This window comes from Bubalus kerabau, chromosome 1 (assembly GCF_029407905.1).
Source record: "Bubalus kerabau isolate K-KA32 ecotype Philippines breed swamp buffalo chromosome 1, PCC_UOA_SB_1v2, whole genome shotgun sequence".
NCBI lineage: Eukaryota > Metazoa > Chordata > Mammalia > Artiodactyla > Bovidae > Bubalus > Bubalus kerabau.
The window spans coordinates 246718583-246790671 of record NC_073624.1 but is presented as its reverse complement, the minus strand read 5'-3'; the positions used below and the strand labels follow the sequence as shown (position 1 = coordinate 246790671).

Sequence of the window (72089 nt, the reverse complement as noted above, 5' to 3'; positions counted from 1 at the left end):
TATCAAGTTTAAAGGGAAAAAGGAGAGAAGTGTTGTGGAAGCTTTATTTACAAAGTTTATTTTACAGTTTTATTTACAAAGTTAGTTTATTTGGAATACAAATATAATTTTCTTACTATCATTTGGATCCTATGTTTTACAGGTGAGTGGGTAGCCAAATATGTGACCCCAAAATATTCCACTTTGATATGTGGATTACTTTAGCTGAATGTAATCAGCCTAATGGACTCAGAAAGACTTTTTTTTTTTTTTTTCCCTAACTTCTCCCTTAACTTCCTAAAGTAATTTAAATAAAGTGTCTGTACCAGAAAGAGACAATACTTTACATCAGAAATTTATCTGCATGGCATGGCAAACGTGTGTTTTCTAAACATTTGTTCTTCCCATCTGCCTATAAATTATCTTCCTCCCCTAGAAGTCCCAGATCCCTACCTCCTCCTTCTTATCTCAGGAGGGCAAATAAGCCTTAAATACCTATCTGAGAGCTGAATACCTTTGGATACCTATATGCGTACAAAATTAATTTTTTCTCCTATTAATCTGTCTTATGTCAGTTTAATTAGTAGACCTGTTTAAAAAAAAACAAAAACAAAAACAAAAAACTAGAAGGGAGTAAGCAAAAACTTTTTCTCCTCTCCAAGACAAGGGTCAGTTTCTGAGGTTGTAAATTAGATCAAATACCATGGGATCAAATACTATGGTATAAATGATTCACCTGTTCCATGGTTAATTTCATACATGTTTCTACAGAAAACAAAACAAATGGCCCAATTAGCAGATAATTGTTTCCTTGATCATCTTACTGTCTCAACTAGACTAATACTTTAGTTTCTAATGTTTTACATAATGGTTTGAAAAAAAATCAACCAAGTTTCCAATTTACTGAGTTGTTTTATATGGATTCAATCATATAAATTGAATATGATTCAATTATAGTTTGCATTATTGTAAGCAATTAAAAAATGAGCAAGAGAAACTGTAAAGTTTGCCTAGTGCTGGCAAAATGCATAAATCACTTATTTTAGAGGGTGCATGCATCTCTTTTTTCCTTCAATAATGTTGCAAAAACTAATTTTTAAATTTTAAAGAAAGAAGGGAAGTAGAATTATGGGCTGCTTATATATGCTAGCTCTGGAGATAAATTATGTGAAGATGAACTCTGATTTACCCATTTCAAAGCTGCATGACTTTAGGCAACTTCTCTAACCTCTCTAGGCCAGTTTTCCATTCTGTCTGTGAAACAGAGATAACAACACTGACTTCATAGGGTTGGCCTGAGAGTTAAAGGAGATAAGGTACCCAAGCACATTAATACAGTGAAAATAATAAGCGCTGAGTAAATATTAGCCATGATGATTTTACTTGCATCTATTAAGCCCTTACATCCCACATTTTAAAGTAAGAATAACAGACAAGTTTGATACATTTTAAACAGATTTTGTTTTGACAAATGCTTAAATCTGGCAAGGAAATCTCACTCAAAGGCATACTGATTCTCTGTGTATTTTTGTTCACCTCTAAACCAATGTAGTTAGTATAGAGGAGTGAAGAAGAAAACAAACCCTCTAATTTGTTTCTCATTCAAATCAAGACTGTGAAAATTAGGTCAGTTTTGGAAAAATAATGGATTTGTAAAACAGACAATTGATTAGCAAGTCAATAGAGACATCAACCCCTTTAGTGTGTGATCCTTCTACTTGCATCTTTACTTAGAGGTGATCAAAGAAAAGTAGAATTTAGGATCAGAAAATCCTTATTATTCTTAATTATAATATGGAAACATACCTGCTGCCTGACCTCATGTTATAAAAAGGCAAACTACTCTTTAAGTTAAATTTATGCTGATTGGGCCCTTTGATTGTGATTGTATTCTGTTGTTTTCTTCCTTCTAAATAGAACTGAACACTCAACCTCTAATGAAGGGATAATATGGCCTTGAATGCATTCAATGACTGCATAAAAAGCCAGTCAAATGAATAACTTCTTTTATACATTTTTAAGTTTTAAAGGAATTGCTGGATGAGGGTGTTTGAAACAGAGCATAAAACTGTGATGGGCTGATTCCACAGTATCTTAAAATTTTAAGCTTTTATTCCTCTTATTTCTTTGTCAGGAACATATGTTATTTATAAATGATAATGAACTTCATCTTTATTTTAACACTTGAGATGAAAGATAAGAGGACCTTCTTTTTTCATGTACACATGACTTACATCATGTCAAGATGATGTAAAAGGTATTTATCCCAAATCAGTAGGTAGAGACATTTCCTTCTTTATTTATTCCAGTGTTCACTCCACCAGTTGTTTGTTCCATAGAAACCATAAGAATGACTGAGCGTGGGATATAGGGGAGTGGAGCAGAAAAGAGGGATTTGTAAAATAGAAAATTATGAATCTCAACTTTCTTGAGATTTCCTTACTTTTTAGACAAACTAAATCAACCATTATTAGTCATTTAAAAATAGTTTTAGGTTTACTATTGTTACTTTTTTGACATCCACATCTTTCATTTTGGTGGTTAGCTCATCAGACTCTGACTTTAAGTACATTAAATAACTAAGCTTTATTTTAGCCTATTATAACAGTTTATAAGGTATTAAAACTTCTAACAAAAACATGAAACTCTGAATACAATTGTATTATTTTCTTTATTGAAATAAAGTTGATTTACAGTGTTGCATTAGTTTCTGGTGTATAGCAAAGTGATTCAATTATGTATACACACACACACACGTAATTGACATACACACACATATATAGACATGCACATATATATATAGTGTGTATACATATATATATGTAGTTGACACATATATACAAACATGCACTGCACCGATTTATATGTATTATGTATGTATACATATATGTTCTTTTTCATATTTAACTTATATGCAGAGTACATCATGTGAAATATAAAGGATAGATGAAGCACAAGCTATAATCAAGTGTGCTGGGAGAAATATTAACAACCTGAGATATGCAGATGACACCATCCTTATGGCAGAAAGTAAAGAGGAACTAAAGAGCCTCTTGATGAGGGTGAAAGAGAAAACTTTAAAAGTTGGCTTAAAACTCAACATTCAAAAAACTAAGAGGAATGGAATCTAGTCCCATTACTTCATGGCAAATAGTTGGGAAAACAATGGGAACAGTGACAGACTTTATTTTCTTGGGCTCCAAAATCACTGCAGACAGTGACTGCAGTGATGAAATTAAAAGTTGCTTACTCCTTGGAAGAAAAACTATGACAAACCTAGACATCATATTAAAAAGCAGAGACATTACTTTGCTGATAAAGGTAGATATAGTCAAAGCTATTGTTTTCCCAGTAATCAGTGACCAAGATGAAAGTTGGACCTGAAAGAAGGTTGAGTGCTGAATAACTGATGCTTTTGAAATGTGCTGTTGGAGAAGACTCCAACAAGACTCTTGAGAATCCCTTGAACTGCAAGAGATTACACCAGTTAATCCTAAAGGAAATCAGTCCTGAATATTCATTGAAATGACTGATGCTAAAGCAGAAGCTCCAATACTTTGGCCACCTTATGTGAAGAGCCAACTCATTGGTAAAACCCTACTGCTGGGAAAGACTGAAGGCAGGAGGAGAAGGGGAAAACAGAGGATGAGATGGTTGGATGGCATCACTGACTCAATGGACATGAGTTTGAGCAATCTTTGGGAGATGGTGAAGGACAGGGAAGCCTGGTGTGCAGCAGTACATGGGTTTGCAAAGAATCAGACATGACTTGGCAACTGAACAACAAGAGAAAATATACATCTATTTTTTAGTGATAATATCTCACAGCTACTGGGAGCCAGGGGTCGGTAGGTAGGTTGGACTAATTTAGAAAGGGAACAAGAGTAATTTTGTAGATGATAGAAATATTCTTTATCTTGATTATGATGCTGATTATACAAAGTGAATATCTTTCGTAAAGTGTATCAACCTAGAGTTTAAAAGTTTACATGCCATTTTGTGTAAATTCTTTACTCTCTGAGCCTCCAGGGTAGGCTGGTGGTTCAGATGGTAAAAGAATCTGCCTGCAAATCAGGAGAACTGGGTTCAGTCCCTGGGTTGGGAAGATCCCCTGGAGAAGGGAACAGCTACCCACTACCGCATTCTTACCTGGAGAATTCCATGGACAGAGGAGCCTGGCAGACTACAGTCCGTGGGGTTGCAAAGAGTTGGACATGACTGAGCAACTTTCACTTTCACATTTTCACTTGTATGTAAATTATTACAATAGAATTGATTTAAAATAAAAATGATTAAAAAGCAATGTGCATCACATTCTACCATTTGTATATAGATAGATGATGAAAATAGGTATAAAGAATATAAAATAGATAATTGGAAGACTGGATAGGTATTGCAATATATTCATTGATACATAGAATACTTTCAACTTTCACAAGAAACTGGTAACAGTGGTTGCCTCTGGTGAAGACAGCTAACTGACTTGTTGTGCAGCAAGGTTTACTTTACACTATAAATCCTATGAAGTTCTTAAATCAGTACAATGTGTATATACCACCAGATTAGTAAAAGAATAATTTAAAATAATAAATTAAAAGTAAAATAAAGATGAGTTTCCCAGGTGGCTCAGTGGTAAAGTATCTGCTTACCAATGCAGGAGATGGGGGTGTGATTACTGAGTCATGAAGAACCCCTGAAGAAGGAAATGGCAACCTACTCCATTATTCTTGCCTGGGAAATCCCATGGATAGAGGAACCTGGTGGGCTACAGTCCATGGGATTTCAAAGAGTCAGATGCAACTTAGTGACTGAGCATCTGCAAGAAAATAAAGATATTTCCAAAAAGGAGTGCATTTTTCCAGCATGCAAACAGTAAAAGTGATGCTAAAAGGTGTTACTCAATCAGAATAAAAATGCTTCCATTTATGAAATGTATTTCCTATATAAGATAACAAAAATGAAGAGACAGGGAAATGTCAATAAGTGGGTGAATCCAATTGAAATATGAACAATAACAATATATTTTTAAAAATATGTGCAGAAAAATAAAGCATGATAGCAAAAATTGGAAATGAGGCAGAGTTAACATGTTCTAATATCTTAGCATTACATGGAAAATGCTAATAGTACTTGTATATTTTAATATATATTTTTTAATAAATCAAGACCTAGAGTTACCAGAAAAGAATTCTGAAAGAAACAGAGAGAGAGAGCGAAAAGAAAGTAGGAAGGAGAGGGGGTGGGGGAGGAAAGAAAGAAAGGGAGCAAGAGAGCAGGGAAGAAAAAGTGAATATAGAAATAGCCTGTGACTCAGTAATTGCACTCGAGGAGAATACATAATAGATATGTACATGTATATGCCCAAATGGCACATATAAGTTTGTTCTTGGCTGCACCATTTGTAATAGTAAAACTTGAAAAACAACTAAAAGTCCATCAACAGTAAGATGGGTAAATAAATTGTATCTTCATACTGACTCTTGTAAAGTATGAGAATGAAAGGAAAGATACTTAATGTAACATAGGTGATTTTTACAAAAAATACTATTTAATATAATAGTCAAAGAGCAAAATTTATAAATAGAACTAATCTATAGACAGTAACATCAGATATCAGGGTAATGGTTCCCTTTGGTTTAAACAGGCTAGGTGATGTAATAGTAATGGTCTAGCTTTTAATCTGGTTGGTAATTGCATGATACATATGTTCACATTGTAAAACTTCACTGAACTTATGCTGAGTAAACTCTTCTGTATGTGTTATATGTCAGTAAAAATCACTGATAAAAATAAATTAAGTACATCCATTGATATATATTTACATTAAGCTTTTAAAGATATTATCTTTATCATTAGTCTCTTTAATGAAAAACCTCATCAGTGATTTAATAGTGTTTTGATGTATATTTAAAGTGGTTACTAATGAACAAATGATGAAATCAACTCTCATGGTTTTATTACCATCAATATATCTATATTAAGCTATTTAAATATTTCAGGCTCTGTAAAAATATCAAATGTATCTATGCATATGCTTCAGCAGATATTTTAAACATTATAGGGTACTTAATTATAAAATCAATTTTCCTTAAAATTGAAATATTTACCGAAATGTATTTTAAACAGTATTTTCAAATTAAATAAATCACATTGCTTCATGATCCCTAAAGAGAAGTGATAAAAAAAATAATTAGTTCAATACTTGTGTACTAAGAAAACTTTCAAAGTTGCAGAGACACACATTATAAATAATCCAAATATCTACTTGTGGGAATATTCCCAGCTTTTTAATTATAATTTCTATTATAATAGATATCACAAAGAAAATACAATATATTATATTCTTTTTTTGTGTTTGTCACTCAGTCGTACCAAGTCTTTGCAATCCCATAGATGCCCATCAGGCTCCTCTGTCAATGTTATTAACCACCCCCAAGTAACTATTTTGCAAAAGTAATATTCAGTGGTAGTTCACTGATCCCTATCAAATTACCAATGGCATTTTTCACAGAACTAGAACAAAAAATTTAACAGTTCATATGGAAATACAAAAGACCCCGAATAGCCAAAGCAGTCTTGAAAAAGAAGAATGGAGCTGGAGGAATCAAACTTCCTGACTTCAGATTACACTACAAAGCTACAGTCATCAGGAAAGAATGGTACTGGCACAAAAACAGAAATAGAGACCAATGGAACAAGATAGAAAGCCCAGAAATAAGTCCATGCACCTATGGGTACTTTATTTTTGACAAAGGAGGCAAGAATATACAATGGGGCAAAGACAGCCTCTTCAATAAATGGTGCTGGGAAAACTGGACAGCTGCCTGTAAAAGAATGAAATTAGAACACTTCCTAACACCATACACAAAGATAAACTCAAACTGGATTAAAGACCTAAATGTAAGACCAGAAACTATAAAACTCTTAGAGGAAAACATAGGCAGAACACTCGATAACATCAATCAAAGCAAGATCCTCTATGACCCACCTCCTAGAGTAACAGAAATAAAACCAAAAGTAAACAAGTGGGATCTGATTAAACTTAAAAGCTCTTGCACAGAAAAAGAAACTATAAGCAAGATGAAAAGACAACCCTTGGAATGGGAGAAAATAATAGCAAATGAAACAACTGACAAATGATTAATTTCCAAAATATACAAGCATCTCATACAATTCAATACCAGGAAAACAAACAACCCAATCAAAAAGTGGGGAAAAGACCTAAACAGACATTTCTCCAAAGAAGACATACAGATGGCTAACAAACACATGAAAAGATGCTCAACATCGTTCGTTATTAGAGAAATGCAAATCAAAACCACAGTGAGATATCACCTCACACCAGTCAGAATGGCCACCATCAAAAAGTCTGCAAACAGTAAATGCTGGAGAGGGTATGGAGAAAAGGGAACACTGTTGCACTGTTTGTGAGAATATAAATTGATACAACCACTATGGAAGATGGTATGAAGATTCCTTAAAAAAACTAGGAATAAAACCACCAGATGATACACCAGTCCCACTCCTAGGCATACACCCTGAGGAAACCAAGGTTGAAAAAGACACATGTATCCCATTGCTCATTGCAGCACTATTTACAATAGCTAGAACATGGAAGCAACCTAGATGTCCATGGACAACAGATGAATGGATAAAGAAGCTGTGGTACATATACACAATGGAATATTACTCAGCCATTAAATGGAACACATTTGTATCAGTTCTGATGAGGTAGATGAACCTAGAACCTATTATACAGAGTGAAGTGAGTCAGAAAGAGAAAGATAAATATTGTATTCTAACGCACATATATGGAATACAGAAAAATGGCTCTGAAGAATTTATTTACAGGGCAGCAATGGAGAAACATAGAGAATAGACTTATGGACGTGGGGAGACGGGAGGAGAGGGTGAGATGTATGAAAGAGTAACATGGAAACTTTCATTACCATATATAAATTAGATAGCCAATGGGAATTTGCTGATGGCTCAGGAAACTCAAGCAGGGGCTCTGTATCAACCTAGAGGGGTGGGGTGGGAAGGGAGATGGGAGGGAGGTTCAGAAGGGAGCGACTATATGTATACCTATGGCTGATTCATGTTGAGGTTTGACAGAAAACAATAAAATTCTGTAAAGCAATTATCCTGCAATAACAATAAATAAAAAAAAAAAAACTTTTGATGTGTCAAGTTATAAAATAACTGGCATGCAGCTCAGAAAGAGCTCAAAGAATTGAGGGAAATTTGCAATTCCTTTCATTGCCGTGCATCTCTAAGACCAATACTGGTTACTATTTACTTGTATAAAGAAGAAAAATAGGAATAGAATTAATTTTTTTTAGAAAAGAATAGTTCACTTATCTTTTTCCTTTTCTCATTTTACCTCTTTCCTTTCTTCCTCCTTTTTTTTTTCTTTCTTTTATCCATTTTTATCCATTTTTTTTCTTTTACCTTTTTAAAAAAAAATAGTCTCCAGATGAGGGGAAATATCACATTTAGCACCAACAATGACTTTCTGTAAATTACCAAAGTTACCCTTGACTCTGAGTAGACACAATCCAGTTTATCTTAGAAAGCAGAAAACAGACTGGATTTCAGATATATTTGCCCCTTCATCTGGGTGACCCGGTACAGGACATAAAGCTACCACATAACCTACCAACTATTCATGACCCTGATGAAGGAAAGAGAAAACAAAAAATTAAAAGGGATCCAAAGTAGGGCTCTGTGACAATCTAGATGGGGGTGGGAGGGTGGTTCAAGAGGGAGGAGATGTATGTGTACCTATGGCTGATTCATGATGATGTATGGCAGAAACCAATTATTCTTCAATTTAAAATAAATGAATTTTAAAAATAAGAAAAAGCAAAATCAAAAAAAAAAAAAAAAAACAGAGAGAGAGACACCCTTTCCTCTCAACGTGTGAGTGTTGTGAGAGTCACTCAGTCGTGTCTGACTCTTTGAGACCTCATGGACTGTAGCCTCCATACATGGAATTCTCCAAGCAAAAAACACTGGAGTGGGTTGCCACACCCTCCTCCAGGGGATCTTCCTGACTCAGGGATCAAATCTAAATCTTCCACATTGCAGATAGATTCTTTACTGTCTGAGTCAACAGGGAAGCCCAATTCAGGTAAAATGTATAGAATAGTGTCTGTACCCATGCAGCACTCAACAGATCAGCCCCTGTGATTTTATGTATCCTGCAGAATTGCTATCATGTTTCTAGATAATGTCTATTAACTGTCTAGCATACTGCCTACCCATGGGGTATCTGCTTAATTAATGAATCATTTTCATTATTGCCTTCTATTTTCATTTTAGAGCTCCTTTCTGCTAATATTGTTACATAAAATAGACACAACTAAAAAGACCCAATTTATGCTGGAAATAACATGTGACTAGCAAGTAATTAAGTCACTCTAATTCTTGGAATGTGAGAATGGAAAACACTAACTAAATAAGGGCATTAATTAGAAGAATAAAATTTATTTTAAAAAAAAGGCAAAAGAAAAATAGGAGACCTAAAGAATGTGTGAAAAACTTTTTGGAAACCTAGGGGAAGGGGACCATATGATACAGATCACAAAAGACTTGACAGTTTCACACAGCTACCAAATGGTTATGTCAAGTGATAAATATAACACTTAAAGAGGAAAGGTGGTCAAGGTGAGATGAATAATGAAACATATATTGTGAGTAAGTGAGTTCAAATTAGATATGAAAAATGACAAGTAAGATCATCTAATTAGTAATTTTGCAGATATTTCAAAATTAGAGAGAACCAGTGTGCCCATTCAGTGGTCCTTAAATAAAAGATACATTAAGATAAAAAGGTTATAGTGTGAAACAAAATAATTTAGACTTCCCTGGTGGCTCAGATGGTAAAGAATCTGCCCGCAATGTGGGAGACCTAGGTTTGATCCCTGGGTTGGGAAGATCCCCTGGAGAAGGGAATGGCAAGCCACTTTAGTATTCTTGCCTGGGAAATCCCATGGACAGAGGAACTTGGCAGACTATGATCCATGGGATCGCAAAGAGTTGGACACGACTGAACAACTAACACACACACACACACAGTCTACACTGTAAAGACTTTAGTGAAATTTAAGTTCAAAATGCTTTTGAACTGGGCAGGTAGGGGGTACTGATCTAATCATGCTAAAAACACAGAAGACCAAGTAGATGAATAGGCAAACTTGAAGTAGATAAATCACTACCTGTGCCTGGCACCCATTCAAACCTTTTGAGGAAATTCAAGGGCACAATTTTACTTTTTTAGTAAAATAGACAGCCTGCCCTATGAAAAAACTAACAAGCTGGGAAAATGTACAGTGCCAATACAATCCTAAATGGTTCTGGAATGACTCTTCAACGCCAAAGATCTCTTCCACACAGGACATAGTTGGTGGTATATATTTTGAAATGTAGAAGAAATAGTAGCATACTTTTATAAAGGAAAATTATGCTATGCATATTTAATAATAATAATTTTAGGTTATTAATTTATTTATGTCATTATAATATTATTAACACAGCTTTACAGGTGGATGCTACTGTTATCTTCATTTTGTTGAAGAGAAAATTCTAAATACCAAATGAAATATATATTTATTATACAAATTTTTAGGGACTGTATTGACAGCAAGGGCATGAACTCCTGTCTTCTAGTACATAAAAGAAGTTAAATATAAAAGCATAACACACAAAAGAAAAATGCTATAAACTCTAAGAGAGGTAATATGATATTGATATTTCTAGAAAGAGGATATTACTTATTGTTGATATTAGTGGACTGTTATTCATTATAGAAAAAGTGTTTGACCTGGTTCTTACAGTATGCATAGGGTATGTTCATATTAGGAAGGTCTGAGAGGCATCTTGGCAAATAATAATGATTGAGAACATAAGGGAAATACTGAAAATAAGAGCTTCATCATTTTTAATTATTATCCATACACAGATGATATGATTATACCTGTGTAAAATGAATGAACTCAAATCTTTCACAATTAACAAAATAATGTTACAAGATTTACAGTCAGTAGCTTTATTAACATCATCAATATCCAGTTAGAAAATGTGTAAGGAAAAGATTTTATTCACAAGAGCAACAAAATTTAATGTCACAGAAATAAGCTAAATAAGTGATCTATAAAATAGGAAACTATAAAACTTAAAATAGGATTTGGATCAATAGAGAGCCTTGGATGATGAAGTCGCTCAGTCATGTCTGACTCTTTGAAAACCCATGGACTGTAGCCTACCAGGCTCCTCCATCCATGGGATTTTCCAGGCAAGAGTACTGGAGTGGGTTGCCATTTCCTTCTTTAGGGGATCTTCAGGGGATCAAACCCAGGTCTCCTGCATTTACCATCTGAGCCACCAGGGAAGCCCCAATAGAGATCCTCACCAAGGTAAAAATGGAGATAATCAAGATGGGAATATTGCAATTTTCCCTCAATTATTTAAATGATAGAAATATGTGTCAGTCAAAAATTTCATTTTTGGTAGAATATGGGGAATGGCAACCCACTCCAGTATTCTTGCCTAGAGAATTCCATGGACAGAAGACCCTGGCAGGCTGCAGTCCAGGAGGTCGAAAAGAGTCGGACACAACTGAATGACTAACACTTCATAGGGAAATACAAATTATAAAATGTATACTAAATTTTACATGGAAGAATGAGTATATAAGGAATGCCAAGAACATTTTCAAAATCAATAATAATGAAAAATTGTCTTCCCTACTATGATGAAATCAGAAACAGCAATAGTAATCAAAGGAAAGTTTCTTCAACTAGTGGGAAGATGGAAGGAAGATGGGTTCTTTTTTTAAATTTATTTTTAATTGGAGGATAACTGCTTTACAATGTTGTGCTGCTTCCTGCCGTACAACAATGTGAACCAGCTATAAGTATAGATATAACCCACTCCCTTTGAAACCTCCTTCCCACTCCCTACCCCCCATCCCATACCTCTAGGTTGTCACAAGGCACCAGGTTGAGCTCCCTGTGTTATATAGCAACTTCCCACTAGTTGTTTTATGCATGGTAATATATATATGTTTCAATGCTACTCTCTCAATTCATCACACCCTCTCCTTACCCCACTGTGTCCACAAATCTGTCCATTCTGCCTGCACCTCTATTCCTGCCCTGCAAATGGGTTCATCAGTATGATTTTTCTAGATTCCATTTATACGTGTCAATATATGATATTTTTCTCCTTCTGAATTACTTCACTCTGTATAACAGGCTCTAGGTTCATCCACTTCATTAGAACTGACTTAAATGTGTTCTTTTTTATGGCTGAGTTATACTCCATTGTATATATGTGCCACTACTTCTTTATCGATTCATCTGTCAATGAACATCTAGGTGGCTTCCATGTCCTGCTTATTATAAATAGTACTAGAGTGAACAATGGGCTACATGTGTATTTTTGAATTCTGCTTTTCTCAGGGTATATGCCCAGCAGTGGGATTGCTGGGTCATATGGTAGTTTTATTCCTAAGTGAAGAAGGGATGCTGGTTCTATAGAAACAATAATATCCAGAACAGATTTATTCACTGACCTCTGAGGCTAGAAGATGCTTTTAATAAGCATATTTAACAATGATTTTTAAAATGTTACCTTAAACAAAGAGTCCATTTAAGTTACCACCAAACTGGGAAGAGCTTAAAATGTTTATCTAAAATGTTTACTCTTTAAAGAAAAAATAGCATAAAGATAAGCTAGGATATTGGGGATACTTTCTTGAAATGCTGATCCCAATGGAAAGGAGATTAAGAGGACTTCTTGTCTCCTAATACTGCATCAAGAATGTTTCTTCCTTTAGGATCACACTGCAGTGGGAATGTCCTATAATACTTGCAGGCTTAGCTCAGTCAGGAGAAAACATCTCAATGTGTCCCCCGTACTTGGCAAGAAAGTGATGCGGCATTATATTTAAATTGTGAAACTCATTTTGGCTGAGAAAGCCGAGTCTTGAAGTATGCTTGCCAAGAGAGTAAAATGATACAAATATGCATGCTGAATTATACATAAATATGCATATATACATAATCATCCACACACACCATTTTTCGATAATAAATAGTCCAACTAGATAGAAAGGCAAAGGGTAGTCTAGGAAGGCTCAGGATGCACTGTACTTCAAGAGAACATTACACCCCCACACATGGTAGCATGTTTTCCAGAATCCATTTAATCTGGGTTCAAAGGGATTTGAGGCTCTTGAACTATTAGGACTTGAAGGATGAGAATGGGCTGCCTGTGACACAAGCCACAAATCTTGAGCATATGGAAGGGGCTGACCTGCTGTGCTCCATAAATGAGAAATTTGTCTCTCTTGGCTTTTTAGGAGGTGCTATGTGCTGGGAAGCTGGGAAAGAAGAACTCTACCAGCCCAGCCTGAAGTGAGTCACACGTTATTCATAACACCTTGCAATTTAAGTTGGAGGCTGAATCTAATGTGTCGGGAAAGAGGTCAATTGTAACAAAGGGGAAAAGAGCCCCACAGCTGTACCTTTCACTGTCAAAGCTTCTCCACCAGATTTATATTTCAATAGGAGGAAGAAAAGGATTTGAGGAAATAGTCTAGTTTCCCTCTAAACAAAACAAAATGAAAATATTAGAGTGTATTCTACCTTGTAAAACTGATAATTGACACTAGGAATAGTTAGCTTTTAAAACCTTAGGGGTGATGTCAGGGTGGGATTTGGTTCACATAAAGGGTTACTTGAGTTCACTTTCTTTTTTAACTATAATAAAATACTGTTGCTCTGATGCGCTTAGTCATGTTTGACTCTTTGCCAGCCCATGGACTGTAGCCCGCCAGGCTCCTCTGTCCATGGGATTTTCCAGGCAAAAATACTGGAGTGGGTTGCATTTCCTTCTCCAGGAGATCTTTCTGACCCAGGGATCAAGCCCACGTCTCCTGCATCTCCTGCATTGACAGGTGTGTTCTTTACCTCTTGAGTCACCAGGGATGCTCCCAGATAACGAAAGGTCAAATGCCAAAGGATCCCTAACTCATTTCCATTTACTCCTTCACTTGTGACTTTTAGTTACCGATGGTTTGCATCTTTCACCTCTCCTCTCTGAGGCTGCGAAATACACAAAATGCCAGTGAACTGAAGAAGCTGAGCAATGTTTACATTAATAGTGCTGGGAATTAACCTCATCAGGTGACACTTGTTGCCTTATTAGGTAACAGTGGAAATAATTTGGATCTCTTAATTGCTCTCAGGAGCAAGAGGAAACACCTGCATCCCCTTAGCCCTCCCTCATCTCCAAGGCAGGCTTATGGATTCTTCACAAACTAACTGGTATTACACCTCCTCAGATCAATAATTGCAGTCCTTAAATTCTTCTTTCCAGGAGAGCATTTTTCCCTCCTTGTAAAAATCATCTTTCACTTGCCCCCCTCAAATATATATCTTAATGAAATAACAGGCCCAAACCAATGAGTTTCTCTTTGGATGACACACTGGCCTGGCTCGCTGGATAGAAGATGTGGTAAAACCTGAAGGCGGTGTTGATGATAGTGATTAAAACACCAGCTTTGACAGGCAATAACTATAAAATCTTGCTGCTAGTAATAATCTCTACAATACAACCGCAATACCAGCACACCATATGTCACAGCATAGCAATCTATCTCTACGAGTGTCACTTACTTAAGCAGGTTCCAGAAGAACCTATCATTATTTTTAAGTGGGGGGGAAAGAAGGACACAGTTCTATTGCTATACTGCATTAGTCACTCCAGTTCAATCCTTCAGCTGACTTTTTTACTTTCATGAAAGGCAATCTATATATACTTCAAACTATTAGATCAGATACCATGAGATCCATAGTTCACACTTTGGTTATTGTTCTTTGGATCATTTATTCCTTATCCTGCAGGCTTCAGGGATGTGAGCTTGCTTTTTAAATATCAATTTTAATTTGAACAACAGAAACATTTTTGAAATGTGTTAGTAATTATTCAATCATACATATGTGTGTGCTATATATACATGTATATACATAATTTATTATTATTGTTTGTAAGAGAAACTCAGTACCTACAGTTGTAGTAGCAGATGGAATTTAAGGTTAGTACAGAAACCACCAACAGAAGGTCAAACAAAAATTGATGAAGAGAATATGAAGAACTTAACAATAATAAAGATAAGCTGTCTTTAAATTATTTTGGACCTTGACAAAGAGAGACTCTTGTATTACAGCAAAGGGATAGTAACTAAAGTAACTATTATCAGGCTCCAAGTTTTCAAAGCAAGAAATATTGGTAATATATAACTTAACTGTGTTGCTGGAGTTGAAAGATGAAAAGTGCCTTCCCTTGCAAATATTTTTTGGAAATACCATCTATTTGGTATTTAGGAGCTATTATTGGTCTTATAAATGTAAGATTTTAGATTCAGAAAGGCTTGCTTTAGTTTGTGTGCTATATCTCACATTAAAAAAATTATTGGAGTTAAGTGGACACATTGCATTATGTTTCTGCAACTCAGTTTCCTGCTCTGTCAAATGAGGATAATAATAATACCTACTTCAAAGCATTCTTGCGATTAAATAGTTAATATATGTAAAGTGTTTAGAACAGACCCTGGATCATAGTAAATGCACTGCAAGTGGTTGCTACTACTACTTTATTATTGTTATCTATAGGAGTTAATTATGGAGTCAGAGCCAATTTAATTCAAGTCCTAGACTACTAATTACTAGCTGGGTGATGGTGAGATCCATTGACATATTGTTTAACCATTTTAAGTTCCTATAAAATAGGGACAATAACAGTGTCTTCCGCATGCTAGGAAGAGCAGATGAGATCATTTACCGTAAGCCCTTACACCTGTGTCTGGCCCAGAGTAAGTTTCGCTGTTTTTAATAATCGTGAATGTATAGGTATGATCACATTCTTTGTCATGTTGAGATAAGAAACTTAATCTATTCAGGTCTCTAGAATTCGCTTGTGTTTCCCAACTTTTTAAATTAAGGAATTTCACCCAAATCATCTATCTATTCCCTGAATATATCCAGACAGTCACTGATTGCTTATATCTGATATGGGGTTTTCTCAAGATTTGATGTAAAGATCTGACACAAATAAATGATTTTAGAGGAACAGGTGAAAATATTTCTTCTCAAATGTAAGGTAAAATGGAGCTGGCTTGTAAGGATGAGACAAGTGGTAACATACTCTGCTTTATGCGCTTCTCTAGCAAGGTGGTATTTCAAACTCCACGGCAGATGGGTAAAAAAATATGAGGACAGCTTGTTAGAAAAAGACCCAGACTGCTAAGTCCATCACATCTCTCTTTTTCTTTCCTTATTAATTCTCGGATCCTTATTCCATTGTATAACTTAACTATCTCTATAGGCAAAAAAAGAAAAAAAAAACTATCTAGTACTCACTACCACTCTTTAGAGGCTTGTACAGTTCTTGAGGCATAAGCCAAGAGGTTTTCCCTAAATGAGAAACTGGCAGGAAACTTTCACCTGCTCGGCAGGCGGGCAGCACTTTTCAGTGAATCGCAATGAACTCAGTACAACTGCTCTTTTGTTTCAGTGTTTGATGTTGCAGGTACAGAAGATATTTCACTCCTATGAGTACTATAGGTCGGACTACCACATTCAAACAGAAAATATCACCAAAGATTGAAAAGAAAAGGCTGAAAGAGAAAATATGGCTAAACACAGAAGGGAAACAATGTGTTTTATTTGGTTTTCACACAGATAGAATATTAGCTACCTAAATCAGACCTACAGAGATGCACACTACATCTGTTATGTACTCCTCAATCTTTCTTATTGAGACTAAGCCAGTGGTGTTCCCATGGAGATATCTCACATTGTTCACTTAGGGTTTCTTTTCTAACTAATGATTAATGCCATCCCCTAATTACAGAGAGTGGCAGACTCAATAACATGAAGGATAGTCAGAAACTTTGTATTCCTGTGGTTTTCTTTTCAGTCTGTTACTAATCAGTCTGGGACTAATATGCAGCTTTGCCTTACATTATCCTTAACTATAAAAAACTACAAATTCTAAAACAAAGAAGGGAACTTCTGGACGTGAAAACCTCAGGCCAAGTCTGGGTGGCCCATGTGCCAGAGCTAGTCCATAGTGGTATTTCTGCTTGCAAATATTTGTAAAAGGTTTAGATTATAATGCCAATTTTTAAAGAGCATTAAGGAGTTACGGATGTGCATTTTGAGTTTCTCTTGAAAAACTTGAAAATCTGGCATCATTACACTGGAACACCTGCATGGCCAAAGTTGGCTAAATATCTACTGTTGCTTTCATATGGAGCATTTGCTGTTCAGTTTACCAGAGATTCTATAGTGCCCATTTGTCTAATCCATTCTGACTCTCATCATTTACTATACTTAAATGGTATATGTCAGCCTTCGATTTGATGACCCTACCTCTGATTATCAAAAGCCAAAATCCTTTACCATCAAATAAGCTGAAAACAAAATAAACAGAAATGACCCTTCAGGTCACTCTGTTACTGCTGCAGGGGTCACACTGACCAATATGATCATCTCTGTTCTCAAGAAGAATCTACAAGTGGTGAGCAAATGTACTTCAAAGATAGTGTAAGTGGTGCTATAAACCTACTAGCGCAGTTCACAAAGACTGAGGATGTTTTGATAGTTTGGACATAGGAGAGGGGAACAGGAAAAAAGTCTATAAACTATTCAAAGCATGTTTTTAGATAAAGTCTGTCAAGAGAAATATAATGCAAGACACAAATCTAATTTAACCTCAAGAAACAAGAAAAAAGTCAAATAAATAACCTAACTCTACACCTAAAGCAACTAGAAAAGGAAGAAATGAAGAACCCCAGGGTTAGTAGAAGGAAAGAAATCTTAAAACTTGGAGCAGAAATAAATGCAAAAGAAACAAAAGAGACCATAGCAAAAATCAACAAAACCAAAAGCTGGTTTTTTGAAAGGATAAATAAAATTGACAAACCATTAGCCAGACTCATCAAGAAACAAAGGCAGAAGAATCAAATCAATAAAATTAGAAATGAAAATGGAGAGATCACAACAGACAACACAGAAATACAAAGGATCATAAGAGACTACTATCAACAATTATATGCCAAGAAAATGGACAACGTGGAAGAAATGGACAAATTCTTAGAAAAGTACAACTTTCCAAAACTCAATCAGGAAGAAATAGAAAATCTTAACAGACCCATCACAAGCATGGAAATTGAAACTGTAATCAAAAATCTTCCAGCAAACAAAAGCCCAGGTCCAGACGGTTTCACAGCTGAATTCTACCAAAAATTTAGAGAAGAGCTAACACCTATCCTGCTCAAACTCTTCCAGAAAATTGCAGAGGATGGTAAACTTCCAAACTCATTCTATGAGGCCACCATCACCCTAATACCAAAACCTGACAAATATCCCACAAAAAAAGAAAACTACAGGCCAATATCACTGATGAACATAGATGCAAAAATCCTTAACAAAATTCTAGCAATCAGAATCCAACAACACATTAAAAAGATCATACACCATGACCAAGTGGGCTTTATCCCAGGGATGCAAGGATTCTTCAATATCTGCAAATCAATCAATGTAATACACCACATTAACAAATTGAAAAATAAAAACCATATGATTATCTCAATAGATGCAGAGAAAGCCTTTGACAAAATTCAACATCCATTTATGATAAAAACTCTCCAGAAAGCAGGAATAGAAGGAACATACCTCAACATAATAAAAGGTATATATGACAAACCCACAGCAAACATTATCCTCAATGGTGAAAAACTGAAAGCATTTCCTCTAAAGTCAGGAACAAGACAAGGGTGCCCACTTTCACCATTACTATTCAACATAGTTTTGGAAGTTTTGGCCACAGCAATCAGAGCAGAAAAAGAAATAAAAGGAATCCAAATTGGAAAAGAAAAAGTAAAGCTCTCACTGTTTGCAGATGACATGATCCTCTACATAGAAAACCCTAAAGACTCCACCAGAAAATTACTAGAACTAATCAATGACTATAGTAAAGTTGCAGGATATAAAATCAACACACAGAAATCCCTTGCATTCCTATACACTAATAATGAGAAAACAGAAAGAGAAATTAAGGAAACAATTCCATTCACCATTGCAACGGAAAGAATAAAATACTTAGGAATATATCTACCTAAAGAAACTAAAGACCTATATATAGAAAACTATAAAACACTGGTGAAAGAAATCAAAGAGGACACTAATAGATGGAGAAATATACCATGTTCATGGATTGGAAGAATCAATATAGTGAAAATGAGTATACTACCCAAAGCAATCTATAGATTCAATGCAATCCCTATCAAGCTACCAACAGCATTCTTCACAGAGCTAGAACAAATAATTTCACAATTTGTATGGAAATACAAAAAACCTCGAATAGCCAAAGCGATCTTGAGAAAGAAGAATGGAACTGGAGGAATCAACCTACCTGACTTCAGGCTCTACTACAAAGCCACAGTTATCAAGACAGTATGGTACTGGCACAAAGACAGAAATATAGATCAATGGAACAAAATAGAAAGCCCAGAGATAAATCCACGCACATATGGACACCTTATCTTTGACAAAGGAGGCAAGAATATACAATGGATTAAAGACAATCTCTTTAACAAGTGGTGCTGGGAAAACTGGTCAACCACTTGTAAAAGAATGAAACTAGAACACTTTCTAACACCATGCACAAAAATAAACTCAAAATGGATTAAAGATCTAAACTTAAGACCAGAAACTATAAAACTCCTAGAGGAGAACATAGGCAAAACACTCTCTGACATACATCACAGCAGGATCCTCTACGACCCACCTCCCAGAATATTGGAAATAAAAGCAAAAATAAACAAATGGGACCTAATTAACCTTAAAAGCTTCTGCACATCAAAGGAAACTATTAGCAAGGTGAAAAGACAGCCTTCAGAATGGGAGAAGATAATAGCAAATGAAGCAACTGACAAACAACTAATCTCGAGAATATACAAGCAACTCCTACAGCTCAACTCCAGAAAAATGAATGACCCAATCAAAAAATGGGCCAAAGAACTAAATAGACATTTCTCCAAAGAAGACTTACAGATGGCTAACAAACACATGAAAAGATGCTCAACATCACTCATTATCAGAGAAATGCAAATCAAAACCACTATGAGGTACCATTTCACACCAGTCAGAATGGCTGCAATCCAAAAGTCTACAAGTAATAAATGCTGGAGAGGGTGTGGAGAAAAGGGAACCCTCTTACACTGTTGGTGGGAATGCAAACTAGTACAGCCACTATGGAGAACAGTGTGGAGACTCCTTAAAAAACTGGAAATAGACATGCCTTATGATCCAGCAATCCCACTGCTGGGCATACACACTGAGGAAACCAGAAGGGAAAGAGACACGTGTACCCCAATGTTCATCGCAGCACTGTTTATAATAGCCAGGACATGGAAGCAACCTAGATGTCCATCAGCAGATGAATGGATAAGAAAGCAGTGGTACATATACACAATGGAGTATTACTCAGCCATTAAAAAGAATACATTTGAACCAGTTCTAATGAGGTGGATGAAACTGGAGCCTATTATACAGAGTGAAGTAAGCCAGAAAGAAAAACACCAATACAGTATACTAACGCATATATATGGAATTTAGAAAGATGGTAACAATAACCCTGTATATGAGACAGCAAAAGAGACACTGATGTACAGAATAGTCTTATGGACTCTGTGAGAGAGGGAGAGGGTGGGAAGATTTGGGAGAATGGCATTGAAACATGTAAAATATCATGTATGAAACGAGTTGCCATTCCAGGTTCGATGCACGATACTGGATGCTTGAGGCTGGTGCACTGGGACGACCCAGAGGGATGGAATGGGGAGGGAGGAGGGAGGAGGGTTTGGGATGGGGAACATATGTATACCTGTGGCGGATTCATTTTGACATTTGGCAAAACTGATACAATTATGTAAAGTTTAAAAATAAAATTAAAAAAATTTAAAAAAAAAAGAAACTTTACTACTAAAAAGTAAAGAAACTTTACTACTAAATTGGAAAAAAAAATAAATAAAATAAAATAAAATAAAAATTCTAGTTCAGTTTATTTCAGTCGCTAACTCATGTCCGACTCTGTGACCCCATGAACAGCAGCACGACAGGCCTCCCTCTCCATCACCAACTCCCAGAGTCCACCCAAACCCAAGTACATCGAGTCGGTGATGCCATCCAACCATCTCATCCTCTGTAGTCCCCTTCTCCTCCTGCCCTCAATCTTTCCCAGCATCACAGTCTTTTCAAATGAGTCAGCTCTTCGCATCAGGTGACCAAAGTATTGGAGTTTCAGCTTCAACATCAGTCCTTCCAATGAACACCCAGGACTGATCTCCTTTAGGATGGACTGGTTGGATCTCCTTGCAGTCCAAGGGACTCTCAAGAGTCTTCTCCAACACCACAATTCAAAAGCATCAATTCTTCGGTGCTCAGCTTTCTTTATAGTCCAACTCTCACATCCATACATGACCACTGGAAAAACCATAGCTTTGACTAGATGGACATTTTTTGGCAAAGTACTGTTTCTGCTTTTTAATATGCTGTCTAGGCTGGTCATTACTTTCCTTCCAAGGAGTAAGCATATTTTAATTTCATGGCTGCAATCACCATCTGCAGCAATCTTGGAGCCCGGAAAAATAAAGTCAGCCACTGTTTCCACTGTTTCCCCATCTATTTGCCATGAAGTGATGGGACCGGATGCTATGATCTTTGTTTTCTGAATGTTGAGCTTTAAGCCAATTTTTTAACTCTCCTCTTTCACTTTCATCAAGAGGCTCTTTAGTTCTTCTTCACTTTCTGCCATAAGGTGGTGTCATCTGCATATCTGAGGTTATTGATATTTCACCTGGTAATCTTGATTCCAGCTTGTGCTTTCTTCAGCCCAGCGTTTCTCATGATGTACTCTGCATATAAGTTAAATAAGCAGAGTAACAATATACAGCCTTGACGTACTCTTTTTCCTATTTGGAACCAGTCTGTTGTTCCATGTCCAGTTTTAACTGTTGCTTCCTGACCTGCATACAGGTTTCTTAAGAGGCAGGTCAGGTGGTCTGTTATTTCCATCTCTTTCAGAATTTTCCAGAGTTTATTGTGATCCACACAGTCAAAGGCTTTGGCATAATCAATAAAGCAGAAATAGATGTTTTTCTGGAACTCTCTTGCTTTTTCCATGATCCAGCGGATGTTGGCAATTTGATCTCTGGTTCCTTTGCCTTTTCTAAAACCAGCTTGAACATCTTGAAGTTCATGTTTCACGTATTGCTGAAGCCTGGCTTGGAGAATTTTAAGCACTACTTTACCATCGTGTGAGATGAGTGCAATTGTGTGGTAGTTGGCACACATTGCCAACTTTGGCATTGCCTTTCTTTGGGATTGGAATGAAAACTGACCTTTTCCAGTCCTGTGGCCACTGCTGAGTTTTCCAAATTTGCTGGCATATTGAGTGCAGCACTTTCACAGTGTCATAAGCAAAAAGATGTACTTGAAATTGATTTTAATCATAAATGTTTTCCAGTTAAATAAGACCAAAATATTGTCATTTAAATGGGCAATCAATATAAAAATGTTAATGAGATATTGCACTTAAATTTTTCATACTGAATCTTTGAAAGGCAATGTTCATTTATGTCCATATATGGAACCTCCCAGTTGAGACAAGTCACATTTACTGTATTTAGTAATTATGTGTACCTAGTAAAGAAGAATACTGCAGAAAGTTGCAGAAAGTTCTGACAGCATAGCACATTCCAAGTGGAGGAAACAATAGAAATATAGGCACACCAGATACATGAAAGGCAAATTATTTTCTGGAAATACTATGTCCATTTCAATTTGATTATTAGTCAGATGTGAAAAAGTAACAGGTATAGATCAGATGCTTGGTAAATTAGTCAAGTTTTTTAGCTCAAAAGCACTACCAGAAAGTATTCAAACGATCTTAAGCAACGTAAGTTATTGATGCTGAATAATGAACGTGTAACAGCCAAAATTTTTAAACTCCTAAGAAAAATTTCCAATTCAATTGTGATAAATTCATTTTTATGTATGAAATTATTGGCTTACATAACTGAATAGGCCAGTGACAGTTCCAGCTTCTGGAATAGGTGGATTTAGATCATAATTCCAGAACTCAGTCTTGTTGTCTTTTGCTTTGCTTTATTTCATCCATTTATTAAGTATGTGTCTCCTTGATGACAAGATGGTGGGCAGAAGTCCTTAGACTTTCTATGATCGTAGGTGTCTCAAACTTTACCTAAAGCAGTTCTGTCTAATCAACGATTTAAGCTCACAGGCTCTAATTAGGCAGGTTTAGATTATCTGGTAGTGGTGATTTAGTCGCTAAGTCATGTCCGACTCTTGTGACCCCATGGACAGTAGCGTGCCAAGCTACTCTGTCCGTGGGATTCTCCAGGCAAGAATATTGAAGTGGGTTGCCATTTCCTTCTTCAGGGGATCTTCCCGACCCAGGGATTGAACCCAGGTCTCCTGCGTTGCAGGCAGATTCTTTACCAACTGAGCTATGAGGGAAGTCCCAACTACTCATCCATAAATTAATTACTATTTAGCCAAGGGAATATCTTCTCACTGAAGAAGCCTAAGGTGTGGTCAAGCTATCTGATCACAGGTAGGTCAACTGATAGTCATTGTATAAAGAAAAAATGAAATGTTCTTACCTGGAAGGTAAGATGCATATATGGAAGACGTGTAGACAAACTAATGTTTACTAGCTTAAATTGCGAAGAGTTTTGGACCCTGCATTGTAACTTTTAGATCAAAAACTCTTTGCTAATACCTGGTTTTGCTCCCATGATAAGTTGAAGCCTCTAGAAAGCCTGCATGTTGAACAGTCCTCTGGTAGTTAACAATTAAAGGCAATGATTTATGCAAGCATAACCTGCATATTATGCAGACATGAGTAGACAAATTCTTCAAAGAAACACAAAACTGCTAAAAATCTGCAATAAAAGTGGTTGAAAAGTGGAGAAACTGTCTTTCAATAGATTGACTAACTTTGAATAATTTATCTTAATGTTTGAAATGGTTAGTTAAGATATCTTACTAATACAGCTAAATTATGATTGCTTCCCTTACAATTGTACATTTCCAGGTAATTTGTAATTCTTTTTAATTTTTTTCACCAAATTTATTCTTGAGTATTTCATTTAAATTTTGGCTCAATATATTACCTATGATTAAATGAAACATATATATATATATATATATAATTATTTTTTTACTAACTTTTTAAGATGTAAAGAATAAAAGTGCAATGGTAAAGGTGTAAATAGATAAAACACCATGTAAAGGTATTCTGTGCAATATCTACACTTAGGTCTTACAAGTTTGAGTTTATACAACCATGATTTATTAATTCCAAATGATTTTTTCCCAAAGGTTCTTATGTATTCACTTGATTTCAAAGTTATTTTACTTTTAAAAGGTTCATTCTATTTTATAACACCTTTTTAAATTTAGTCATATACAACGATATACATGCATGCTCAGTCAATTCAGTCATGTGTGGCTCTTTTTGACCTCATGGACTGTAACCTACCAGGTCCTCTGTCCATGTGATTCTCCAGGCAAGAACACTGGAGTGGATTGCTATGTCCTCCTCCAGGGTTTCTGCCCAACCCAGGAATCAAACCCATGTCTCCTGCATTGCAGGTGGATTCTTTACTGCTGAGCCACCAGAGAAACCCCAACAATGACATATTTAGCTTCAAATAAAATATTCAATACTTTGAGATAAATATAAGCATTAGTGGGGAAACACTTCCAATTTATATAGCTTGACTTTGGTTAACTCATAGTAGTGTTTTAATAAGTACCCAAAAGATTTTTTATTATATCATAATGTAAAATCTAATTTTAATTAATTTAAAAGTGCTGCACTGTACTTGCATCATTACATATGATATAAAGTTAGATTTTTAAAATAATGCTCATAAATTTATACCATATTCCAAGTGATCATTTTTCTAGATAATTGTCATAAAATCATTTGTTTTTTGATAATTTGCAAATGCCAACTATTATTCTAATACTAAATATAAGTATTATATAAAAGCATACAGTTGTATAGAAGGAGACCAGGTCTACAAAATTTCAATTACTTAGGAAATTTAGAGCTTTAAAATCAGCTTCTGCTAAGTCCTAATTTAATTCTCATTTAATAGAAACTGAAGAACCCAACAAACTGCTTTACATATTTTTATAGGCAACTGGAATTAAAGTTACAAAATAATTTTAAAATTATATTTTTATTCCATTATACCCAAATAGTGTCTTGAGTCTCTCATCTTAGAGAAGAAGATTATTGAGGCAATTTTGCAGAAGAATCAATGAACACAATATTTTAGCCTAAACTATCAAGAAAATTAAGGACTCTTCATGTGCTTATTGAATGAATTACTGTAAAGCTTTACTATTAAGAAAGTGCTGTAGAATACCAGTCATTTCACCAAAAATGCAGCTGTAATATTAAGAATCCATTATATGCATTTTAGTCACTTAATAGACAACTGTTGAATAAATGAATGTGTATCCAGTAATGGTTATATTTTGTTTTGCTTTTATTTGTTATCATTGTTTCTGTTATTATTATTCTGTTTTAATGCAGAGTATTGTGCTAAGATAGAACAGCTCTGAATTAAAACAAGTCAAAGTAAGAGGTTTACTCTTGTTCAGTCAAAGGTACTGAATGCTAACATTTCCTGCACATCATAAAAGTTAATATTTTGAATTGTGTGGTTCAGAATACCAGTTTGAAATTCTGGAAGTTATAAATGTTAGATATCAATGTTTATAGTGCATAATTTTAACTTAGATCTTGTAAAAATTCAAATTCCCATACTCCATACTTGCAGATTCTGATTTCATAGGACTGCGTCTATTAATATAATGGGGCTTTCCTAGCGGCTCAGTGGTAAAGAATCCACCTGCCAATGCAGGAGATGCGGATTTGATCCCTAAGTCGGGAAGATCCTCTGGAGAAGGAAATGGCAACACACTCCAGTATTCTTGCCTGGACAAAAGAGTCTGGTGGGGTATAGTCCATAGGGTTGCAAAAGAGATGGGCATGACTTAGTGACTAAACAACGATGACAATTCTATCAGGACTAAGAATCTGTAATTTAAACAAGTAACCCACATAACGTTTTAGCTGGCAATTCTCAGGCTGTATAACAAACACGTTATCTATCCACTTAAATATGTAATAATCTTTCAGTCACACTGGTTTTGTATCCTACCTCCACTCCCCACCCCTAGCCATGTTCAATGAATTACATTTAATGTTATGTTAGCGCTAATCAAAGGTAGTGACATAAAAAAATTGACTACAAAATATTACATATATTTAAAAATGATTAAAGATGCCATAAAATATTGTATTAAACACATTTAACATATTTAAAATATTGATTGCTTCTGAATGTCAAAAAGAAAACTGTGTTCAGCTGCAATAAATATAATAATTAACATTAGTATATTTCATCCTTCTGTTCATCATGATAAGAGTGTGTGTGTGTCTCTCCCTGCCAATAACAGATGCATATCCAAATTATCAGGGGAATAGTTTGAAAATGCACAGGTCTATCCATTCTACTGGAATGGAATCTTATTGAAGGTATCCTCTAATACTAATTTTGAAAGTTGTCTAGGTATTTCAGACTTTGGCCCCTCAATTAAATTGAGAACCATAACTATAAGCAGTGGGAAGCTCAACTAAATTAAGAACCATAGCTACAGGCAAGAGAAGAAATCATCTCTACAGTGCAGATTAATAAAATTTTTACCCTAGTCTTAACCAGTTCCTGCCATCAGATCTGCATGCATTTATAAAGAAAACTAATAAAACAATTTCCAAATTCTCCTCTAAAAGAAAAACTCCTGCTTCTTCTACTCATAATATTCTGACATCAACTGTGAGGAATTTTCCTGCATGTTGAGAAATTCTGACATAGCTACCTGGAGTTACCTCGGAACACACAGAAAAAGGACTTAGTCCCACAAAGTTTGTCCCTTACTTCAGATACCAATCGCAAGTCCAGGCCTCCCATACTTCAGTCAGCTGTAAAGTGGGAATTTGTATGACCCTCTCTTTTGGTTCAATAATTTGCTTTAAGAGCTCACATAACTCAGGGAAACACTGACATTTACCACTTTATCATAAAGGATCTAATAAAGAATACTGATGAACAGTCAGATGAAGACGTAAATAAGGCAAGACAGGAAATGTGTGCACAGAGCATCCTGACTTCTTTGGATGTGATTCCCTCCCAGCACCTCCACCTGTTCACCAACCTGGAAGATGTCCAAATACTTTTTTTTATGGAGGTTATATTACTTATTCATGGTTGATTTGATTAAATCATTAAGTCAAGGTTGGAAATTGGGACTCGAAGTCCTAACCCTCTAATCACGTGATTGGTGCCTCTAGCAACTTGCCCCCATCATCTAAAAGTCACCTCTCTATCATAAACTCAGGCATGAGCTTCCCTGGAGGCTCAGATGGTAAAGAATCTGCCTGCAATGCAGGAGACACGGGTTCAGTCTCTGGGTTGGGAAGATTCCCCTGGAGGAGAGAATGGCAACCCATTCAGTGTCTTGCCTGGAGAAGCTAATGGACAGAGGAGTCTAGTGGGCTAGTCTAGTCTGTGGGGTGGCAAAGAGTTGGATACAACTGAGCAACTAACATTCACATATATTTGAAAGGGGCTTATGAGTAATAAAAGATGCTCTTCCCACTCCTATCATTCAAGACACTACACAGATTTGGGGAGTCATGTGCCAGGAACCAAGGATGAAATATATATATACACACATACATACATACATACATATACATTTTATTATATCACAAAATCACATTCTCCAATAGCATTGTTGAGAAATTTTCTGATGAGAGTTTTTCCAACTAATGATTTTGTGAAGAGATAAATGGAAGAGTGTTATACCTGACATTCTTTATTTCGATTGTACTATTTCAAAGTTTCTTGCTCTCTTAATCAAGCCATTCCTTTATCCTAAGCATCTAATCCCTTCACCCTATACCCTGACATTTCATTCTGATGTGTAGTAACTGAGTTCTCAGATTGATATTCCGCTCATTCCCATTCCTACAAGAACAAAAGCTGTACTTCTTTGGATCTGGATCCACCCTCTCTTTAGAAGAACAAATTAATTTTTCTTTCTTGTCAATTCACTAAAACAGAGTTCACTAAAACATGCCTGTCATGAACATAGTGAAGTCAATTATGTTATGTTTAAAGTGAGGCGGTATCAAAAAGAGAAAGTTGTTACATAAATGTGGATCAGAAAATCTGAGTTTCAGAAAGAGCATGGTTCCTTAATATTACCTGAAACCCCACTGAGTCTGCTGGGGTTAAAGTGGACGGTGGTGTCTCTCGGAAGACTTGCTGTTTAGGTCAGGCCTTTATATCACATAACTCAGTGCAGCTGACAGACAATGAATCCAATACAATGAATCTATTCATTGAACTGGTAAATATTTATAGTAACATTTGGACGTTTGAAGAAGCCTCAGATATTATGATCATGTATAAATTTCCATTTAAAAAAACCTGCAGAACAATGATTGTTAATTCTGAGTGAAGTATGCCCTGAAAGCTTCAATACCTTAATTTCATTTATGTTTGTAGAATACATGTCATATTGAAACATCTTGCATTTCTCAGCACTCCTTTGTTTGGACATTGGTCAATAAGGTACTTTTAAATACTAAAACAGTCGCTAAATACCTACATTCTCAGGAAAACAGCGATGCTCTAGACTTGTATATTTTACCAAATAAATTAGAGTCTATTACAATGATAACACATAAGATAAACACATCCATAAATAAAGAATGAATTATTAAAGAAATAAAGATTTATTTCAAATACATGGCTATATCTTAAGTAATCAAGCACTTAGGCGAACACTTCCTTTGTTTAGGCATAAGCACTCATTTTGCTATGCAAGGTCGTGTGTTTGGAAATGATAATCGAAGTCAAAGTATTTTTGCCCCTAGAGTCTTCATTCAGAGTATTTTCCAGTGGTGTCACAAGTAGATAAATGCACCTAATTACTAGATTGTACATCCTCATATATGTTTATTTGACTATGCAAACAACCCACCAAATGTATAATTTTCCCTTCTTAAAAAAAACACAGTAATTTAAATGCAAAAGATATGTTAATCAGCATTATCATTGAGATTTTTCATATGTCAAGTTAGGATGCTAGGAGTGATCATTTTGCTGTCAGCAATAAACCAGCTTACACTGGGAATTCATTATGGAAACATCGCATCATAGTCATAGCAAGCACGGTGCCGGCTTTTATATAATAACAATAATAATATGGTACCTACAAACAGTTTACAAGTGTAGGGAAAGAAAGGTAGAGTTCAGGCTGTAATACTGTAGAAAGAGTTGATTAAACAATAAGAACAAAATTTGAAAATGAAGGGAATAAACAGAATATACTTTCAAATTACTGTACAAATTCTTTTGAAGTACAAGTAGTCATTACAATAGAAAAATTTGAAGTGGAAGGGTTTTAATTATACAATGAGTGGTGGGAATGCACCAGCTTAAGGGTACTCCTATTAGCATTTCTTGCAGCAATTGTTATTTTAATTGGCTGAAATAAACCATAATGCCCCAGGCCCCTGATAAAACTGTGTAGGTTGGCAGCTTTTTTTTTTTTTTTTCTTCCCTTTATGAAAGAGATCCATTAAGAAAGCTTATATTTTGATTTTTTTTTTAAGACCATTGCTACTCATTTTTATCATTGCAATAGTGCCTGGAAACTCTTCTTGTCATGCCCCTTCCATCAAACTATCACATGTCAGATGTGTATTTTATCTTCAGGAAGAAAAGTTTCATTTGAGAGTTTGTTTTCTAACTAGGAATTTACTCAAAAGTGCCTCCAACCCCCACCTCTGTCTTTCCACTTCTCTTCCAAAGTCTCAAAAATTCTAAGGCTTTATAATTTGTTTTAAATTCTAAAAGTAACTAATGAGTTGAGTATGTAAAATATACCCATATCCTTTAAAAATACAATCATTTTATTCCTGATACATTTAACTATGCATTTTCTAAATATAAAACTAGGTACTGAATGTATGAGGTTTCAGTGTAAATGTTCTTCTTCTCAAGTTTAAAATTAACATAACGAAATGCATCTAAATTTTTATAAACTGGTAGAAAAAAACGGAAGTTCTATTTAAGAAATCTGATAATTTTACCTGGGTGGGCTAAATTTCAGCTTGTGTATATAGAGGTGGCAACCACTTAGGGATAAAATGTGTTAGTTCAGGAAAGAGGCCATGAAAGCTTGAGCAAGGGGAAGGCTGCAGTGGAATTCTGCAAGGAATGGGAAATAGATTTGATTTGAAAATAGAAACAACGGTGTAAATGCCGAATTATGTAATCAGAACAACAACAAAAAAACTCAGAGGAATCAAAAAATAATGATATAAATGGTAAAAACCTGGGGAGACCTTGAGAACAGCAGAATTAGAAAAGAAATAACAAAACGAAAGATGGTTAGCTCACATTGACATATTTTAAATCAATGGCAAACATATTTGTTTAATATATAGACATCTACATTTCTAGACACGTGAGTGAGAAAGCATGAAAGCAGCAGAAGAGAGATATAGTTACAGATTTACTCCTCTGTGGTTTCAGAGACAAAGAGTGCTTTGGCCTCTCAAAAGATACTATGCAAATATTATACAGAAAACATATTATGCACATACCAATTCAGAAAATTTTCTGTTATAAATACTTATGAATTATGCCAAGGTATTGAATATTCAAGCAATATGATAATGTTGATAAATAGTTCTGCAATTTCAAGCACCGTGGTTTGATAACGTGAGAGATTCTGTGATAAATACAACCAAAGCTTTCTCATACCTTCAAGAAAATTGAACAGTGAAATAGTCTCAGAACAAAACTGAAGTTTGATATTCCAGGTACATCTATAAATTTCCTTGTACTAGTTTTAATAAGAACCCTGTTAAGTCAGTTTAATCATAACCCCTAACCCTTAATCAGGTCCTTCATCCTCCACCATTTCCCAGATGATATCTATTCAGCACACACTTTCTGCTGGCCACTAGGTCATTTTATCTCCCTTACTTCTGATGTTTCCTCTTGGTAGTTTCCTTGGCAGTAACTTTTCACTTGCCCATGCTGTATTAGGAGTTGAGTACAATCCCTATGCCCCACAGTGAAAACCCACAGTAGTGGTTCTGAATCTATGGCTGTGATCCTTAATAAAGTCTGCCTTGCCATCTTTAACAAGTGTCATTGCCTAAGTTTTTTTGCTTTAACACCCTCTGTTATGCTGAATCTATCTCCGTCATGAAGACAATGAGACAGTAGTAACTAAAGTTATATCCATTTTACTCTGCTTCAATTTTCATGACCTGAATGGCTCCCTGTTCCAAAGAAACCGAATCCTCATGCTCATAGAGATTCAGCAGATAGATGCAGAAGTATCAGAAAGGCTGTTGCCAAACAATGTCATTTAAAGCAAACTTCTTTGGAATATATAAGTCATCTGCAGAATTCCCAAAGAAGAGGCAATAGAGAAGATACTGTGTTTCCTATCAAAATTATTCAATTTAAAAGAACTCTAGTAGGATCGTCACAATTTTGAAAGTTAAATTCATGTATTTTTACACTTTAGATATAACAAAGAAACAAAACTTTCTTTCCTATGAAGGACATTTGTAGAAAATCTTAAGAAATGTAGGTTGAAGGACCTACCTTTGGTAAAGAACAGGTTTTCTGATGATTGGAGCCAAGATGAGGATTTCCTGCAGACTGGGGTTTCTTAAAGTGCTTCAGGGTCCCTGTCTGCTATTTTCTTATCTAATGTATCTTCACCTCTCAGCCCTTAATGACAGTGTTCCAGGGACCTAAAAGGGGAGAAAAAGACATTTTGAAAATACTGCTGAGTTACAGCAATGTCACCTTGTACTTGCTTCAGATGTGGTGCACTCAGGAATATAAAACAGAGACATCGTGTTACAGCAGTCAACTTGCTGAATACATGGTCAGAATGAAGAGGCTAGAACACATCCAAGCAGTGTAAAACATGGGGAAAAAAGACACTGTATATACAGGACTAGTTTGGCTTCAGGAATTGCTTTTACAAAGGATGCTGCTACCTTTTATTTAAGGAAGGAAGTTGCAGGCATGAGAGAAGATGGAGAAAGACACGTAAGCAAGTTCATCATTCAGTACACATGTATGGATTGCCCATGATGCACACTTACAATGATGAACAAGACTTAGACTGTCTTTCCAGAGTTTCCAGTGCAGTTGTATAAAAGATAAGAATATATACCATTTTAATGCAATGGGAAAAATGTGATGGTGGTAGGTTATGCTGGAGTCTACGTATTTCCTAAATTTGGGAGGAGAAAAGAGAGTAAAGGAAAAAAAAAAAAACACTTTCAACCAGAGAGCTGAAGGAAGTATTCAGTTCAGTTGCTCAGTCGGGTCCGACTCTTTGAGACCTCATGAATTGCAGCACGCCAGGCCTCCCTGTCCATCACCAACTCCTGGAGTTCACTCAGACTCACATCCATTGAGTCAGTGATGCCATCCAGCCATCTCATCCTCTGTCGTCCCCTTCTCCTCCTGCCCCCAATCCCTCCCAGCATCAGAGTCTTTTCCAATGAGTCAACTCTTCACATGAGGTGGCCAAAGTACTGGAGTTTCAGCTTTAGCATCATTCCTTCCAAAGAACACCCAGGACTGATCTTCAGAATGGACTGGTTGGATCTCCTTGCAGTCCAAGGGACTCTTAAGAGTCTTCTCCAACACCACAGTTCAAAAGCATCAATTCTTCAGCTCTCAGCTTTCTTCACAGTCCAACCCTCACATCCATACATGACTACTGGAAAAACCATAGCCTTGACTGGATGGACCTTTGTTGGCAAAGTAATGTCTCTGCTTTTGAATATGCTATCTAGGTTGGTCATAACTTTCCTTCCAAGGAGTAAGAGTCTTTTAATTTCATGGCTGCAATCACCATCTGCAGTAATTTTGCAGCCAAGAAAAATAAAGTCTGACACTATTTCCACTGTTTCCCCATCTATTTCCCTAGTGGATAATCAATTGAGGACACTGGAGACACAGGTATGGAAAATTATTTAGAAGACAGAAGTGAAAGAGCTTAAAAATATAAGAGAGAGCTAAGTCTGGGTACATGTGAGGAGATAAATCTCACCTGACTTCTGGGCTCTGTTTAAGAGAAGGGACCTGAATACAGAATATAAATTACTATCAGATTTTGAGCAATAAAAGCAATGCCTTGTGTAGTGTCAGGCTCACTGGAGGCCTTAAAATCTTACTAAATTATTTTTGCCAATTTACTTTAAACTCATTAATATAAGTTTTTCTAAAGTTGATCTCAAAGTGTTTTCACTCACATGTGTTTTTGGATCTAAATCAAATGAATATATGTAACATATGTATTTTTTTTTTAAGAAATTGGCTTTTATTTTTTAAAGACTGAACAAAGAAGTTTTTCTTTGGGTTTGTTTAAGCTGGGATGCTGATAAGATGGTTCTTTGCAAATGGACCATTTTGTGTCCATGGAGTAATATATATAGGCACCCATATAAATATGCATACACATATGTATACACGTATATAATTTTCTTTTCTTTCTTTCTTTTTTTTTTTTTTTGACCCTTCTATCTTTTGGAACTAGGCTGGCAAACCTAAATGTTTAGGAATTTGTGACACTTTTGCAAAATGATTTATTTTTATCTAATGAACATATGCAATAGGCAATTCAGAAAAAAGTAAAAAAAATTGGTATGTATCAAGTATAAACATCTATTTGCTCTAAAGTTGTGAAACAAAGTCATTCAAGTATGTCATTGGTTTAAAAGTGTATTTGCAAAATCCTGTATGTAAATTGGGTTTTACAACTAGCATTCCTAGGAGAGACAGAGGGAGGAGAGGCCCATGTTTGAAATGCATAAGCATGTGGTAACTCTTCAAATTTCAGTCCTCTTAAAGAGGGAGAACTAGACACCAGGTGGGTCTGCTTCCCTCCCTGATAACTTCAAAGCTCCATCCAATTATCTTTTACCTTAAACACAAGACAAAAAGAGCTGTTAGAGAGAAGATGCTGTAGGTGGTGGGGAAACATGAATCCTGTGCTTTACTTGCCTTCAGAACTGCTGAGCCTATAAGTAGGTTTTGTTCCCATTAATCAACTGTGTGCAGTAGGTTTAGGTTCCTATGGCATCAACTTGGATTATACTGAATTATGTGCACTTCTAGACCTAATCAGTGGTCTAGAAACAGTCATTCTGAATGAACAAAATAAGAGTTCTGCTGACTAGAACTGAAAAATGTAGTTCTGGCCAGTGAATGTATAGTTACACAGCAGTTCTTACAAATTCTTAATCGTTGTTGTTGTTCAGTCACTAAGTCACATCCAACTCTTTGTGACACCATGAATTGCATGCAGCACAGCAAGCTTCTGTCCTTCACAATCCCTTGCAGTCTGCTCAAACTTTTGTTCATTTAGTCAGCGATGCTATCCAACCATCTCATTCTCTGTCACCACTTTCTCCTGCCTTAATCGTTTCCAGCATCAGCGTCTTTTCCAAGGAGTTGTCTCTTCACATCAGGTGGCCAAAGTACTGATGCTTCAGCTTCAGCATCAGTCCTTCCAATGAATATTCAGGGTTGATTTTCTTTAGAATCGACTGGTTTGATCTCCTTGCTGTACCAGGGACTCTCAAGAGTCTTCTCCAAAATCACAGTTCAAAAGCATCAAATCTTCAGTGCTCAGCTTTCTTAATAGTCCAGCTCTCACATCCACACAAGACTCCTGGAAAAATCATAGCTTTGATTACATAGAACTTTGTTGGCAAAGTGATGTCTCTGTTTTTTTGATACACTGTCTAAGTTTGTCATATCTTTTCTTTCAAAGAGCAAGTGTCTTTTAATTTTGTGGCTACAGTCACTGTCCACAGTGATTTTGGACACTAAAGGAAAAAAAAATCTGCCACTGGTTCCACTTTGTCCCCATCTATTTGCCATGAAGTGATGGCATTGGCTGCCGTGATCTTAGTTTCTAAGTTACAGTAATATAAGACCTGATACCTCAGTTGGTAAAGAATCTGCCCGCAATGCAGGAGACCCCGGTTTGACTCTTGGATTGGGAAGACTCCCTGGAGAAGGGATAGTTTACCCACTCTAGTATTCTTGGGCTTCCCTTGTGGCTCAGCTGGTAAAGAATCCGCCTGCAATGAGGGAGACCTGGGGATGATCCCTGGGTTGGGAACATCCCCTGGAGAAGGCAAAGGCTACCCACTCCAGTATTCTGGCCTGGAGAATTCCATGGACTGTATAGTCCACGAGGTCGCAAAGAGTTGGACATGACTGAGCGACTTGCACTTTCACTTTTCACTTTCAGTATAAGACCTAAGTGGAAAAAACAAATCTCTGCTTTTCAGTCTAAAAATTCCCAAAGGAATGAGGTAGTAAAGCAATAACATCTGTTTTATACAGTTTTTAATCTATTTTACATGGTTTTAGTCATCAGAAAAGCATGTTTGTATTGTTATACATATGGTATATTTTATTATGTTCTTTAATTGGTCAGGTTCTTTCTCATCTCAGTGAAGCTTGCCATAGCCAAAATTGTTTTGTGTTTGCCTACCCAGAGTTACTCTCTCTCTTCTGTAAAGAGATGACCTCAATTATTTGTTAGAGACCACACTCCCTTCATTGGACTGTAATTTTGGTGGGACATTTATTCAAGGTGTTGATTATAATATTAACATAATATGGGTGGAAAATAATCTAAATTAGGTCAACCAAAATCTCTCTCAGGAAAATGAATCCTGAATACAATGAGCTAATAGAAAACACTTTATTCATTCTGTGACAGTGGAAACCTGATGATTCTTTTCATTTTTTTTTAATTCCTAGCTCTAGAAGTTACCTTATTTCGGTCTTTCTTGAAGCCTAGTGGTTCTATTTTTCATCCATTCCATAAACTGCCTCATGTATTGCATTTTTTTTAAAACTCAAGTTACCCATAGATGGCTTCTACTGCTTATAATCAAAGTATTCCAACTGACACAAACTGATAGAAAAGTTTATATGGGATGAAGCGAGGGCTAAAAAAAAGTGTATTATGAGAAAAGTAATGAGTACCCAAAGGGAGAAAAAGATAAATATATACATATACATACATATATATATATATATATATATATATACACACATATATGTATGTATGTGTGTGTATATATATATATATATATATATATGCTGCTAAGTCACTTCAGTCGTGTCCGACTGTGCGACCCCATAGATGGCAGCCCACCAGGCTTCCCCGTCCCTGGGATTCTCCAGGCAAGAATACTGGAGTGGAATATATATATATAATTGTGGGAGGGATAGAGGAGGGAGAGCTTGCTTATGTTTGCTTAAAAATAGTTTCATGGAGGAAGGAAAAAAATGGATGAGATTTTCATACAAGATGATGGGGATCAGAGCCTGTCTAAGGAGGAGAGAGCAGTATCAGTGAAAAGATCAAGGAAAGACAAGTTCAAGACATGACTGGGGGTTAGGAACAACCTCGGTTCATACATATAACTTTAGATAGAAATGAAAACTCTAGGAAGAACAGATTACCCATTTTTAAAGTAAATGTTTATTGTGTTCCGTGATGCAATGGTGAATAAGACAGACATGTTCCATGCCTTCAGGAAACTTGCATTCCCCTAGAGGACAGAGATGAACGGCTAACAAAAATATTATCCAGAGAGAAAATAAAATACTTTAGAAATGCAGTACGTTCTGTGAAGGAAACAAGGGGCTAAGATACAGAGGCTAAGGGCATGCATGGAAAGAGATTGAGGGAGAGCTGGAAGAAAGTTGTGATATTTTAGATAAGCGTTGAATTACAGGAAAAGTGGGGGAATGAGCATTCCCAGGCAAAGGAACAGAAAAATATGAATGTCCTAGGGAGAGAGGACTTTGTTCTCAGAATTGATAGAAAATGACTTCAGTCAGATGAACAAAGGAGACTAGCAGAGGACAATGCTGGAGAAACAGGCAGGGGACAGAGCCTACAGGTTTCTTATGCCTCACAGGCAGGCTTGGGCTTTATTTCAAATTCTTGAGGAAGCTATTTACACTTAATAAAGATCAACTTAGTGGCTAAGAAGAGAGGGCAATAGTCTTGAATGATGATTTACATTTGGGGTAATAAAGAAATGTGAGAAGTCAAGAAGGGCATATCATGATAACATAATGAGAGATTTAAACATGAGCGTGAAGTAGTTTTATATTATTATTATTCAGTACAAAATTTACAACTACTGAAAGTATTTACTGAGGTGACAACTACCTTCCATAGTAACATCATCCATAATACATGTTTCCACCTCTAATCTGCTATATTGCTTATACTTCCTACCATGTAATTTAGCCCTTATATTCTGACTAGATCTATACGTTTTATGTAATATTTTGTTTCCCAACTAGATAGAAAACACCTCAAGGATAAGACTTCTGCCATATATTTCTGTATCATTCACTTACCTAGCTTATATTTTAAATGAATGCTGCCTGTGTTTAGTCACTCAGTCATGTGTGACTCTTTGTGACCCCATGGACTGTAGTGTGCCAGGCTCCTCTGTCCATGGGATTCTCCAGGCAAAAATACTGGAGTGGGTTGCTATGCTCTCCTCCAGGGGATCTTCCCAACCCAAGTAAGGAACCCAGGTCTCCTGCATTGCAGGCAGATTCTTTACCATTTGAGCCACCAGGGAAGCTCAAGAATACTGGAGTGGGTAGCCTATCCCTTCTCCAGGGGATCTTCCTGATCCAGGAATCAAACCGGGGTCTCCCACATTATGGGCAGATTCTTAACCAGCTGAGCTGCCAGGGAAGCCCTCTGTCCAGTATAGATTATGTGAATATGAATTTGTAATAATATTTAATGCTTACTATTTTAATCCACCAGCCAATGCTGGGGACAGCAGTTTGATCCCTAGGTTGAGAAGATCCCTTGGAGAAGGAAATGGCAACCCACTTTAGTATTCTTGCCTGAGAAATCCCATGGACAGAGGAGCCAGGCAGGCTATTTAATCCATGGGGTCACAAGACTGGGATATGACTCATTGACTGAACAACAACAAAAACATTCTCTCGGCACTGTACTAAGGGCTTTACATATACAATTTAGTTTAACTCTCATTCTAAATCTATAAAGAAAGCCGTGTTATCATTTTATAGATAATAAACCAAAATTTACCACAATTAAGTCCCTTGCACAGTTGTTACTAATTGACTTACAACACTTTGGAGATAAAAAAAAAGTATCTGGTCAAGATAAGCTATTTACTGGTCAAATTATTTTGAAAAAATACCTGTGAATGACATTTGTACAGTATTAAACCACTTCCTGGCCCTACTGGGAATCCACTGTGAATCTGTTCATTGTGATAGAATCACACATAGCTTCCTCTGTCTGCATTTGCTAGCTGTTTCTGACAATATCTGTCATTTAAATGGAAAGGTTTATTTAACACAGAGACACTGTCTTACTCTTGTCATCTTTCACTTAATTAAGCTAAAACCATATTTTTCCCACCACAAAATCAAAAAGATGAGTACAGACTCTACAAAAGATATGACTGGTTCATTTTGTCTAGATTCTAAGCATTTCTAAACATCTAAATATATATGCAGAAATACCTATCACGTAATGATTGTGACACAGATTATGATTGTGGCCCAATTATCTCTACAGATACAGATGCCATAAAATTTGAAAGAGAAAGGAGACAGTGATATGAAGGGAAAAAAATAACAAACACATGCTAATGGGAATTAGAAGAAAACATAAAGGCTGTCAAGGAAAATTACTGTTGGGCTCACTACAGAAGGACACAAAAGGGAAAACAAAAATAAAAATAATTTAAAGTCTACCCCGAGGCATACAAATATAAAGAAGAGTAGAAGAATTTTAATTAGGCCAAAGTGCTCTAAATATTTGCTTAAAACTATTTCTCTCCTTAAGACACAACCACAGTGATGACATACTTGACATTTGCTCACAATCCATTTTCCTCATCCAAAGTTTAAATTTTGTAAACAGGCAATTCCAGTTTCTATTTTGGTTCACATTCTGAATGCAAATAAATATGGCCCAAACACCCTAAGGAAGAGAGCATTTAAATTGTAAGTGAAGGATGGCATTAGAATAAATATCAACACACCAATTTGTATTAAAAAAAATCAGATCAGACATTTGGCAATAGAAGTAATAAAGATCAAGAAGAAGGGAGAGATGGAGAAGGAGTAGGAAGAAGGGGAGAAAAGGAAGCATACCATCACTACACACACACTACACACACTACACACACTACACACACACACACACACACACACACACACAGGCCCTCATCCTTTTGAAATGTTTTAATTTCCCCAGGAGAAATCACTCCCCGGCCATATTTAATATCTCTTCCACCTGCACCCCCAACTCCCTGCCCCCAGACTAACTCTAATTCGGTGGAGGTTTCTTGACTTACAGAAAATTGTGTCATTTGGAAATAAGATCTCAACAGGCTGATTAATAACTGTGTTAAAAAGCTAAATTTTGGTGATAAACCACATAAATCTCTCTTAGATGTCGGCTCTGCAGCCTGTAGGGTTGATAGAGTCTAGGTCGTAGTTTCAGCTGAATTTCTTTAGGAGTTCTGGCTAAGGAGGGCCACAAGGAAAATGCCATTAGAGGCATTCATATGTTTTTAATGGACAGGCAGAAACTTAGATTAGGAAAACTCTGCAAATTGTCACTGATTATTTGGGTAAAGTAGGAAGAAAGTGGCATAACAACAGGTGAATGAAAATGCTTTTAAAATATTATTTAAATGCAGTCCTCAATTCTTCAAAAATTTAGAGAATTAATCACTTAGTTTCCTCATTTAGTACTCAAAATTCAATTTAGCCTAAAGCATTCTAATAAATATAAAAGACCTTGGAAATATACAAATATAATATTTTGTAAACATCATATGGCTTCACAATGTGGGACCAATTTACACATTTTACATTCTTTTTCTTATATGTGTTACAAAATATTATTTTTATTTTTAACTTTTTACTCTTCTTTTGTTATACATTGCTTCCACCACATAAGCTTTTTCTTTTTTTTTAAAGGAACAACTATCCAAACGTCATGGGACACTGCTGCTGAGTCGCTTCAGTCGAGTCTGACTCTGTGCAGCCCCATAGATGGCAGCCCACCAGGCTCCCCGTCCCCGGGATTCTCCAGGCAAGAACACTGCTGCTGCTGCTGCTGAGTAGCTTCAGTTGTGTCTGACTTTGTGCAGCCCCATAGATGGCAGCCCACCAGCCTCCCCCGTCCCTGGGATTCTCCAGGCAAGAACACTGGGTAAGTGTAATTTAAAAGTTATGACTTAAGAGCCTTCTCTGGTGGTCCAGTGGTTAAGACTCTGAGCTTCCAATGCAGTGGGTCGGGGAGTGTGGGTTTGATCCCTGGTTGGGAAACTAGGATTCCATATGCTGGGTGGTGAGACCAATAAGTAAATAAATAATAAAGGTAACAAGATTTTCTTCTCTGAGTAAAACACTACTACTCAGAAATTTGGTCAGGAAAGAAAGGCATCACAAGATGTGAAGGCATTAGTTTAGAAGCTGAAGATTAATTGTAAAGGGAAATTGTTCTAAGCGAGGCCACAAAACTAAAGCCCTGAAACATTCTGGAACTTTCTGAAAACCAGCCACACTTCCTACAAACAGACTAAATTGTGGTTCTATCTCAAATATTGTAGTTCTTTATTCTTGACTCTGATTTGATAGCTTACAATAAAGTCAGCAATCGATTGCGCTAGTAGCATGAATCCTGGAGCTTGGCTGTCTGGGCTCTATCCACACTCTGCCTCTTACTAGCTCTTTGACTTTTGGCAAGTAACTGAACCTCCCTATACTTCAGTTTCTTCATCTGTAAAATGGGAATAACTCTAAAGCCTATGTCATAATGTGGTTAGATTAGTTAATGTTCATAAAGGGGTTAGAATAATGACTAGGTTATAGTAATACTACATCAGTGTTTAGTGAATAAATATATGACATTAAAAATTACATTGTCTGTAAGAATCAGTTAGGCACCTATGCTATTCCAGTTCATGGGAAATACGATGGACCAGGCAGAATAGCTCACGTCTTTGGAATGTTGAGCTTACATTATAGAGACAAATTACAGAAATAGGCGTGAAAACAGATAAGCAAGATATTGTTTAATGGAGCTAAGTGCTGTAAAGAAATGTGTGTTAAGTGATTGTGATAGAGGAAAAATTCTGATTTAGGAAGGCTCTTGTGGGACCAAGGGGTTGGAGATGAGAAGCTGTGAGAAACAAGATGAGAAACAAGAACCCTTAAGAACTCAGGGACTGGAATCCTTGTCCTATTTCGGGACAGAACAGATGCCTGAACAAGGAGCATAGAGAAGGATGGGAGAAGCAAAATAGTGTCAGAGAAACAGGCATGGGTTCCACTGGCCAGGGCTTGGAATTTGACTTTTATTCTAAGTCCAATGGAAAACTATTGCAGGATTTAAAACCAAGACGCACATTGATCTAGTTTAACTGTAAATAAGCTCCTCTGTTTCTAAATGATGACTGAAATTCAGTGCCCCGTTGTTTGACTTTTTTTTTTTTTGGCATTGGCTTATGCTTTTGACCTTGCATTGTACCCTGTTTTTCACTGAAAAACACAGGAGATACTTGCTGGAAGCTTTAAGTATATCTGTCACTAGCAGATTTTTGCCTCCTAATGGCTTGGTAGCTGAACTCTTCTAGCTATACTTAAAACTAGCTATATATATATATTTTTTCCTCTCACTATATTTCATTCATCCAAATTTTGGGTGATCATTCTCCTTTAGTTTTTCAGTAACTCCTGAGTAGGACCAGCTGTATACATTAGCTGTAGGCAGCTACCTACATTTTTAAGTTGTGTGTGGAGGTGGGGGGCACTAGCTACCTTCATTTTTATGATGTGTGTTGGGGGGGAACTAGACAACTTTTACATGATATACATCTTCTTTATTACTAATCTATTGTGGTGCCTACTGTTGTTAACATTAGATTGATCTCATTGGGTTGCAAAGGCTAAATATCTGAGTAAACAGTGAATATTTTACTGAGAAGATAGAAAAATATTATCAGAGGATAGCAACCTGAGAGAACGAGACAGGGAGCAGGAGAAACTGAATGGAACAGGACTTCTAGCCCATGGTCCCCGTCCTATAAAAAGGGTTTATCTATGGGATATCTGTTTTTGTATCCTGCCTTGATCTACACATAATTTGAACCTGTAAGTGGATGTTCAAACTTTACATTTACAATTACTTTCCAAAACAATTATACAATTCTATTTATCCCATCCTATTTTAGATGAATTCTACGTATTTCTACTAGTACTAATCTTATTTTCTAAATTTCTGAAAAAAAAAATAACTGTTGAATTTTAAAAAACTGTCTTGAAATAATAAGGGAGGCATATAACATTAGGAAAACACTCTTCAAAACTGGGACTTGAGGGGACAAAAAGCCAATTCAAACAAATACCCTTTGTGCAAAGTACTATAATGAGGAAAGTGAGAACAGTAAGACAGGGCCCTTTCTTTCCAGGAGTTAGTAATGACATTATTTTTTTAGACTCAGTGTCTTCATTTCCTCATTTCATTTGACTCTCTCTGGCTTTGTAAACATTAGCTCCTTGCTTGCTTTTAAAAAATGGTGAAAGTGATAGTCATGTTCAACTCTGTGCAACTCCATGGACTGTATGTGCCTCTGTCCATGGAATTCTCCAGGCAAGAGTAGTGGAGTGGGTAGCCATTCCCTTCTCCAGGGCATCTGCCCGACCCAGGGATTGAACCCAGGTGTCCAGCATTGTAGGCAGATTCTTTTACCATCTGAGCCACTTAGATATCTTTAAAGTTTTGGGCATAGTTTGCTGGTTGGTTGAGGTTATTAATCGTAACATTCAAATATGTAGTATTTAAGTCCAGGACAATTCTGTTTCTCCAGTAAAACCAGGTAGTAGAAACCACATTTTCCATGAAAAATTCCTGTTCAAAGATTCAATAAGGCACCAAACTGTGAATATGTTGGACTTCTAAACACAAGTAAAACCAAATTTTATACCAAAAATAGGCTGAAGTTAGCATTTTTAAAAAGTAGTTACTGTGATCCTATCAGAATGTTTTCTCTGCACTCTGTGTCTCCAAATTCAATAATTACTATCATTCTGTCTTCTGTGTGAACGGGTTTTTCCTTAATTTTTAAAAGTCCTTTGCCACTTGAATATCCATTTTGGAAAAGCAATGTTGGTTAAACATTAATATAGTTCTTTGGTATGTTCCAGCTCTAACAAGAAATTAGGGAGCCTTGTTTTTGGTTTCCAAGTATTTCTCTATTTAGATGAGTAAGCTGATTAACTGCACTCATGTATTAGCCTTTTGAGGTATATGATTTGCTACAGTCTCATGCCTTTTAAAACCTTGATCTCTTTTTTCTTCTTTTCAGTTTTTATAATAAAGACACTTATTTCTTTAAACTTAAGCCATAGAATTATGTGTATGTATAGTGTAGTTTCCCTGAGTCTATGTTAAATTAAATATTGACTTTGCAAGCTCTGTATCATTTATTATTTACCGTTCTCAATCTGTGGAATTTATTAAAAAATTGATAAGAATGCCTGGTGGTGAAATCCCCACAGGTGTCAAATTGGATGACCCAACCAACCCAATTACAAAATTGACAAATCTATGGGTACTTCGATAAAAATGACACAATTTGATTTTAACAGGGACTGCTATTTTTTAAGGACACTTTGAGACATTTTCTTTGAAGGAATAATGTTCTTCAATTTTAGAAAACTATGAGTTTTTTTTTTCTATTCAGAAAATTGCTTTCTTGTGAGGCTTGTTAGCCTTTCTGTTCTTTCTTCCTTTTTCTAGAAGTTGATTTCTCATTCTTCTGCACTTTAGAAAATGTTGGGAGAGAATTTCAAGTATTTAAAAAAAATATTTTTAGCAGATTTACCTTTTGTGCAAAGTGTCAGACAGTTCAAGGGGGCACCCTGAGCTTTCTCACGTCTTTTGTAAGTGGAACAGAATTTCATTCCTAAAGAACAATTGCTCACATTACAAAAATAAGTCTCCTACGTAGGAGCTCTTGCTGATATCCTCCAGAGAAAGGATAAAAAATAAATGATCCTATAACCTGATTAATCTACTCTCTCCCCTCACCAAATCTAGGGCTCTCCAGAAGGTTGAAATGAAGGGTAAAAATGCTTTGCAGTTTCCCAAACAGTTTTTAAACTTCTACCATAGGACTGTTTTCTAATTTAGTTTCTGTGAGCAGAGGTCATATAACAAGTCAAACAAAATAGCCTTAAAGGTAGTGATTAAAATATTTGCCACAATTCTTAAATACAATGTTAAGAATATGGATAGCCTCAGTTAAAGGAATGTGGGGAGAGAACTGGTTACTTTCAATTCTACACAATTATCAAGAAAACCTTGTTTCCTCTATCACTCAATCTATCTGTTCACACATATACAGCTAGTGCAGTTTCTCAAGTCTAGCTGCACATTAGAATCACTTGTGGAGCTTCTAAAACTTAGCACTCCTGGAGTTGCAGCTGTGGAGAATCCACTTTAATTGTCCCACAACCTAGAGCAAGTATCAGTATGTGTTAGCGTCTTCCCAGAGGATGCTATGGTGCAGCCATGACTGAGAAATACTGGGTTAGACTGACACTCTTCCTCTAAATGTACCCTTGAAAACAACCAAAAAGTAAAATTATTAGGAAGAATTTTCCTTTCCAATGAAAACGAGACTTGTCTGGGAATGGTTGGTGTGTGCTTCGCTGGCATCTATTTTTTCTAGATATGCAATCACTCACTCCATGTTTTTATATTCATCTCAGTATCATTATTGGGGTTGCACAGAGTCGGACACGACTGAAGCGACTTAGCAGCAGCAGCAGCAGCAGTATCATTATTAGTAGTAGTATCACAGCTTCTGGAAGCCAAGTTTCAATTAATCAGTAAATTGACAGATACATTTAGACCCTATGCTCTGTGGATAATTCTGAACAAAAACGTTTAAAACTTCATCTCTGACCTCAGGGTACTTACCCAGTTTGTGATGAAGATAAACAGGCTGAGGAGTGTAGATGACAAGAAGAAAGGAACTGACTTTATGCAATGTTGCATTTGTAATATTGAGGACTGAAGAGACCAAAAGCCCAATAGCCTCTTTTCAGGTGGCAGGAGGAGAAGCAGGATACTGCACATTCAACCCGTGCCCAGAGGCACCAAGGGGGTGGACAGATCACCTGAGACCGCACTCTGGCCCAACCCACGGATTAGCCCTACCCACACCCCATTTTAGTAACTGATAACCCTCTGGGAATGAACAAGGAAATCTGTAACTTGTTTTCACTACCATGTGCTGCAGCAGGAGTACCAGTAAAGCCTTGCCTGAAATTCTCATCTACCCTCTCATCAATTTCTATTCATTACAGCATTCAAGGACCTGCTTTAGTAACAAGGTCATAAATAAATACAGGTGATGTCTGTTAAGTGTTCAAGTACTCTGTTCTATCATTGAAGACATTATAGCCTTAAATTCTTTCAACCTAGGATAGGTAAAAAACTTTATGTTCCTCCCACTCCTGCTTTCCAGGTCATTCAATACTCAATTATAAGGAACTTGTGATAGCAAAGTACCTGCCTATAGCATGCCTTTTACAGTAGGGAAGGGCTGTTTTGTAATGAAGTGTCAACATACCAGTAATTGGCAGCAAGGTGTGGTTACACCTGTGTTAACTACAGAGCTTAGTAATGCATACATGCTCAGGTGTGTTTACACTCCACTCTTTGTGACCTCGTGGGTATAGCCCACCAGGCTTCTCTGTCCATAGGATTTTCCAGGAAAGAATACTAGAGTGGGTTGCCATTTCCTACTCCAGGGGATCTTCCTGATCCAGGAATCAAACCCACATCTCCTACCAGGTCCTGTGTATTCTTTACCACCTGGGGAGTCCAGAGCTTAATAATAACAGGTGGTTAACCTTTGAAGAGTAGTGCCTATATGAACTGAAAATTTTGTCATAATAAAATGAATTTGAGCATTAACTCTGAAATCTGATTCCCTAGACTCTAGATTTCCTATTTCTGTGTGCTCGGAGTGAGAATTCAATCTTTAAGCCTCAGATTTTCCTATCCCTAAAATGGGAAATATGATAGTACCTATTTCAGATTTATTTTATTTTATTTTTTTTGGTAAAATCACATTCTGGAATTCATATCAAGTGGTTAATGGTATACATGATACATGTGAATCCTCAAGAAAATGCTAGTTTATATTATTTTGCTGCCCTGGCATTATGATTATATGTTACTATGAAGTGAAATGTTAGTTGCTCAGTCGTGTCCAAGTCTTTGCGATCCCATGGACTGTAGCCCAATAGGCTCCTCTGCCCATGGAATTCTCCAGACAAGAATACTGGAGTGGGTTCCCATTTCCTTCTCCAGGGGATATTCCCAACCCAGGGATTGAACCCAGGTCTCCCGCATTGTAGACAGACTCTTTACCATCTGAGTCAAACTGGGAAACCCATATATTAAATGCATAGTATTAAATATGCCTCAGTGCATCCTGGTGTACCCAAGTAACAAAATAAATTGCAAGTGGTGAAATTTAACTAACAGAATCGTTATTTTGAAAGCTATTAATATGTTGGTAGAAAGCCACACACAGTGTAACATAATGTTGAAGATGCATAAATGACAAAATGTGTTTCATAAAAATGGAAACACTGAGTATTCTTACCATCTACTGCTACAAAGTGGCAATATCACCTTTGGTAATGTTGGCAAAACTTGAATGGTAGTCAGACTGTTGGAGGAAATTAAATTTAAAATGTTAATGTTAGCTTTTATACGTGTATTTTAGTGATTAAGAGTAATTCCATGAGCAAGAATTAATGAAGACCACTTAGGCGTTCCATTACCAGAAGTTTATGGAGTTCTATAAAGAATATTTTGTATTTCAAATCCAAATACTAGATACAGTGGAGGATATTTCAAGATATCTTAACAGAAACATTTATTATTAATCTAATATGTAATTTTAACATGTTGAAGGATCAAAACTAAAACCAAGGGGAAAATTTTCTATTCAATCAAGTTCATATCAGGAGTACTCTCAAAGTCCATCAAAAAGCTAAATGTATTTCTTCAATAAACAGTTTCTAGAGATAAATGTAACATTCCAGATGTCCAGAACCTCTTTAAATATTGAGCTATGATTATACCATACTTAAGAGACTGAGACACTCACAAGTGTGACTGGTCCAGCTGATGCGAGAAGCAGAGAAAGTCCATTTCCATTGGTGAGTAGGCAAGAGTTTGAGGATAAATAGTGTCTTCAGATTAGGCCTTTGAAACATGGGCCATGGCACTGATCACAAGGGTGAAAAGTTGGAGTGGACGGTCGCAGAGCAGATTTAAATAAACAGAGGTTGTGTGCATTTAGAGGGGGATGGTTGAGGTTCTGTGGAGGGCTATTTGAACAGAGAACACAAAAGATGAAAATGAGATTGTCATCAGACCATATGGAGCTCTTCACTGTGGCTTCAGGGACAGTGCCATAGAAAGTCCTTGATTAAAGATGCCAAAGATTGGAGTCTGAGTCCTCAAGTTTGTTGTTTAGTTGCTAAGTCATGTCTGACTCTTTGTGACCCTATGGACTGTAACCTGCCAGGCTCCTCTGCCCAAGAGTTTTTCATGCCAGAATACCGAGTGAGTTGTCATTTCCTTCTAGAGGGGATCTTCCTGGACCAGATTTCGAACCTGCATCTCTTGGGTCTCCTGCATAGGCAGGCAGATTCTTTATCACTGAGCCACCTGGGAAGTCCTGAGTTCTTACGTACATTACCTTTAACACTAAGAAATCTGGACAATCATATGATAGATATGCAATAAGCAACTGATGAATGGAATAATAAATAATGAAGGAAGTTATCCAAAAAAAAGCATCATGGAGAAAGAAAAAGTGAAATGGGAAACATTCAAATTGATCCAAAGGAGGTAGAAAAAGGACACTATAAGTAAGGAGAGATATATACAAAAATCATGAATACAGATATTTAGAAACAATTACTTTATTCCATTTCCAGGTGGTCAGTTTCACCAAAAGTTTTCCTTGATACTATCAAATAATTCTCCAATAGCATTTGATCAGAAGCAGTGTGTTTTAAAGTGCCTCAGAGGTAACGTTTATGATTTGAGTGAACAGATCTTTACCAGCCACTACTGACTTTTGGGGAAGGAAAGGAAAAATTATATCAAAAACCTTACTTATTTAGGCATAATATTTGACTCAGGTTTTGCAGGGATCCAGATGAAACAAACAGCATGGCAAGCACAGTTTATGAATTTTCATTTTGCTTGGGTACGCTATTAATAAAACTTTCTCTCTGGTCGATTCATTGCATGTCCTATCTATCAATACCAGACTTCCAACATGAATGCCATCAACAATAAAAGAGTGATCACAATTTCACAACTGCTTATAAACAGATTATAAGCTTTTCTTTGGTAATAAATTACATAGATGGCCTGTGACTCTCTTAATATGTACTGTGTGTGAAAGAGTGAGAGAGAGAGAGTTTTCCAGAAACCAGGATAAGAATTAGGAGATTCATCTTAAATGTCTATGTTTTGCTCACAACTTAAAAATGCAGAAGAAAATCCATTATATAAAGATGTAAGTAGGAAACTTCTAAGAGAACAAGTGCAAGAGTCTAATCTTTTAAATCCTCAAGGAATTATTGCGTGGCTCCAGCTACAGATGTTTAAGGAGAGAGGTGAGTTTGATGCCTGGCCTTTCTACATGATTCTATTTTATTACTTCTCACTGTATGATAAAAGACCGATTTTAACTCACTTAAATCCATAAAATGGGAAATTCATCTCACCTCAGCTGATTCATTTCCTTCAAAGGAAACATTTTTACCATAATGCTTTTTGTTGTTGTTGTTGGGATAAAACTGAATTCTTAAGGGAATCATTTAATTCTACAGAGAATTTTGATATTGGGATAAGGTATCAGACTATGCAATCAAAACTAACAATAACGTGATTAAAATAAAATAACCAATATGTTATTTGAAATTACATACTCATAGGAGGATTCCAGGATGTGAATCATCAGTGCTTCAGAATTTTATCTAAGAATAGATTACTAGGAATTAGGATAAAATTGCACCTTCTAAAGTAAATTATAAAGAGCGTTTAGCTTGACAGGCACATCCCCCAAATTTAGCTTACAATATATGATTTTGTGAAGAAAGTACAACATACTCCAGTTGTTACCCTAGAAACAAACATTTTAAAATAGAAATTAGTTTTTATTCATGTTGGTTTTGATTGCTTTAGGCAACATAGTTTTAGTTAGATAAATAAGAAATACCTGAGGATATCTATGAATATTCTAAAGAAAAACTGAGTGGCCTTTTCTAAGTTCCTCAGTCAGATCGGTTGCTCAGCTATGTCCAACTCTTTACGACCCCATGGGCTGCAACACGCCAGGCTTTCCTGACCATCACCAACTCCCAAAGCTTGCTCAAACTCATGTCCATCGAGTTGGTGATGCCATCCAACCATCTCATCCTCTGTCCTCCCCTTCTTCTCCTGCCTTCAATCTTCCCCAGCATCAAGGTATTTTCCAGTGAGTCAGTTCTTTGCATCGGGTGGCCAAAGTATTGGAGTTTCCGCTTCAGCATCATTCCTTCCAATGAATATTCAGGACTGATTTCCTTTAGGATTGACTGGTTGGATCTCCTTGCAGTCCAAGGGACTCTCAACAGTCTTCTCCAACACCACAGTTCAAAAGCATCAATTTTTAGCACTCAGCCTTCTTTATAGTCCAACTCTCACATCCATACATGACCACTGGAAAAACCATACCTTTGACTAGACGAACCCTTGTTGGCAAAGTAATGTCTTTGTTTTTTAATATGCTGCCTAGGTTTGTCATAGCTTTTCTTTCAAGGAGCCAGCATCTTTTAATTTCATGGTTGCAGTCACCATTTGTAGTGATTTTGGAACCCCCCAAAATAAAGTCCGTCACTGTTTCCACTGTTTCCCCATCTATTTGCCATGAACGGATGGGATCAGATGCCATGATCTTAGTTTTCTGAATGTTGAGCTTTAGGCCAACTTTTTCACTCTCCTCTTTCATGTTCATCAAGAGGCTCTTTAGACATTCTTCACTTTCTGCCATAAATGTGGTGTCATCTGCACATCTGAGGTTATTGATATTTCCCCCGGCAATCTTTACTGCAGCTTGTGCTTCATCCAGCCCAGCATGTCTCATGATGTACTCTTGCATATAAGTTAAATAAGCAGGGTGACAATACACCACTTTGATGTATTATATACTACTGAAGATTAGTTAGGTATTGATAAAGTTCCATTTGGAGCCACTTTATTTTGTCAGTAAATAGAAAAAAAAGTGTATAGAAATCATATTTATATTTTTATGTTCATGGTTCTCAAAATAGAGATAAACTTAAAAAAATAGGTAACAGTGTCAAAGTTTAAAATGATTCTAGTATTATATTTAAAAATTGAGTTCTAGATTGGGTATGTAATTTGGGCTCAATTCTGCTAGCCTCAGTTTTGATGTCTACATAAGAGGATAATACTGTTAAGTCTTATGTTGTTCTTGAGAGAAAGACGTGAGTTAAGACATGTGACACATGTCGCAAAGCGTCTGGCTCATATTAAATGTTCATAAATGCTATTGTTACTATTAAATCAATGAAATATAATTTGTTTTTATTCTACACTATTTATAATTACTTCCATATTTTTGGAACAATCTAATATATAGAAAAAAGTTTTCTATATACTTGGTAGCAAAAAAATATGTTGTTTTATGAGTTCAAAGTGGATATTGAGAAAAAAAAGAAAGGCTAAATCTCTGTATTCTTGAAACCACTCAGATTAGATGGGCCATGGACACATTTGAGGTTTTATTAAACAAGAAGATGGTCTTGTGCAGATGGCCAACAGGCACATGAAAAGATGCTCCATGTCAGAGAAATGTAAATCAAAACTGCAATGAGTTATCACCTCACACTGGTCAGAAAGACCATCATCAAAACATATACAAAAATCAAAGAGTTAGAAAGAAAAAAAAAATCAAAGAGTGTACATGTACAGTATCCTAACTGCTACACAGGCCAGCCCTACTCACTATAGGAGAATGGCACATAAGGCTGGATGTTTACGATTATTATCTCATCATATTTTCTAACCTCAAATTAAAATGTACATTTTACAATAAAACAATACTTGAAGTAAGGACAGTTCCATAGAATTTGAGGTATATATTTTCTACTACATTGCTAACAACTTGACATTTTAAAGCCATACTTCTGAAGTTAATTTACTCTATTGAGGGAATCCAGTATAACAATATCATACTTGTTACACCCATCACAAAGGGATCTCATGTTATTATCCCTACATTTCTAAGGAATTTCATAAAGATATTCTTTCTTTTTTTTTTTTTCTTGCATGGCAACTGAGATGTGCAGGGAATTATTAACTACTAAGAATTCCTTTAATTGGACAAGATAACAAGGTTACTTAAAATAGTTGCTTCCAAATTTCAGTGCTCTAAGAAAGCCAATTATTTAGCTGGATTTTATTTACATATTTTCCCCTGTGGTTTGCAAGTTGAAAGGTGCTGACATTTTTATTTTTTACAGTGTTCTTTTTTAAATGATTCTTGAATCTAGTTTAGAGTAACTGCATATACATAATTAAAAGTAACTATGGTAAAGATGGATTTCTCTGCTGGCTCAGACAGTAAAGCATTTGCCTACAATGCAGGAGACCTGGGTTCGATCCCTAGGTCAGGAAGATCCTCTGGAGAAGGAAATGGCAACCCACTCCAGTACTCTTGGTAAAGACAATGTATGTTCTTAAATCTTCTTGCTCTTAAAGCAGGTGAACAAATTTACAGATATATACTGATCAGAATTAAAGAATATCTCTCTTTGTTTTTGCACTATTTAGTATATATCTTTTAGAACTCACCACATCATCTTCTCCATTACTTCTCAATTTTTTGTTACACCTCTGTGCTCTCCTAGCATTTTTGTATCACTCTATAATTTTAGAATTTTACTGAATGATCTGGCTTAATATCTAGACTGAAGCTTCTTATGGACTTGTGGCCTTTATCTCTGCCTCTCTCAACCTACTGTAAAACATTGCAAATTATAGACAGTCAGTAAATGTGGGTTGTTTACTAACAGCTGGAAAGGCTATACAATGTCATCTTTTCCAACCTCCTGCACTAATGCAGAGATGTCTTATACAGCTATCCTGGCAGATGACATTCAGTTTCTGTTTGAATAAATTCACTGATGAGAAAGATGCTTGGCATCTTATTAAATAACTCATAGAAAGTTGTTGGTTTCCTATTTTTGTAATGATGTTCAAGCAAAATATGTCTTTCTTTGACTTGCAACTATTTATCTTACTAATATTATTGATAGCAATAAATATAGCTTTAAGACTTCTGAGTAGTATCATTTCAAATATTGAGCAGCTCCATCATAACCCTTAAATGATATTATCCCTTTGTCTCCAGCTCCAGTCCTTTCCAAAGCAACCTTCATGTCTTCTAAGATTGAAGGATCTAGATCTCATTTAGTTTAGCTCTTAATAATTATTCATTTACATAAAGCATACTGATTTATATCATTAATATATAGAAGGGACAGCTATAACTGAAAACTATGGAGTGGTATCTATGTAATTCAATACAATTAATACCATTCTTTTAAAAAATTTTATTTAACTGTAGATGATCTACATATTGTGTTATTTTCCAGTGTGCAGCTTCAGATTCTTTCCCATTATAGGTTATTACAAGAGATATAATTCTTTGTGCTATACAGTAAATCTCTGTTATCTATTTTGAATATATTTGTGAGCATCTATTAAATCCACACTCCTAATTTATTGCTCCCTTTCTCCTTTCCCCTTGGGTAACTGGTAACCTTAAGCTTGTTTCCTATGTCTGTGCATTGTTTCTGTTTTGTAAACAGTTGATTCATATTATTTTTTTCAAACCATGTAGGGCTTCCCTTGTGGCTCAGCTGGTAAAGAATCTGCCTGCAATACAGGAGACCTGGGTTCGATCCCTGGGTTGGAAAGATCCCCTGGAGAAGGGAAAGGCTACCCACTCCAGTATTCTGGCCTGGAGAATTCCAGGGACTGTATCGTCCACGGACTGTATCATCCAGCAAAGAGCTAGACATGACTGAGCGACTTCACTTTATATACCACATCATATTTTCTTATATATCCATTCATTTGTTGATGGATATAATTTGCTTGCATGTCTTGGCTATTATGAATAGTGCTGCTACAAACATTAGTGTGTATGTATCTTTTGGAAGTAGAGTTTTTGTCTTTTATGGATATATGCCCAGGAATGGGATTACTGAATTATATGGTAACTCCATTTTCAGTTTTTTAAGAAATCTCCATACTGTTTTCCATAGTGATTGGACTGATTTATATTCACACTGCAGTATAGGAGTGTTCCGTTTTCTTTACACTTTGTAGAAGTGACAATGTATGACACCTGAAGCTAGTTCATAAGGAGACATTGTGGTTCTTGCCTTCCTCTTTTGTATCATTTGCTTTGGGGAAGCCATCTGCCATATTATGAAGATTCTTGAGCTGCCCAATGTAGAGACACAAAGTAAGGAACTGATGCCTCCTGTTAACAGCCATATGAGACAGAAACATTGGAAATGTACCTTCTAGCCTAATAAGGCTTTAGGTTACTGCTGTCTCAGATGACATTTTGATTGCAGTATCACAAAAGACACTATGTCAGGACCAGCTAGGTTGCTCTTAAATTCCATAAGCATGAGAATCATAAGAAAATAATTGCTTGTTGTTTCTATTGTAAAATCTCTTGAGATATAAATTACATATCATAAAGTTCACCATTTTGAAGTGTTCAATTAAATAGTTCTATATTGACTACGCCAAAGCCTTTGACTGTGTGGATCACAATCAACTGTGGAAAATTCTGAAAGAGATGGGAATACCAGACCACCTGATCTGCCTCTTGAGAAATTTGTATGCAGGTCAGGAAGCAACAGTTAGAACTGGACATGGAACAACAGACTGGTTCCAAATAGGAAAAGGAGTACGTCAAGGCTGTATATTGTCACCCTGCTTATTTAACTTATATGCAGAGTACATCATGAGAAATGCTGGACTGGAAGAAGCACAAGCTGGAATCAAGATTGCCGGGAGAAATATCAATAACCTCAGATATGCAGATGACACCACCCTTATGGCAGAAAGTGAAGAGGAACTCAAAAGCCTCTTGATGAAAGTGAAAGAGGAGAGTGAAAAAGTTGGCTTAAAGCTCAACATTCAGAAAATGAAGATCATGGCATCTGGTCCCATCACTTCATGGGAAATAGATGGGGAAACAGTGGAAACAGTGTCAAACTTTACTTTGGGGGGCTCCAAAATCACTGCAGATGGTGACTGCAGCCATGAAATTAAAAGACACTTACTCCTTGGAAGGAAAGTTATGACCAACCTAGATAGCATATTCAAACTCAGAGACATTCCTTTGCCAACAAAGGTTCGTCTAGTCAAGACTATGGTTTTTCCTGTGGTCATGTATGGATGTGAGAGTTGGACTGTGAAGAAGGCTGAGCGCCAAAGAATTGATGCTTTTGAACTGTGGTGTTGGAGAAGACTCTTGAGAGTCCCTTGGACTGCAAAGAGATCCAACCAGTCCATTCTGAAAGAGATCAGCCCTGGGATTTCTTTGGAGGGAATGATGCTAAAGCTGAAACTCCAGTACTTTGGCCACCTCATGCAAAGAGTTGACTCATTGGAAAAGACTGTGATGCTGGGAGGGATTGGGGGCAGGAGGAGAAGGGGACGACAGAGGATGAGATGGCTGGATGGCGTCACTGACTCGATGGACATGAGTCTGAGTGAACTCCAGGAGTTGGTGATGGACAGGGAGGCTTGGCGTGCTGTGATTCTTGGGGTTGCAAAGAGTCGGACACGACTGAGTGACTGAACTGAACTGAACTGATGACTCTTATCATAATGTAATTTACAGCATTTTCATTATCCTAAAAGTAAACATTTATCCAATATCAGTTACTTGTTACCCCATTATCTCCCTACCCCACCCTTCCATCATTTATTACATCCCAGTCCTCAGTCCTACACAACAGCTGATTTACTTCCATCTCTATACGTTTGCCTATTATGGTCATTCAGAATAAATGGAATACAATTTGTGCTGTTTTTGTGATTGGCCAACTTTATTTAAAATAGTGTTTTTGAGGGTCATCCATGTAGCATGTATTTTTCCATTCTTTTTTATTTAACCAAATCATATTCCATTGTATGGGTATCTTTGAGGTTATTGTGCTTCATCCAGTCCAGCATTTACCATGATGTACTCTGCATATAAGTTAAATAAGCATATAAGTTAAATAAGCTAAATAACCTCAGATAGGCAGATGACCCCACCCTTATACCAGAAAGCTAAGAATTAAAGAGCATCTTGATGAAAGTGAAAGAGGAGAGTAGAAATATTGGCTTAAAACTCAACATTCAGAAAACTAAGATCATGGCACCTGGTCCTATCACTTCATGGCAAAATAGATGGGAAAACAGTGGAATCAGTGCCAGACTTTATTTTCTTGGGCTCCAAAATCACTGCAGATGGTGACTGCAGCCATGAAATTAAAAGATGTTTGCTCCTTGGAAGAAAATTTATGACCAACCCTTACAGCATATTAAAAAGCAGAGATATTACTTTGCCAAAAAAGTCCATATAGTCATAGCTATAGTTTTTCCAGTAGTCATGTGTGGATGTGAGAGTTGGTCTGTAAAGAAAGCTGAGCACCAAAGAATTGATACTTTTGAACTGTAGTGTTGGAGGAGACTCTTGAGAGTCCCTTGCACTGCAAGGAGAATCAACCAGTCAATCCTAAAGGAAATCAGTCCTGAATATTCATTGGAAGGACAGATGCTGAAGCTGAAACTCCAGTACTTTGGCCAACTGATGTGAAGAACTGCCTTATTTGAAAAGACCCTGATGCTGGCAAAGATTGAAGGTGGGAGAAGGGGACAACAGAGGATGAGATGGTTGGATGGCATCACTGACTCAATGGGCACAAGTTCGAGTAAACTCTGGGAGTTGGTGAATAGACAGGGAGGTGTGGTATGGTGCAGTCCATGGGGTCACAGAGAGTCGGACACGACTGAGCAACTGAACTGGACTGATGGGTATCTTTTCATCTGTTGACAGATATTTCCATTTTTTGGCTATTATAAATAATGCTGCTTTGATCATTTGTTTATATGTTTTTAGTGGTCATATGTTTTGGTGGACATATGCTTTTTCCTTTCTTTTGAATATGTGCCTAGGAATACAATTGTGGATCAAATAACTCCCTGTTTCAATTTTTGAGGAACTGCCAGTCTGTTTTCCAAAGTGGCTGCCCCAATTCAGATTCCCATCAGCAGTGTGTGATGGTTCACATTTTTCCACATCCTTGCCAAACATATCTGCCTTTTGAAATTTGTCATCCTAGTGAGTGTGAGGTGGTACATTTCCATAATGACTAATTATGTTGGTCATACTGTATTTATTAGCCACTTGCATATATATCTTCTCTAGACATGTGACTATTAAAATATTTTCCCAACTTAAAAAATCAGGTCTACTTTTCTTATTAAGATGTTTATTATTTAAAGCCCTAAATTTTCAAATAATCTGGCACATAATAATTGATAACTAATACAAGCAGTACTTCTACATTTTCTTAGAGAAAATGTCATATTGATTATATTTTAATTGATCTGAAGGAAAATAAACTGATGTTTTCTTGAGGGTGAAACAATGGCATTATTTCATTCTTAGTCCTGAGAATAAATACATATAGTTAAGACCCAATAAATAAAGAAAATTTCATCAGAAATAGAAATGAAAACATAATTTCTACAAAGTCTACAAGCAATAAATGCTGGAGAGGGTGTGGAGAAAAGGGAACCCTCTTACACTGTTGGTGGGAATGCAAACTAGTACAGCCACTATGGAGAACAGTGTGGAGATTCCTTAAAAAACTGGAAACAGAACTGCCTTATGACCCAGCAATCCCACTGCTGGGCATACACACCGAGGAAACCAGAATTGAAAGAGACACGTGTACCCCAATGTTCATCGCAGCACTGTTTATAATAGCCAGGACATGGAAGCAACCTAGATGTCCATCAGCAGATGAATGGATAAGAAAGCTGCGGTACCTATGCACAATGGAATATTACTCAGCCATTAAAGAGAATACATTTGAATCAGTTCTAATGAGGTGGATGAAACTGGAGCCTATTATACAAAGTGAAGTAAGCCAGAAAGAAAAACACCAATACAGTATACTAACGCATATATATGGAATTTAGAAAGATGGTAATGATGACCCTACATGTGAGACAGCAAAAGAGACACAGATGTATAGAACAGTCTTTTGGACTCGTGGGAGAGGGAGAGGGGGGGATGATTTGGGAGAATGGCATTGAAACATGTATAATATCATATATGAAACGAATCGCCAGTCCAAGTTCAATACATGATACTGGTTGCTTGGGGCTGGTGCACTGGGACCACCCAGAGGGATGGTATGGAAAGGGTGGAGGGAGGGGGATTCAGGATGGGGATTCATGTTGATGTATGGCAAAACCATACATACCTGTGGTGGATTCATGTTGATGTATGGCAAAACCAATACAATATTGTAAGGTAATTAACCTCAAATTAAAATAAATAAATTTATATTAAAAAAAATAATTCAAATTAATTTGCTTGCCTAATTACTATAGTAATGATTATGATGATCTAAGGAAATGTCTCCAGCCTCATTATCAACCAGAAAAATTTCCTCCAACAATCTAGGACAGAATGACAATGTCCGAATTTTCTTTTCAATCTTCTTATTCTAGGCATTCCTTTGTTTATTCAAAATAAGAAACAATTTAGCATAAAACACATAACTGCATTTTATAGTGCCTTTATAATACACATAACAGACTCATGTTTTTTTTTTTTCTTTAAAAATTATAATTCAAACTAGGAGTGTTTTGAAAGGCATAATTTATTTAATGAGTAGATACTCACTGTGGTCAGATTAAGAAACTAGATTAAGATAAGCATTTTGCAAACTTTTACTGCCATACCCTTCTCCAGGGGGTCTTCCCAACCCAGGGATCAAACCCAGGTCTTCCTCATTCTTTACCGTCTGAGCCACCAGGGAAAGCCCAAAGAAAAAAATATGCAGTGTGATTTTAAAAAGTTTTTTGTTGAAAAAAGAAATGTGTCTTGTATTTATTGACCTAGTTCTTTCAATGAGATATAAACACAGGTTAGAAATGGACAGATGGCCTAAAATAAGACTGTGAAGTAAGTGAATATATATATTTTAATGCAACATCAGCAAATATATATGTAGTTAAGAGATATGTTTTGCTACTTTTCTTCAACTGATAAGAAAGATTCTTAAAATCCTGCTGTCATATCAAAGGGATTTAAAAATCTTCCAACTATATATATTATCTCTCAACTATCTTATTTTCAATATAATTTACTTCTACTATTCTAGACACATGACAAAGAAAATTCAACCTGTATACTTGGATGCTCCCATTGCTATACAGTACTGTATGCTTTTATTTCTAAACGGCTGTTGTAAATAATAAATTTAGCTCAGCACATACACACCCACATGCTTTCAATCTAAAATTACTGTGACATATTTGGAGAAAATGGCATCACTAATTGTATTTATTTTAAATAAAAATTCACTAAAAGTATTTTTAAATTTTTTAGCATCTGGATAAACATAAAGAATTAAACTTCAGAGATTGATTATATTATAAAGAATCCACAATAAGTACAAAAATATCAAAAGTAGCTCCCTGTAAAGATATAAAAGGTTCACCCTGACAAAGTATGGCAATAAATTACCCTCATTATTTAAAGAACAAATGTAAGTGATACAATACAGTCTCTTTTATATAGAAGTATGAATTCAAAAGGCAGCTCCATAAGCAAAAGAAGAAACTCAGGCTGTATGAAATTTGTCATTATAAGTGTTTTCATGATTTATTTGACAGAAATAACTTTTAAATTATTTATGGTAGAATTTTATGCTTTTTTTCTTTTATGAAGGTATTACAGTATCGTTGATAAATTATACTCCAGATGCTTACATTTTATACAAACATTTCCTTTTTCAGCACTTTCAAAGTGCTCAAAATGTAAAACTTACTTTTACATTGAAGCATGATGGTGAAACCCGCTGTGTTTCTAAGCTGAATAGTGTATTTCCTGTGCTCTTTTAATGAAGGTGAATTTTTATTGGGTGTCTGATGACTATGTGTAGCCAATCTTAAAAACACTGAAAGAAATCTAGATTGTATTTTCAACTTTACAGATTATTTTTAAACATAAAAATCTCTGGCAATAACTAGATAAAACAATGAGGTTTTACTCAGTGATTTTTTTTTTTACACTATGTAAGCTAGAGTAACATTTTTTTGTTCTAAACATCTTTACATTCCTGCCATCTTTCATGTAATATTTTTTCCCTTCTGCATACCATACAAATATATTAATCAATATTTAAAACTAAAACTGCTAACTGAGGTCTAGAAAGCTCTGCAAAATCTGGCCCTGTACCCTTTATCCAAATTCAATAAACTTGGGCACATTGTTTGCCATGTGACTTCAACAAATGTCCTTTTCAACATAGCCAATTTTCTTTTTTTTCCCCCAAATTAGGACACTGACACTTTTGAAACAAAGGCTTTTTCCACATCTGGGTGTTCAATACCATTCATGGCTCAGCTTAGCTTAAACAGTATTTTCACTATTTTCTTAGGCCTCCTTACCCACTTTAAATAAACCCTCTGCTTCTATCCTTAATCACAGAATCATATTTATTTCCTTCATAACAATTATGACAATCTGCAATGATTATTTCTATGCTTTTATTTTGCGAGTTCCCCTAGTCCCAGCCCCAGATTCAAAATAAGGTGCAGGAGGGCAAGCTTTGCCTGTTAAGTTCTTAGTTGTATTACAGGAGAAAGACAAATATTTATTGAGGGAATAAAGCTACTTGTACAAAATATTTAGTTGTAACTAAGACTGTCTGCACTGAAATGATCTGTGTACTACAAGTCATATTGTCAATTTCTTTCCAGTTATAAGGCCAATAAGTGATACATTTTCAAAAAATTTTTAGTAGAAAGAGTGACATTTCAGAAGGAGCTTCCTAAAAAATTCAAATAATATAATAATGATAAAATAAGCAAGTAATCTCTAAACCCTACATATTAGCTGTTGTTTTCCTAATTAAACCTAGCTTTTAAATATTTCACTTGTGTATAAATGCAACATGTAGATTTTAATCAAAATATTAAGAAACATTCTCACACAGGTTTACCTCATGACATGCTCTTTGCTAAATGTAGTTTTTAAAAAAAAAATTGAAGAAGAAAGTCACTTTTTAAAACAAGTAATCAGAGGAATGGATCCAGCTGTTCTTTTTAAAATTCTCATTGTATGGAGAAGAATTTATTTTTAGCTAAGAACAGGGGCTAATAACTAAGGGATCATCTTTTTAATTTAAATTTTAGCAGTGACATGAATTTGAGTAGCTTGACCACATTATCAATTTGTTTAAGTAGCAAAGATGAATTTAAAAGTTAAGGAGGTAAAGAGCTCTTCATGGAAAGTCAAGATATGTATATACATGTATCCATCAAAGTATGTATTTCAATAATTTTTTCACGATATTTAAATACAAAATCCAGAATTTAAAAAATAATCACTGGAAATTCCATACATAACCACTTATATACAAGATATATAAAGAGACAAAATAGGAAGTTAAAAGATATATGTTCTTCAATTTTTCTTTTGGTTTAAAAATTATTGGACTAATTGTTGCAATAATAAGTCTAACAACAGACCATCATAATAAGTCTTCTGGGAAAACCCCTCAGTCTGCCAGGATCCTGGCATTGATATTTTGGGATAAATAAAATTTTCTTTCTCAGTACACAGAGCCAAGTGAGAAGGAGGAAAGAGAAAAAAGAAATGAGGGTAGACATACTTTATTTCTTATAAACAAATTACATACTGATAATTTTATATGCCTAAAGAACTTTACAAATTTAATCCATCCTTTCTTAATTGAAAAAACTGAGACCTCTTTTTTTTCATAGTTTATACCACTGATTGTGATATTTCATATAGTTGCCTTCATACTGACACATGTATAAAGGAATGGAAGGTGAAGAAATAAATATATTTGTATATTCTCCTTTGGTTATCCCTTCACATAACAGGATAGTTTTAGGAGTAAACAAATGGATTCATTGATCTGCTTTGTACATACAAAAAAAGAAAAGCAAAGGAAAACACTTAGTGGCTGGTATCCCCAGGTCCTAAGCATTTTTTTTTTTTCAATTAAGAAAATAAAATATTCAAGGGAAACACACCATTCATCCTCTCTTTCTCCACATACCTCCCTCTAATCCTTTCTTTTTAATCCTCATTCCTCTTCCCCTCCTAGCACTGATTGTAGGACTTGACCCACTGGAGGGTAAAATTAAAACAAAAAAGCAAAGTAAAAAGTCGTTTAAAAAAAATTAATGGTTTTTTGCTTGAAAGAAAATGCATGGTTAATTGTAAAAAAAAAAAAAAAAAAAGAAAGAAAAAGAAAACTCCTTTCCAGACTCTTAAAATTTACAATTGCTCCATGGTTTTAAATCTCAATTAAATGCAAAGGTTTAATAGGCACATGTGACTTTAATGATGTGAGATGTCCCAACATTCTTTTACATTTATTAAGAAAAATGTAGCAGCATTCTATTAAATATATTGAATGATTATTTTTTAAAGTTTACCATATGCTTTTTCACTTATTCAGATTTTCAACTTTATTCAATTACAAATAAGTCTCTAAGTATCCTTAATAAGGAGAAAAACCTTACTAATAAAATTGCAATTTAGATGAATTTCTTAAAATGGATAATGAAAGTAGTACCTTCAGGGGTCACATATATTATAGAGTAAGTAATTAAAAGACTCTAGCATCACAGAAGTGAATATTGTCAGGTCGTTCAACAAGGAAAAATATACATTCATAGGGAAAATCACAGGTCCAAAATGTCAAGGCCATACAGATATTGAGAGGTTCCAGGACTATGAATTTATAAGGGAGAGCATTAAAATTAAAAGTTAAACATTAAGTCTAGTCAGAAAACCTGGACATTAGATCATAATATACCAGGGCAGATTAAAGTTCAGTGTGTGCGTCTGAATCCTTTTACTCAGTTCTTGAAACTAAAGCAGGGTGAGAAGAGCAGATCTGGGATGTAAACAAATACTTGCAAAGCACACAAATGCGTGAGGCCAAATAGTGTAAGTAATATTTCCCTACCAAACAAAAACAAGCGTTCAAACGCAACTGAAATGGCATGAACTCCTCTCGTCAGTGTCAGGCAAAGCAACATGGAGTGCGTGGCTAACTGGAGAGCATGACTGTGGCCCTGTCTATTACACAGGCCCGCTGATGCTCCTCTCCTGAAACGCGGGGCCAATGGGGCCAAATATCCAGGGTTCTCTAGAAGTTCTAAGTTTGGATTTAAGGGGAAACTTCTGATTGCCATCTCAGTGTTTGCTCATTTATAAAAGTAACGTTTTTGCCTACAAAACATATCTTAACTGCTGGTTTGAGAGAATGATGGGAGAAAAAAAGAATACAGTTTATTTCCAACCATAGAATTTTCATTTGGAAATGACCTGTGGTATTTTTTACTCCATTCTAAACATTTTTTTGAAAAAACAAGTTGTACACAGATCATATTGCAGCTCAGCTGCAGAGCTGAATAAAAGTATTCTGCTTTCTTGTTCTGTGTTCTTTGGTATATAAAATGCATTAAAGATATACAAATGTTGGTCTTTCTCTCTCTGAATATTGATGGGTAATAGTAAATAAGAGCTTGGCTACTCTCTTTATAATACTGTAATGTAAATATATACTACCAGTAGAGTTTGGAAAAGTAATTTCTTAACTAATATAAATAACTCCCAAATATTTTCTTTCCTTTGACTCAGTTATTCCAGTTCAGAATCTCTCTTCTAAAAGAGTAATACCAAATTTAAAAATTAATTTTGCATAAAACTAATCACAGTACTAGTTATAACAGGAAAAATTAAAATAAAACAGAAAGATTTAAATCTCTAATGATATGAACATTGTAAAAAAAAAATACAACCTGAGAATATATAGACAATATATAAATGTCAGTATTTATTTGGACAGTTTTCTGATTTTTAAAATCATTTGAAAAATACAGACATATATACAGGGAATACAGGGCCTTTAAGCCTCGCTCCTAGATACAGCCACTCTGCCATAACAGTTTATTATACATGATGAATGTATTCATATGTATACATACATAAATGTATATATATATATGCATACATATGTGTTCACTCTGCTTTAAATATATTGGATAATTAATAATACTATGAAATATTTAAATACCTGCAACTTTCACTTAAATATATGTATAGAATTCCTGCATGTTAGTAAGCTTAAAATTCTAATTTTTAATGATTAATATAAATAGATTATAAATTCATCACAATTTATTTATTCAATCTATAAATGATGGACCTATGCACTGACTCTAATTTCCTATTAATAAAAATATTGTAAATAAAAACCTTTAATAAACATAATTTATATTTACTCATTTATTATTTACAATGGTGACTAATTATTAAGTACTATCAGTTGATTTAATTTTTATAGGCTGATCTTTGAAAAATGTCATTTTTTAAGTTTGTATTTCCTAAATGGCTAGTAAATTTCCCACCATTTTATACATTTATTCTAATTTAAATATTCTCTCTTATAGGAAATTTAAATTACTTATAAGTTTTATAATTGGACATTTAAAAATATTCTTTATGGTTTGTAATTTACTTACTAAGGTTATTAAATCTTCCCTATATGTGTGGTAAATATTTTTCTCCAACTTATTGTCTGTTATATCTTTTCTATCATATATTTTATTATAAATACATTTTAAATTTTGATGTCATATAATCTGTCAGTTTTATATGCTTTTTAATATTGATAAAACACTAAAAAACTTTCAGAACCAAAGGCCTCAAATTCATTAAAAAAAATGGTGGACTAAACATTTGAACATATGATATTTTACATACTTAAATACAGATGTACAAAAAATAATTCATATTTTGCCACTAAATGCTTGCTCTTTAATCTGAAGGTATATATTTGTCAAGAAATAAAAACTGCAAAAGTATATAATTTAAAAATGAATTTCCACTCTGTATCAGGACTAATGAATTAATAAGCAATATTGTGAAAAGAACTGCACACTTTGTTCTCTCCAATTTCAGTTTAGTTCTCCTGAAATAGTGGATCTAACAAGCAAAATGATTTTTAAAATCCTCAGTACACTTACATGTGTCTTCTCTTTTTTCTACTACATTAGAAACTTATTCAAAAATTACACACACAAAAAACATATACATATGAATATCACATACCACCTAATATATTTTTTATACTTAAGAAATTGCCATATAGATCATTACAGTCCTCAACTGATTAAGTAGACAAAATAAATCAAAATTATATTTACAGCATAAGCAGCACGGTCCCATATATTGAACCAGATGTAGAAAAATATTAATCATACTTAAATATGTCTTTCTTTAAGAAGGGAGTAATCTCCATGGTACAGGAATAAAGAGGACAAGAAGACCAAAAGAAAAAAAAAAGCCTCCTCTTTTATCATCTTGTAGTACACTGACACATATTAATGCATTAGATTATTATGCAAAATTTAGAAAGGTGAGTCGGTAATTTTAAATTTCTACTAGGACCATATTAAGGGCATTTAACCTAAAAAACATTTGTATAGTTCTTTCTAATATTTGATATTTATGTTAATGTCACCCTTGATTATAGAAAACTAGCAACTTTCTTTTTAATATACTCTTTTTTTTGTTAAACTATTATATTGTTTCAAATTATCAGGCAAATTTAGATCAATTTTAATAACAAGGCTTTTTTTTTTCTTTCTTTCTTTCTATTCCTGATAGCTTACAGCACTTAACTTTCTTTTCCTGCCCCCTCCTGTGCATTTTAAAAATGAAAGCCCTTATTCCCAGACTGAAATATTTGTTCTCTTTAGTAAGATTCTTTCTGGCTTCAGGGAGAATAAATTTACAGAGATGTCCTGGGACTTTGAGACTCCAATGATTCAAATTTTTACCTTGAGTATCTATTCTTGACTTTTCCTTCTTTTAAAATAAACATCCCCTAAAGAGAATACTGGCTTTGTGACTTACTTTATTGAATAAATTATGCAATGCTTCTGTCTGCAACTCATGTGAGTGATGCAAAATAAAGCAGACATAGCTGTTGGACATCATTTTAGCCCCTCTGTCTGATTGGCAGATCACAGGAAGCAAAAAATGTCCCATGAGCCCCTCTGTGAGGTCGTTACCAACTGATTGAGTATTCGCCTTAAATATCTGAAACCCAGGTGTGTTGTAGATTAGCACAACTTACAAGCACTGTGTGGAGATTTATTATGATAATTGTTGCTTTTATTTTTTATTTCCCTGAACTCAAAGATAATTAATGTCAGTATGTGTCCTGGTATCTGACTCTCTTAATTGGTCCTATGGTGCCTTGGGTGTTTGAAAATCCACTCACTTAAAGGCTTTTTTTTTTTTTTTTTTTCTTTTGACTTGTTTTCCTGGAGCTGTTCATTAGTGCCTAAAATATTTGATTACATTTAATTGTGATGTCTTCAATTTTGTGCACCTGCTGCAATTTACATGAGGAGAAAAGGCTTACAGAAGCAGGAAAAAAAAGTGAGAGAGGGAATTACATTTTTAAAGAATTCCCCTGCACAGGGTAATTGGGGTTAAATATGGAAACAAAATAAACTTAATAGGCAGTTAGATTTTTGTAACTATTATGGTTATACAAAAAAGATTCTAAATCAAAACTGTTCTAACATACATACCCTTAACATATATTTTCACATTTTTATTCAAAGCCTTTCGTTTCCAAGAGACATCCATATTTACCCTAAGATTAGTATCTTGTATTAAAGAGCCCACATGGAGATAAGAAGAAAATATTGAGTCAGAATCCCAGTTGGAGGTGTTTTTTTCTTTCTTATGCATTTTTTAATGGAGCACACACTGCTTTTTATTTCAACAAATATGAAGCATTTTGTCACCCATTTCACTAATCGTTTTGTTTTTTATGCTACTTTTTCATGAGAGTTGAAATGGGTAAAAGTTTCCTGGGAACCTGTGAAGTTCCTTTTAAAATGTCTAAAAGTAACATATAAGGAGCAGATTATATCCACAAAGAATTACCAGTTTCAAAGAATGACTTTGACCTGAATATCAATTCCAGCTGACCACACTATAATTCAACAGAGGCAGAGGCAACAACAGGGTATCTGCTGCATTTTCAGTAGAAGAAATAAATCGCTGTTCTTTCTCTTCTGTAAAACCATCGGTTTCTTTTCCATTTCATTTTAAGGAGCAGTGAAATCTCTAAATCTGCTTCAGAGCCATGCTTTTAGAGGAAAAGTAATTAGATCCAGTCCTTTCAGTTGTAATGGCAATGATACGATGGGATCTCTATGTTAAATGTATCAAAACAATGCACCGAGTTACTATGGATATTCTTATTCATGAAACATTCCAAAGGTCAGAGGGGCAGAGAAATTTCTCTGTCAGTCCCTCAGTCTGTCAGCTCAGGTTTTATCTCCTCCAAGAAAGCTCTCTGTTCCATAGCACTTGAAATGTCTACTTTGCAATCTTACTACATTTGTGGACTAGAGTATGAAATACACCACCTGGCTCCTCTATCTTTTCTGGTAAATTTATTTTTTGTGTTTTATTGATGTTAGCATTGTTGCCCTGAAACTCTTATGAATTGCTTCACCATGAGAGTGAAGAATAAAATGATTAATGCATGTGTATTTGTCATTTTCAAAGTTCTTTCACACGTGCTGCCTCAACTGATTCTCAGAACAATGTTATGCTACTGAATATAATTTCAATAAATGTGGGGCCCAAGTTAGTTTTGTCACCATTGTATCCCTGGGACTTCTATTACCTTATAGAAGACACTTAAGAGATATAAAATGAATAAATAAACGGGTGAGGTAGTATCCACACTGAGTATGTGCTCAATAAAATCTTGGCTCATTTTAACATATTTGGGACTTATATTACAACATGTGTTTTAGAATGGAAAGCTGAGCTGTGAATGCACATCACAGGAGGCGGTGGAAATGGCGGTGTATTAAGATTAATGGTTTCACATAAGTATATTTTTATATGACTGGCACTGAGGACGCTGATGAAATTCAAATGCCTACATCCAGTTAAGATAGTAAGAGCAGGCAAGTTTAGGGCATGGAAATTGGTGACCGAAGATTGTTTAAAAGATCCGTTACATAAGATGGCCCCTGTACAATTTGCACAAACATTGGCAATGACCCTAGCAAAACATAATGCTCCATGCCAGTCCCAAGAAACAATTTTTAGAATTCAACATAAATACCATTTTTGTGATATAAGACATTATAATGCAAATGAAACTGAAGATGATTTTTCTTCCTCCTTAATCTCAGTTTCCATTTGAGCATAAGAGGAAATAGGAAGTAGCAAAGGACACCTGTGAGAAGTCAGAGTCAAAAGAAGCCCACTTTGACCTGGACACCTAAGGCCAACATGTGCTGACTTAATGAAGAACCTCAGGACAAGGTGACTGAAAGAAATGTGGAAACTGTTTTCCCTGTTATTTGTATTGCATTCTACTCCTTTATACGTAAATTATTGTGGTTAGGGCTGAATCTCGGAAATGCTGTTTGGTTTGCTTTGATAGATGGTCATTGCCATACCATGTATTCAAGGAACCTTAGGTTGCACACAGTCTTCCTGATCTTTCTGTTACATTTTCTGCCCTCCAGACACACTGGGTGAGTTCCTAGAAAAAGCCATGCCCTCTTTCACAACAGTTGCTTCAACCTCAGCTTTTGAGTCATCTAGATTTCAACTCTCGGCATCTCTTCTAGAGAAGTCTTCAAGACTTCATTTTAGTTTAGATTCCTTTGTTTTACACTACTGAGTATTTCCTAATATGTTCTTGGTTTGTGTATTATTCTGTCTCTTCTACTAGACTGTAAACTCCATAAGTAGAGGTTACAAGTCTGTACTTATTTTTGCTCCCTTATGCTAGAACCATATTTTGGGTTTACTGAATAAAGCATAAACATACATTTATAGGAACATGTGTTTATATCACCTCTGGCCCAAGTAACCTCTACCATTTAGAATATAAGAAAAAAATATATATGTATATAAATTTTCTTCAATTAAGTGATTTTTATTATCACACACAATCCTGCTGGCTTTATCTGATTTGGATGAATATACTAGAGGTGCACTGATATTTATATGGACAATCAGAATCTGTGTTAACCACACTGATACAAAATATACAATATAAAATTATGCAGAGATGAAGGAGATGCAAAGACACATGCATGCCCATATGCATTTTCTTCAACACAGTGATGAAAAGTCACTTCTTTTTTCTATTTTCACTACACACGTATAAAGAAACTTAGTGGTCCAGTACCAAAAGCTTATAAATATAAAAACCATAGCAAGAAGATTTGGGAATTATAGGCTAGAAGCCAAAAGTTAGGTCTTGTTAGGACAGAGTCTGAGTGGGAATGGTTGTATTTGCCTATGACCCCTGACTTCCTTATTATTCTCTAAGCTATATGAGGTCAGGGCCCACAATTTCTCATTCACCACAGTGCCTAGCACATATTCAGTTCAGTTCAGTTGCTCAGTCGTGTCCGACTCTTTGCGACCTCATGAATCGCAGCATGCCAGGCCTCCCTGTCCATCACCAATTCCTGGAGTTCACGCAAACTCATGTGCATCAAGTCGGTGATGCCATCCAGCCATCTCATCCTCTGTCGTCCCCTTCTCCTCCTGGCACATGTTAGATCCTCATTAGTATCTGTTATCTGACCCCTGCACTATTGTTTTCCAAAGAAGAGAACTGAGAACAAGATTTTGGGGATGAAGCCACAGGGCAATTATGTAGCAAAAGGAAAGTATCCATGGACCAGGCCAGCCAATGATGAGTCACACACATTTTTCCTAGGGTGAAAGAGGTGAAAAACCAGGTCCTGGGTTTTCCTAATTTTCCTTTAACAATTCTCATCTCCTGCATTCTGAGGCCTCAACAACATTAACCCCTGTGGTCTTTTTATCTTCCTTCCTCTTCTCTGCTATGTGTTTCCTCTTTTCTCTTCTCTCTCTCTCCTCTGTGCTCCCATTACCTCTTTTTCCTTTCTTAATGTTAGGCTGCTATTATTTTAATAAATATTTAATTCTACTGATGTTTCACCCAAGAAAATTAACTAGTTGGAAAAGGTAATATGCTCTAGACTAATGGATGGTCAGACTAGAGATCTCTTGAGGAAAATTAGAGATACCAAGGGAACATTTCATGCAAAGATGGGCACAATAAAGGACAGAAATGGTATGGACCTAAAACAAGCAGAAGAGATTAAGAAGAGGTGGCAAGAATACCCAGAAGAACTATACAAAAAAGATCTTCAGACTCAGATAACCACAATGATGTGATCACTCTCTTAGAGCTAGATATCCTGGAGTGAGAGGTCAGGTGGGCCTTAGGAAGTATCACTATGAACAAAGCTGGCAGAGGTGATGGAATTCCAGCTGAGCTATTTTAAATCCTAAAAGATGAGGCTGTGAAAGTGCTGTATTCCATATGCCAGCAAATTTGAAAAACTTAGCAGTGGCCAGAGGACTAGAAAAGTCAGTTTTCATTCCAATCCCAAAGAAAGGCACTGCCAAAGAATGTTCAATCTACCGCACAATTATACTCATCTCACACACCAGCAAAGTAATGCTCAAAATTCTCAAAGCTAGGCTTCAACAGTATGTGAACTGACAACCTTCAGATGTTCAAGCTAGATTTAGAAAAGTCAGAAGAACCAAAGATCAAGTCGCTAACACCTGTTGGATCATAGGAAAAAGCAACAGAGTTCCATAAAACTTATGCTTCATTGACTATGTTAAAGCCTTTGACTGTCTGGATCACAACAGACTGTGGAAAATTCTGAAAGAGATGGGAATACCAGACCACCTTACCTGCCTTATGCTTCATTGACTATGTTAAAGCCTTTGACTGTCTGGATCACAACAAACTGTGGAAAATTCTGAAAGAGATGGGAATACCAGACCACCTTACCTGCCTCCCAAGAAATCTGTGTGCAGCTCAAGAAGCAGCAGTTAGAACTGGACATAGAAAAACAGACTGGTTCCTAATTGGGAAAGGATTGCATCAAGGCTGTATCCTGTTAACCTGTTTATTTAACTTACACACACCAGTACATTATGAGAAATGCCAGAGTGGGTGAAACACAAGCTGGAATCAAGATTGCCAGGAGAAATATTAATAACCTCAGATATGCAAATGACACCACCCTTATGGCAGGGAGTGAAGAGGAATTAAAGAGCCTCTTAATGAAAGTTGAAAGAGGAGCGTGAAAAAGTTGGCTTAGAACATTCAAAAAACAAAGATCATGGCATCTGGTACCATCACTTCATATCAAACAGATGGGGAAACAATGGAAACAGTTACAGAGTTCATTTTTTGGGCTCCAAAGTCATGGCAGGTGGTAACTACAGCCATGAAATTAAAAGACACTTGCCCCTTGGAAGAAAAGCTATGACAAAACTAGACAGCATATTACAAAGCAGAGACATACTTTGCCAACAAAGGTCCATCTAGTCAAAGCTATGGTTTTTCCATTAGTCATATATGGATGTGAGAGTTGGATCATATAGAAAGCTGAGCAGCAAAGAATTGATGCTTTTGAACTGTCATATTGGAGAAGACTCTTGAGAGTCCCTTGGACTGCAAGGAGATCCAACCAGTCAATCTTAAAGGAAATCAGTCCTGAATATTCATTGGAAGGGCTGATGCTGAAGCTGGAGTTCCAGTACTTTGGCCACCTGATGTGAAGAGCTGACTCATTAGTAAAGACCCTTATGCTGGGAAAGACTGAAGGCAGGAGGAAAAGGTGACGATAGAGGAATAGATGATTGGATGGCATCACTGACTTGATGGACATGAGTTTGAGCAAGCTCTGGGAGTTGGTGATGAACAAGAAAGACTGGCTGCTGCAGTCCATGGGGTCACAAAGAGTCAGACACAACTGAGCAACTGAACTGAACTGGGCCGAGTTAAATAGTCATATCGATAAAAATGAGAACTGCTTGTAAAGAATATTTCTCTGAATGGCACAGAATTTGTGGAAAGAGCCACACATTTGTTTGTTTGCCTCCAGGAGAGGAGAGAGACAAGCCGTGGTCATACTTCTTATGTTTGGTGGCAGGTGGTGAATAATTGATCATCCTTCCCTTCTTCTTGATGCAATCACTAATTCTCTTAATGCTCACTTCTACATAGGCCATGCTCATGATTAAGCCAGCCAAGGCTCCTAAGGAACCCAGGATACTGCCTTCTCTCCGAGATGCCCTTTATAATCCAAATGAAAAATTAAATGGACAAAGCAGGAAAATGCCCCTGAAGGTTTACTTACTAACTTTTTTTCCTCCAC

At 35.8% G+C, this 72089-nt stretch overlaps 1 long non-coding RNA gene across 1 annotated transcript; it reads right to left on the bottom strand.

Annotated features, from left to right (window-relative positions):
- Nucleotides 1–28632: 28632 nt before the first annotated feature.
- LOC129637948 (uncharacterized) lies at nt 28633–45765 on the bottom strand. Its single transcript, XR_008707640.1, has 3 exons — nt 45318–45765; nt 31856–32007; nt 28633–28651 (listed from the first exon to the last, which is right to left on the bottom strand). It is a non-coding gene; the product is annotated as an uncharacterized LOC129637948 (long non-coding RNA).
- Between the last annotated feature and the right edge of the window lie 26324 nt (nt 45766–72089).